The sequence below is a fragment of the Dipodomys merriami genome, unplaced genomic scaffold, assembly GCF_024711535.1.
Source record: "Dipodomys merriami isolate MVZ:Mamm:240054 unplaced genomic scaffold, mDipMer1.0.p SCAF_6, whole genome shotgun sequence".
Taxonomy (NCBI): domain Eukaryota; kingdom Metazoa; phylum Chordata; class Mammalia; order Rodentia; family Heteromyidae; genus Dipodomys; species Dipodomys merriami.
The window spans coordinates 70,273,527-70,336,731 of NW_027206179.1; the positions used below are offsets into that span (position 1 = coordinate 70,273,527).

Consider the following 63,205-nt stretch of genomic DNA (forward strand, 5'->3'; position numbering starts at 1 on the left):
CAACTTGTAACTGACATTTCTACTGCTTTCCAAATAGAAACTGTTCACGACCAGATTCAGAAATCAAGAAGGAGATTTTGATCAAAACCTCCCTTTTTATACAAAACTTGCTTTCAGATCATTAATCTATAGCTTCAACATTTTGATTACTGTATCCTATCTTTTTTTTTTAATTTTGTGCCACTACTTGGGCTTGAACTCAGGCCTGGGCACTGTCCCTTAGCTTTTTTATTTTCTAAAGACTACCATTCTATCACAGGACCCACACTTCTACTTCTGGTTTTTGGTGGTTAATTAGACATGAATCTCACAGTCTTTCCATCCCGTCCTGGCCTCAAACAGTGATCCTCAGATCTCACCCTTCTGAGTAGCTAGGATTACAGGCAAAAAACCACCAGCCCCAGATTTGGGTCCTACTTTAAACATAAATTTTCTTATTCTGAAAATAGTTAATTAAGTCACTGTTAATTGTCTCCTCTCATGGCTCAGAAGCACCACCAAAAGGCCTAAATTCTTCCATTTGCTTCCCATGCCCCAAGTCTAATAGAAATCAGTAACTAATCATCAGTTTAAATTTTGTTCATCCATTTGTCACATGGCCCTTAATATAGTTTCTTGAGCATGCTGAGAACCAAAGGGTGTGGTTCTGAATTTAGCCTCCTGTCAGACACGTGTTTCTGAGATAAAAACAGCCAGCCAGGAATTCTAAAACTTAACTGTGATGCTAAACTAAAAATACAGAGCTAATGATTACAAAGTGCATTTTTAAAAAAAAAAAAAAAAACTTATTTGATATTACACAGACAACTTGATTTTCTCAGGTTTGTTTTGTTCCCACACTCCTTTATTACCTATTAGGAGTCAAACCACTCTCTCCTATGAAGGAGATGGCTTTTTCAGTGATTTTAGATTTGAATGAATCTGGATGAAGACAGTCCCCCAGCTTCCAGATTCATCTGCCTCTTGCGGGCAAATCACTTCAGTCCATAGCAAGAAATGGTGATGAGAGGTAGATACCTTCATATTCTCTCCCTTCTTTTGAGTCCTCTTTTGGCCTACTATTTGGAAAATATTTAGTAACGTAAGATGATATATTTGTGGTACGAAAAATCACATGGATGTGTCACCCACAATGACACACCCACAATGCTGGAAGGTCGTCACTATGCCTGTGATCATTTTATGTCCTATTTGTACTTTGCCATAGTATAACTGGCATCCAATTAACTACATACAATTGGATAACTTGATAACCCTAACATGCCAAGGAAGTCAAGATCATTAACCTATTTGTTACTCATAAAAGTCCCTACTCCCTGGCTGATCCTTTTCACTGGACCTACCCTGTTCATCTGATCTCTCCAGGACTCTACAATTACCTCAGTTTTCTAAAATCACATTTAATCTTTTTTTTTTTTTTTGCAGAGATTTCTCCATTCTGTAACTTCACTCTTTCTGGGCAGTGTGACACAGTCTGCACATGCTTGTCGTATGCACAGGGTTTTACAAAGCCTTTGGATTTTTATAAATAAAGTCATATGTCTTTGTATGAACATATGTTTTTAATTTTATGAGGGTACGTGTGTAAGGGTGTAATGGCTGAATCTGTTGGTAGTTTGAGAAACTGTCAAAATGTTTTCCAAAGAAGTGGAACAAGTTTACATTCTCACCAGCTGCGTATGAGAGTTTCCGCTCCTCCTGATCCTTGTCAACACTTAGTAGAGTTAACTTTTTAAATGTTAGCCCCTTGCTAATATACAGATCCGTATTTCCATATGATATCTTCTTTCTCCTGCTTGAATGATATTTTAAGGTTTAAATATCTTTCTAGTTATTCGTTATCAATTGTAGTTTTAATCTTTCTTGCAGTTTGAATCAGCTGATGATGAATTCAGCTTTGGATTTATCAGAAAATGGCTTTCCTTTTGCTTTTGAGATGTCGTTCTGATATGTCTGGAACACTAATTTGACAGGTTGGTCCTTTCAGAACCTTAAAGATGTTACTCTATGGCTTTCTTTCTTTCATTGTATCTATCCAAAATCTGCTGTCATCCTTTTTTTCTTGGTGTATAGCATATATTTTTAAGTGGTTGCTTTTCTCTTCAACTAGTTGTTAAAAATTGAATTTTTTTGTGATTTTTTTTATGTTTCTAACATTTGAAGTCCAATGAGTACTTTAGATCGTATGTTTACAATGTTAGACAAATTTAGCAAGTTTTTTTGAGAGAGTATCTCACCCTTAGCCCCAGTGGTTCTGGTCCCCAGGATCCTTCTACCTCAGACTAGCAAGGACTGAACTTACAAATGTGCACTGCCATGCCTAGCTAGAAATTTTTTGATGAGTATTTTATTGAAACTAATTTTTCTCTGCTCTGTCTGTCTTCCGTTAGGGGAACTCCAATTACATATATTAAGCTGCTTGAAGTTGGACTATGGCTTGCTGGTACTGTGTTCACATTTTAAATGTTTGTGTCTTTCACTCTAGTCCCTGTTGCTCTAGTTTTGAGAACACTCTTTTTTTTCTCATTGACACCATGTAAATTGCCATTAATTCCTTTTTAGAGTATTTTTGCTTCACAGATTTTAGTTTTGTGTTTGAAAGTCTAATTTGAATCTTTTCTTATAACCTTTCTTATAAGCTTTCATATCGTTAACTTTTGGAAAATGTAGAATATACTTATAGCTGCTTTCATGTGCTTTCTGCTCATTCTAACATTTTTATTTTTGTGGATCAAGTTGCATTGATTGAATTGTTTTTTTTGTTTTATCCTCATTACAGGTTGGATTTTTCTGTCTCTTGGTGTGTTTAGTGATTTTTTTATTGGATGCCAGACATTGTGTATTTCTGTATAATTCCCAGGTGCTGAATATTGTTTTATTCACCTAAGTATTATAGAACTTTGTTCTTGGACAAAGTTAAGTAACTTGAAAGTAGTTTGATCCTTTCTAGTGTTGATTTTAAAGTACCTCGGCCAAGACTGGCACAGGGTTGAATCTGGGGTTAATCATTCCTACCACAGAGGCAAGATCCTCAGTACTGTACCCAGGGCTGTGGAGTCTTGAGGTTTTTTTAGCCTGGCTGGTAAAAACAGATACTACTCTTGAATAGCAATTCTATCCCTGTCCCCAGACAATTTCCTTATTACTGATGTGCTGGTCAGTACAGAATGCCTTTTTAGAGAGCAGTAACAAACCAAATGTCTTTATAAATTGTTTGCACATTTGTGACATGCTCCCTAATATAGTCCTATGGGTGTACTCAGGACCCTTAGGTGTGGCCTCCAAATAAGATAGCATCATGACAAGCTATCACATGTTTCTGAGATAAAAACAGTCACATCAGAATTTGGAAACTTAACTATTGCTCTGAACTAGAAACAGAATTACCACATATAAAGTACACTAAAAAGGCAAACTACTCCATGTTGATTTTATGTATCTCTTTTTTATTTTTCAGAGACAATTTTCCATTCAAATCCAACCAAGAACACATTCCTTTGGGAACAATGTTAATCACCCCACTGAATGAACCAAAGGAAGATTTCCAAATGGCCTGAGCCCATCATTAAGAGTACATATTTTAGCAAGATGGTTCTCAACTTTAAACCACACCCTAGGCCCTTTCCCAGGAGCAAGTGGTGTTTTTCATAAAGGAAGCAAAAAATAAACTCATGACAGTTAGTTCATGATACTTTCAAAGGAGAAAAAAGCCAAATGGGTGAATATAGTTACATTTATATTTTATATGAAAAATGCACCATTGTTTCTACTTTCATAGCCCTGGAACATATCATATATTAATAATTTCTTGCTGAATAATGAATGTCAATAAAAATCTGCCCTCACATCAATTTTAGTCAGGGTCTAAGCTGTACCGAGTCTTCTAGATCTGTTGAAAACAACTAGAAATAAAGCTCCAGTTCTGGCCATTTTTAAAGGCATTTCTTGAAGCATCATATGTAAGCCATGACTGCAGAAAGTAAGTTCTATTAGTCAAACTTCAAGAAAATAGTTATTGGTATTGTATTGTTAATTCTTGTTTACCCTGCATTCTGATATTTGGAAAAACTAAAATTAAAGCTGGGCACCAGTGGCTCTCTTCTGGAATCCTAGCTACTCAAGAGGCTAAGATCTGAGGATCACAATTCCAAACCAACTCAGGCAAAAAAGTTTGTGAGATCTCTGGTTAACCAACAAAAGGTCAAAAGTTGAGCCATGTCTCAAGTAGTAGAGCACTGGTATTGAACAAAGAAGCTCAGGCACAGAGCTCAATCCCTGAGTAGTTCAAGACCAGGACCAACACACATACACACACACACACACACACACACACACACACACACACACACACACACACACACACACTCTCATATAATTTGAAACCAGCTTATCAAGAATCAAAACAATTCTATTCTTTTTTCTTTCTTGTGCCAGTACTGGTACTTGAACTCAGGGCCTCCTGTTCTTACATGGCTGTTTGCTCACAACTAGCACTTTACCACTTGAACCATGCTTCCACTTCCAGAATTTTGCTAGTCTATTAGAGATATGAGTCTTTTAGATTTTCCTGTCTGGCTTGGTTCTGAATTGTGATCCTCAGATCTCAACTCCCTAAGTAGCCAGGATTACAGGCACAAGCAATCAGGTGGCTACAAGCAACTCATTTGAAATGCAATTTGTCCATTTCAAAGTAATGGGGCAAGCTGGGTGCTAGTGGCTCACGCCTGTAATCCTAGCTACTTAGGAGGCTGTGATCTGAGGATTGCAGTTCAAAGCCAGCCCAGGCAGGAAAGTTGATGAGATTCTTATCTCCAATTAACCACCAGAAAACCGGAAGTGGTGCTGTGGGTCAAGTGGTAGAGCACTCGTCTTGAGCTGAGGGACAGTGTCCAAGCCCAGAGTTCAAGCTCCATGACCAACAAAAAAAGAAAAAAAAAAGTAATGATGCATTTGAACTCTAAGGACTAAAATACAGGAATGGAATGCAAAATACATACGTCAGTAAGTTCGAAAGAAAGAAGGAAAGGAAGGGAGGGAGATAAAGAAGAGGGAAAAAATGAGAAAGAAAAAGAAAGCACATGGTGGCTGGGAAGGTGGCTCAGTGGTAGAGCGCTTGCCTCGCATGCATGAGGCCCTGGGTTCGATTCCACAGCACCACATAAACAGAAAAAGCCAAAAGTGGTGCTGTGGCTCAAGTGGTAGAGTGCTGCCTAGAGTTCAAGTCCCACAACAGACAAAAAGAAAAAAGAAAAAGAAAAGGACATGGAATATAGACCAGAGTGGTTTGGGAATCCTGGGTGTGGATTATATATTAGAAGGGGTTTTTTGAGGGGGATCAGGTTAATTCACGTACTCCATCAGGAACCATTGTAAATACAGCTCTCCTACCTTCAAAAATCTGTCTCAGTAGGAATACGCATTTTATATCTGAAACAAAGTGCAAGCTCAGATGAGAATAGTAGAATTTTCTGCTTACATGGGAAATACACCAGGAAGGGACAGGAAATATTTATATAGACATACTAGAGTCACCACAAAATGTGAAGCTGTTTCTTTGAATCAGAACAAATGGCCTGATTTCTAACTTTGTAACCAATTACCAGAGTCAGTCATAAGCAGCTGCCATTTCTAGATGGCACTTGGGGTGCTCAGCTAATGCATGGAGTCATCATGGAAATGTTCAGGCCACAAGCATTGCCCAACCACACTCAGCCATGAAACATGGGCAAGTTTATTTTCTTGCTAATATGTCCTTCTTTAAATATTACTCCAGTTCAATTAGTTCTCATTTCCTGAGCCAATTGTGTGTGTGTGTGTGTGTGTGTGTGTGTGTGTGTGTGTGTGTGTGTATGCATGCATGTATGCACATGTGCTTTTACTGTGGCTTAACTCTGGAGTTTCCTGCTTTTGCTTGCCATTTTCACTCAAGGCTAGACCTCTACCACTTGAGCCATACCTCTAACCTCTGATTTTTGGGGGGTTAATTGGAGGTAAGAGTCTCATGGACTTTCCTACCTGGGTTGGTTTCAAACTGTGATCCTCAGATCTTAGCCTCCTGAGTAGCTAGGATTATAGGAATAAACTACTGACACAGAGCCTGAAATCTTGTAGATTAATATAAATACATTGTTGAAAGAAAGTGAAGCTGATAGAAAATCACCAATACTGTTGTAGGTACTCTTCCATGTGGTCATCCCAGAGTACCAGCATCTTCAGCAAGTACCATATGTCAATCTAATCATGGAGGTATAATTTAGCTTGATACTCGAGTGTCAATATAAAGATGTTAACCTTTTCATTATTGTTTTCATTACCATGCCCCCCTCTCTGATTAATGTCATATAGCAGTTACTTGATACATATTCATTTACAGATTTTATTTTTACCTCTTCTATTTTCCTATGTTTTCATTGTTATTATGATGTGGATTTTGTGACATGAAAGAAATGTAAAGGGACATTTTTAAGTGAGTGCTATTAACTAAAGCTCAAAAAGAATCAGCTTCCTATGCATAGAACAATTGTTCTCACTAAGGACACAGGTAAGTCCAGAGCAGCAGAGCTAGTCTGACTCAAAAACTCTGTAATTATCATCTCTACAAAGCCCAGGAAAACCCATGAGACTGGAGCTGGCCAATCAGCCCACACTTTTGATATTCTTCAGCTCAAGCATAGCAAAAAATCAGGAAATGATATGACTCTAAATAGAACACCATAGAATCGTAGGTGGCTTTTTCTGTAATGCCTGCTCATCCACTGCATTTTACCTTTGACCTTACAACCCCAGGTTCTAAGTATGAGTTGTGTACCTCTCACATTCCTCAGCCCAGAACATTCCTTATCTCAGGATTAATCACACACAAAAAAATGGTACCCATGTGTGGAAACTCTAAGTTGCATACAACCAGTGATGAAGTGGTCTTCTTATCACTGATAGCAACTCCATATAATGGATTGGAGAAAGGAGAGAAGGGAGTAAAGGTAAGAGAAATAGTATCAGAAGACTTGTGGCTCATACTTATAACCCTAGCTACTCAGAGAGCTGAGATCCATAGGATAGCAGTTCAAAACCAGCCTGGGAAGAAAAATCCATGAAGCTCTATCTTTAAGATAACCAGCAAAAAACCTGGGCTAGAGTGTAAAGATGTACTCCTCTGAATGAATGGACAGGAACTGGGAACATGATTTTAGGAGAGAGGACAAAGGGAGGATGCATGAATGGAGGGAGGGAGGGCAGGCAAATGCTGTCATTATATTGAACGTACATTACGTAAAAATTGAACTATGTAACTTGAGTTTAGGGATGAGCAGGGTTGGGGGGGAATGGAGAACAATGGAAGAGGTAGCACTAATCAAGAAGCATTGTGCTCATAAGCTGACTTACGGAATTATTATCTCTTCATACAGCTACATAATAATTTTTAAGCCAGATAGAAAAAACCTGGGCTGGAGGCATGGATCAAGTAGTAGAGGGTCAGCTGTGAGCCAAAACACCCAAGTGAGTGTGTGAAACCAAGCCAGTGCTTGAACCCAAAATAATAATAAAAATAAAGAGAAATAGGAAGTGAAGAATGGAGAAACTGTGTAGTCAGTCATAGAGTTTGAAGTATTGAAAGAGCAGCTGTAATTCTACTATCCTCACAGACTAGAAGTCCTCTTTCTATTAATAAGAAGAAATCTCACAAAGCTGTCATCCACCCGTGGTAGTAAGCATATGCATATACTAGAAGTCAGCCAGATGTAGCTTTACAGAACATTCTGCAACACCCCAACATTTTCCTGCATGGGAGCTTTTAAAAATGAGTTTCTTGGCCAGGCTTCAGTGGATCATGCCAATAATCCTAGCTATCCAGGAGTCTGAGATCTGAGGATCATCATTTGAAGCCAGCCTGGATAGGAAAGTCTATGTGACAATGATCTTCAATTAACTACTCAAAAAAGCTGGAAGTGGAGCTATGGCTCAAGTGGTAGAGTGCTAGCCTAGCACAAAAGCTCAGGGACAGCACCAAAGTCCCGAGTTCAAACCCCAAGATCAGCACCAAAAAGGGGACAGGGGGGAGGATGCTGGGGGGGGGGGGGAACCAGGGAGTCTCCAAGCTGGGCCATGAGTGTTAGTAACAAGGCTTGCCCTTCCCCTGTGAGGAGGGGTTTCGCTATGGATGGTCTCAACATATAACTTCATCTAACTCTTTAGCTCTTCGCCTGGTGTCAAACTGTTCTGGATAAACACACACACACACACACACACACACACACACACACACACACACACACACACACACACACGGTGGAAATCAACCTTCTAAAAAGGATAGGGAAGAAAAGCAAAGCTCAGGTCCATGTACACCTTTTCAAGGGCTTCTCAGATATCTGGTGGACCTATGAATTTGTGTGTGTGTGTGTGTGTGTGTATGAGAGAGAGAGAGAGAGAGAGAGAGAGTGTTCTGGGGCTTGAACTCAGTGCTGTCCCTGAGCTTTTTTGCTCAAGGCCAGCACACTATCACTTGAGACACAGCTCACTTCTGGTTTTTCACTACCTGGAATAAGAATCACACAGACTTTCCTGCCAGGGCTGGCTTTGAATTACAATACTCACATCTCAACCTCTTGAGCAACTAGGATTATAGAGATGACCCACCAAGAGGAGAAAAAAAATGAAGAATTTTTTTATTTAAAATTAAAAGTTAGCCGGGCATTGGTGACTCACACCTGTATTCCTAGCTACTCAGGAAGCCAAAATCTGAGGATCATGGTTCAAAGCCAGCCCAGGCGGGAAAATCCATGAGATTTTTATCTCTAATGAACCACCAGAAAACCAGAAGTGGTGCTGTGGCTCAAAGTGGTAGAGCACTAGCCTTGAGCAAAAAGAGCTCAGGGACAACACCCAAGCCCCCCAATTCAAGCCCCACAACCAACCCCAAATTAATTTTTTAATTTAAAAATGTTTTGCTCAGGATAAGCTGAGGTATAGTTGGAGTCCAATAAAAATGTGAAGTCAGAATTTTCTTAAGAATAATCAAACTAACAAAGAAACCTCACAAAAATTGTCTGACCTAAGATCCAGCTGTCTGTCCAGCAATCTGATGTCTGCAGCTGCTGGAGATTACGGAAGAAGGGGAAAGCATATTAAGAACACTTGTCTTCTGCCAGGTGCTGGTGGCTCATGTCTGTAATCATAGCTATTCAGGAGGTTGAGATGTAGAGGGTGACAGTTCAAATCCAGTCCAGGCAGAAAAGTCTACAAGACTCCCATAGTCAATTAATCAGCAAAATGCTGGACTAAAGACATGGTTCAAGTGGCAAAGCACCAGTCATGAACAAAAATGTGAACAAGAGTGTGTTGCCCTGAGTTCAAGCCCCAGTACTAGCAAAAAGAAAATTTGTCTATTTTGAAACAGCATTGCTTTCAAAAATAGAGGAAATCCATCCTTCACTATAAATTTTATGGCTATGCATTAATAATAACAGTAGTATAAAATGAATTCCTATTATCCAATATGGGGAGAAAAATAACCTTTCAAGCTTCCATTCATATATTTTCCAGCCAATCTTTCTGTACCCATGATCCATTCTACAATCTCGGATTCTTGAATTTTAGGCTGGGTATTGAAAGAAATAGAGGCTATTTGTTGTTACAATTTCTCCCCTATTCTATCTGTAAGAATAAAATATCAGTTTAAAAATGGAAATATCTCCAGATGCATGAGAGTATTCTAGGAGTACATGGACCACACATACACAGCCACGTGGGAGGGGCCTGATGGCTAATTCATTTTTTGACTCCATCTGGCATATTGCCCCTCCTCCTCCCACCCTCCACAGCTCTTTCGTGCAAGTGGCCACGAACAGTGCAGCTATATTTGGCACATTTCAATGTCAAGTGATGCACTAAATAGAATTTGACCTCGAACACTATGCCTTTGTTCATTCGCCCATTTGAGTAAATGCGCAAAAAAAAAAAAAAAAATACAGTGTGATTTGCTTGCTTCGAGTCCATAAATTTTCATCCCAGAAAATCACTTGCTTCTTCATTTTCTTTACAGAAAAGACATCTGCCTACATTTGCTCCTCCCCTCCAACCTCCCCCCCACCCACCCATCCACAAACACACACAGCTGTAAGAACAAGGGGTGTGTGTTTTTTAAATCCTGTTTGGTTATGTAGGCACAGAATCTGCAACCGCTCCAAGATGGACATCAAGTGAAAAAAAAAATGCCAGTTTTCCAAAAGTCTGTAATTATGTATTTACACAAATTACATTATCCTGTATGTATTTACATACAATTACAGTTTATCAAGTAAATAACACAAGGTCATTGTCATCGTGTTAACGAGATGAAATAGAATGAAATCACCATTCCTTTATCTACAAAACAGGACCTGGCAGGTCAGTTCCCCAAATGCTGACCTGGCATGTCCTTCAACACTGCTAGGGGACGTTTGCATGACAGATGGGGAGGTGGTTCCTTTCCATCCATGCAGGGTTAAGTCTTTGACCAAGGTGTCAGAGTTGGCACCAACAAGAGGGTGGTTTGGCTATGTGAGCATCTGTTTGTGAAAATGGAACCACCCATTCCACAGGGGGGCTCTGGGCTGCCATCCAACGAGCTTGGGGGTCTCTTATGACAAGAACCGGATGCACACCCAGAGCTGGGGGTAACTACTGCTCAACAAGACCATGCACACACAGAAACCCTGAGCCATCTTCTTCTCCCAGAACACCTATTTACATCAATTGCATAAGTCAATGTTTATTTATTTACAGACCATTACAGTTTATTGTATCCGTTTGCCAAAAGCATATAACATTTTGCTTTCCTTTAAGAAATAAAATTACCAAAAACAAAATAACTCCAAAAGTAGACATTAAAGTAGCATTTTTTTAGGAATGCATGGAGATTTGAGGGAGTTTTTGTTTTGTTTTTCACAATTCTCTCATTCTTTAAGGCTAATTATCTGGAGTCTCATGTTACTTTAAGATTACTTTTGGCTGTCTTCCAAAATCAATTTCTTCAGTGATAAGTATTAGTCCTATGACATCCTAGAAACTTGTTTCTTCTCCCCTTGTGGTCAAAGATTTAATCTTTTTTTTTAGCCAGAAAACAAAAATTAAATGTCATTTGAAAAAAAATGAAAGCCTGAATATGTGCATATTTTAGCAGCAGCAAATAGATAATAAATAAGAATACTACTTAGAATTAAGTGGGTTTCTGTTTAGAAAACTGAAAGGGGAAAAAATCCCAAGAAAATAAAATGAAAAGGACTTTTCAATATTCTATCATAAACCACCATTTTACAGTGCTTCTGTAATTTTCAATTCCAAATATTATTTCCTTTTTTTCTTCAACACACAACAGTAGGAGAGTATTACCACGCACTCCTATGTGAAATATAGAAGCTATGTGTGTCTGCTCACAATGTAAGTTATGTATCTCTCATTCCTCAAAAGCTTTAAACTTGCTACTGACATGTTTATTTTTCATAGAGAATGTGCATCTGAGCAAAACAAAACTAGAACATTGAATTTTTTAATTAGTTACATAAAGCCCAACATAATTTTAACTGTCATTTTTTAATATTCTAATGCCATTGGCTAGAAAGTGTGATGTATGGATGAAGAATTTGTTATATAAATTGCTTCCCTCCCCCCACCCCCCTTAAATATTGCTTTAAGAATTTTGGCTCTTTTCACATTAGTAGATAGTAAGAAATAGTCTCCCTCACCCAAGGGCAAGTTCCAAAATTATTGCTACCAAAGGAGTATGTATTCTTATGCTTTTCAGCATAATATGTTATAAAAGCTTGTAAAAGATATCCTAGATAGTAGTAAGTTTCCCTCTTCAAAAAAAGTTGAGCAGTTTTGAAGACTATTTTACAAAACAAAACACAGTCAATGATTACAATGTTTGGCCCCTCAAAGTCATTATTGATAAAGGTTTATTGGTTTCATGTTGAAAATTTAACTTAAAGGGTGTCATTACCACATAATTATGACAGGTCACCCTGAAGCAATTCTCTATAAAAGATGTTACAATGATCTCCTATGATACTTGTATGATTTCAAATCTGATGACTAAGTGCACAAATAAAAAGTTTACAAGAATGCTCCTGTTAATCCAAATCTTGTCTCTTAAAAAAATAATAAAAAGTCAGTGCTATGGAAGCTTTTGTTTTTTTCCTTCTTTTTGAGGATTCTAAATCAGCAGGATGTTTGATGTCAGTCTCATTGTTCTGGACATGGGTTAAATAAGAAGCAAAGTTATTGTTCAGCTTTGGTATATTCTGTGATAGATTGAGACAAATAAGACATATACCATCCCTCATATTTTCCAACCGTGAAACTACAGTAATACAAATCACTTAAGAGAGAGGAAAATTACAGACACAGAATAAAAGGTTGAGACCCAGTTTTATCTTTAATCCTCTGGGATAAGCTATGAAACAAGCAGTCTGAAGAGTGAAGACTCAGTGTCATGAGCAAGTGCATAAGTTTACAATAATATGGGCACAAAATAGATTGTCGCCTTTAGTACATTAGGGTCATTAGAAATTTCTCATATCCATGCACCGTGATACCTACTTGCATGAATTTACCACAGGTTCATAGCAGACTTAAACATTTAATGCTTACACAGCCTAAAGCTTCCAAAATGCCTATCTGGCCTGTACATATTTCATTAAAAATAAACTCTATATAATAAATAAATATATAAAATAAATAAAATGTCACCTTTGGAATTTCTATAAATAAATTTAACTTTTTTCTTTTTTTCCTCTTTTTTTCTTCCTTTTTTTTCTTCCTTTTTTTTTCTTCTTTTTATTTTTTATTTTTTTTTAAACTAAGAGGTCTTTGCTTTTATGTTCACTGGGATGCTACCAGTGAGAATTAACTGAAAAAGTTTTTTTGTGTGTGTTTTTGTTTTTCGTTTTTTATAAGTAAGACTGCACCCTCCATGCCTCTGAAAACGCAGTGTACCCTTAAACGTCAGGCTACCAGCCAAAATATCCTGATGAGTTGAAGTATGGCAGCTGTGCTGATGGACGATGGAGTTCAGCTGATCAAAAATGGAAAAGCGTGTCTATTTCCCAGCATGCATCAGGCGTCGTCTCTGTTCTCTGGGGTCTTTGATTTGCCCTGCTACTCTCTCCCAATCTCTCTCCCATCCTCTCCCTCTCCCATTCGCCTCTCTCTTTCCCTCTCACCTTTCACAAATAAATCAAGCAAGTGGCCCCAGGCAGCCCTCAGAGAGGACTCACCTTTTAAGTGCAGAACAAAATCAGCATGTTCCCATTCAAACTTCCATCATACATTATGCATGCGACAAAGTTTGGCAACAGTGGAGCCAGGAGATAACACAGCTAATCAATGAGAACCCACCGCATGAAATCATTTTATAGAGTGGTTACTTTTTTTTTTTTTTCTTAAGGGCTCAAGTGAAGAAATTGTCTTTTGTCAACTTTGGCTTAGAATATCCTTATATAGTTCAGGTACTTTGTCCGGGTCCACTGGTCTAGGTAAAAAATGTGTGAATTTCTGGTGTCTTTTAGTCCTGGTCCCTTCTCTTGGAGTTCCATCTTTATTTAATGCAACATAGTATCGTCTTCCAGTGTCCGCATGTTTATATAGGTTTGAGGAGTATGTGTTATACCAGTTTTCTTCAAACTGTTCTCTGAATACGCACTCTTGGGTTAGTTTTTCCTGTTTAAAAGAGGGGGAAAAAAGGAAAATTAATGCATTGCAAATTTAGTTACTTTCAGTATTAAAAGATCAGTTACATTCTATTATAACATGGGGAAAGTTGAGTGTTCCTTATCCTGAATGTTTGGGTGCAGAAGTGTTTTGGATTTTATTTTTTCAGATTTTGGAATATCTATGTATCTGTCTATCCATCTATTTGTCTGTCTATTATCTATCATCTATTTTGTATCAGAAATGGGGTTCAAGCTCAGGACTTTGAGCTTTCATTTGGCTTTTTCTCTCAAGGATGACTTTCCAACAATTGAGCCACCATCCCACTTCCAGCATTTTTTTTTCTGGTTAATTGAAGATAAGCGTCTCATGGACTTTTCTACCTGGGCTGGTTTTGAACCATGATCCTCTGATAGCCTCTGAGTGGCTTGGATTACAGGCCTAGGCCACCACGAGCTCATGGCCAGATTTTGGAATAGATATATGGATAGAATGATATATTTTTCATACAAAAAAAAATTCATTTGTGGAAATTTCCACTTGAGGCATAAGGTTGGTGCTCAAAAATTCAAGAGACTAAAGATACTTCAGAGTTCTTAGCTTCAGATTAAGGATGTTCAACCTGTATAAGACTGATGGCTGATTTTTAAAAAGATAGAGAGATAGATAGACAGATAGACAGATAGCTAGATAGATAGATACATGCATACATACATACATACATATATACATACATACATACATACATACATACATACATACATACATACATACATACATAATTTTTTACTACTTCCAAGCACTTTGCAAAATCTGTGCAACTCTAATTTGTGATTTTTTTCTTTTCTTTCTTTCTTTTGCACCAGTACTAGGGCTTAAACTCAGGACCTGCCAGCTTTACCTGGTACTCTATCATTTGAGCCACAGCTCCACTTTCAGCTTTTTGGTGGCTAATTGGAGAGAAAAGAGTGTCACTGACTGGCTTGGAACAAAGATCTTCAGATCTCAGCCTCCTGAGTAGCTAGGATTACAGGCATGAGCCATAGGTACCCAGCTCATCGTGGAAGAATTCTGAGACAGATAACCCCCAACTACATGTTAATAGAGACAGTCATCCTTGAGTGTACCCAAGGAACTGGTTCTGAGACCCCAATCCTCCCTGCCCCACAGATAACAAGACCTGTAGATTCTCAAATCCCTTATTTTTGTAAAAATGATGTCAAATCTGCCTAGAACCCAGGCACATCCTTCTGTATACTTTACATAATTTCTAGACTACCTATCATACCTGATGATGTGTGAGCAGTTGTTCCACTGTATTATTTAAAGAATGAAGACAAGAATAATGTTGATATATGTTAAAGACAGGTGTAACAGATTTTTTTTTGTCCAGGGCTGGTTGAACCCACCAACACACAGTGTATGGATAGGCAGAGATAACCACCATGCATGCTGTCATGATAGAATAAATCTTCCAGAATACAATAAAGACAAATATCCTGGCCCTCCTCCTTTCCTGAATTTCAACAAAGAGTGCCATGATTTGGGAAATCTCAACTATACAGATATAAGAGGAAAGCTAAGCTTAGTCTTAAATCCCTACCACAAAACAGGTTCCCTGTCTTCTTCTTCTTCCCCTCCAGCTAAGCTGATGAAAGTGGGGTCCCATGTAAACCTCACAGCCTGGGGCTCCTGTGGTTGCATTACACAGGGGCAGAAATGACCAGGAAAGAATAACATTTATATCACTTCTCACAGCTAGGATTTTACTCCAGGCAGAACCTGTACATTGAAGCTGGTGCCTGGAAATATAAGGCAATGGGATGGATTGGCTTTTTTTTTTTTTGCTTTTATTATTACTCAGTTAAAACTTTTTAAATCAGTACCTTCTTTTAAAATATAAACAAAAGAACTAGACAGTGGTAGCTCATGCCTGTAATCCTAGGTACTCAGGAGGCTGAGATCTAAGGATCACAGTCTGAACCAAGCCCCACAGAAAAGTCTATAACACTCTTATCTCGAATTAACCACCAAAACGCCAGAAGTGGAAATGTGGCCCAAGAGTGGTAGAGAGCTAGCGTAAATGAAAAAAGCCAAGTGAGAGTGTAAAGCCTGAGTTCAAGCTCCAATACTGGCAGAGAGAGAGAGAGAGAGAGAGAGAGAGAGAGAGAGAGAGAGAGAGAGAGAGAGAGAGAGAGAGAGAGAGACTTTTAATGTCCTTGTCCACCCAGAACCTTACATAAATTTTTAAAAAATTATCCTATATCCACAGGTTGTGCTACCATGGGTTCAGCCATGACAGAGCAAAAATACTGGAAATACAGTTGTATCTATACATAACTGTTACTATCTGTCATTATGCTCTGAACAATATGACATAACTATTTCTACAGCATTGACTTCATTATTAAGTACTGTACATTATGTGGAGGTGATATAAAGGTTACAAGAGGACCTACACACATGTAGGTTCTGGGCAAATACTAAGCCAAATGATATAAAATAGATAAGCATCAAAACATTCAATACTTGAGGAGATCCCTGGACCAACCCTTTACAGACACCAAAGGCTATCTGTAATCAAATACAGGCAAAGGCACTTGACATTTTTCTTTTCTCTTCTATACTTTTCTTTTCTTTCTTCTTTCTTTCTTCCTTTATCTCTTCCTTTCTTTCTTTCTTTCTGACTTTAAACCTTGATCTTCAGATCTCAGCCTCCTTGAGTAGGTAGAATTAAAGATATGGGCCACTGTCACCCAGATGCATTGACATTTCTCTGTTTCCATCATTCAGACTCAAAGGACATACATAACCAAAATAATAATATTCTTTTTGTGGTAATGTAATACAATGGGTATATATCAGATATACTCAATTAACTCCTACTGCTTGAGGAATGAGTCAAAAGACCAGAGAATTAAGCTGAAGACCTGTGGCTCACAACCATAATCCTGTCTACTCAGGAGGCTGAAATCTGCTGATCATGGTTTGAAGCCAGCCTGAATAGGAAAGTCCATGGGACCCATATATCCAGTAAAGTACCAAAAATCTAGGAAAGAAAAGAGCAGAGAACTTAACAAAATGGAGAATTTCACAAAGGGAGAAAAACTGATCAGCCAACCACCCAATGTAAGACTGGCTTCTAACACTATTTAATCCAAAGGAATAAGACAGTTTTATCACTCCAGCAGGTTTACACAATGTCTTAAGTGTTCTTACCAGTGATCAGAAGCACTGAGAAGATTTCTGTTGCATAGTTTTCTATTTTTGCGATACTGATGGAACACAGGGCCTTGTATATATTAGGGAAAGTGCTGATCAATCACTAGCCCCCAGGTTGTTTTGTTTTGTTTTGTTATTGTTTGTGCTGGTACTTGGGCTTGAACTCAAGGCCTGGACACTAGCCCTGAACTTTTATAGCTCACCATTAGTGTCCTATCACTTGAATGACAGCTCCACTTCCAGCTCTTTCTCTGTTTAGTTGGAGATTAAGAATCTTATGGACTTGTCTTACCAAGTCTGGCTTCAGATCTCAGTTTCCTGAATAGCTAGGATTATAAGCATGAACCACCAATGCCCAGTCTGGCTCTCAGGGGTTTTTTGTTTGGTTGGTTTTTGTTGGTCATGGAGCTTGAACTCAGGGTCTATGCACTGTCTCTGAGCTTTTTTTGCTCAAGGCTGGTGCTCTACCACTTTGAGCCACAGCTCTACTTCTGGTATTTAAGTGGTTAATTGGAGATAAGAATTCTTTTTTTTTTTTTATAGGCCTGAAAATTGTACTCCTCTGAGGCACATTTTATTTTTGTTTTTTTGAGAGTTTTGTGAGTGTGTGTGTGAAAATGCCCTACAGAAGAGTTACAATTACATGGGCAAGGTAATGAGTACATTTCTTTTTTTTTTTATTAAATAGATTTTATTTGGGTAGATTGTACTTCTTGAACTAAGAGCCTGGATGATGTCCCTGAGATTTTTTTTTAATTTTTATTTCTATTTTTTGTGAACATACTGTACAGAGGGGTTACAATTACATGGGCAAGATAATGAGTACATTTCTTATCAAGCATTGCAGCCTCCTCCTTTGTTTACCCTTCACATCCCTTCCCAGCCTCCCCCCGCCCCCCCACCCTATCCCCCCCCCCACCAAAGTTGTAAAGTTCGTTTTTGACATTACAACTTGTACATTTCTTATCAAGCATTGTTGCCTCCTCCTTTGTTTCCCCTTCCCATCCCTTCCCATCCCCCACCCCTGCCCCCCCCCACCCCCGGCCAAAGTTGTAAAGTTTGTTTTTCAACCTACCGTCTTGTACATCTCATTGTTGCAATGGATCCACCTGTATCCCTATTTAAACAATATGTTTTTCCCCTTCCCCTCCACAAATTATACCAACATCAAATACAGGGGTTATACCATAGAGGAGGGACATACAAAGCAACAAAAAAAAAATCATAAATATGTTAGTATAGCCTTTCCTGCCTGGACTGGCTTCAAACTACAATCCTCAGACCTCAGCCTCCTGAGTAGGTAGATTATAGGCATGAGCCACCAGTTCGGAGTCTGGCTCCTAGGCTTTAACAAAGTATTTCATTGGACAAATATTTGCTTTGTGTTGAAACTGGAGAGCAGACACACACACACACACACACACACACACACACACACACACACACACACACACACACACACACACACACACACACACAAAACCTAGTGTATCAAAATTCTCCAGTATCCAGGATTACAGGCACAATTACAAGAGCTCACCTTCATTTTACATTTTTCTGTTTCTGTCATCCAGTCTCAGAGAACATTCATCACCAGAAATAATAATAATAACAAACCAGAAATAATAATAATAATTATTATTATTATTATAACTCTTTTTTGTTCTACCACAGCTGGGCTGCCCAACTATATGGGGTGAGCAAGGGAACTCAGCTCTGCAGATGCAGGGTGTAGAGCGCTCAGTGGAAGCTGAGTATCTAGAAGGTCCTTCAGACGAAAAGGAAAAGGAATTGTCTTCTGCACAGAGGAGACTGGATTGATCCTGACTAGTTCTCTTTTCATCTCTATGAAAACCCATGAACCAACAGCCCAAAAAAAGTGTTTGAAAGCCATTACCCACGTATTTTAGTTGCCTTGCAGCATGATAAAGACTCAAGGTTATTCCTGGCTTTAAATGACTGGTTTTTAGTTTGCTGTTAGTAAATTTTCTAAACAAATTGTGTACATTTAATTTTTTCATTAATGAAATAGACCCCAAAATGGAATGTGATGCTAAGGCTTCAGTTCTACAAAGAATCAGTGGGAAGTGATTAAAAGTAAGCTTTTCTGTAATGTCTGGCAGACATCACAAATTCATCTTTATCTTAAAATGTTACACACTTCCTTCTCCTATTGCTGCTATGATTTTGACTGGTTTGTATTTCTTGCTCCACTCTCTATCCACAGTAATCTTTCTTACATAAGAAATAGGATGTCAGCTGCTGGCTGGCTCAAGCCTATAATCCTAGCTACTCATGAGGCCAAGATCTGAGAACTACCCACTCTTTGAAGCCAGCCTGGGCAGGAAAATCCACAAAACTCCAATAAACCAGCAAAAAAAAAATCTGGAAGTGAAGCTATGGCTCAAGTGGTAAAGTGAAATGTGGAAAAGTCAAGCAAGAGTTTGAGGCCCTGAATTCAAGCCCCCAGTACCAACACACACACACACACACACACACACACACACACACACACACACACACACACACACACACACACAGAGGGGAAGGAAGGAAGGAAGGAAGGAGAAGGAAGGGAGGGAGGGAGAGAGAGAGGGAGGGAGGGAGGGAAGGAAGGAGGGAGGGAGAAGAGATGAGAAGGAAAGGAAAATACGTGCATTGAATGTAATGAATGTTTTTGCCTGTTCTGCCTCTCTCCATTCATCTGCCTTAATATACAATTCCAAATTAAAAATTAAACCCACTAGCTAGTTCTCAGAAGGAGAGGCTAAAAGAGAGAAAGTAAATAGAAAGCTTGAGCAAAATTCTCTAGTGGAAAGTATCTGCTATCTACAAACAAAATACGGATTTCTTTTCAGGGCCTAGACAAAGATTTTTACTGTATACTTTAGAAAAATCCACTACAAAATCAGGGTAGTCAGCTTAAAAAATAAAATGCAACTAACCTTTTCACGGCCCAATTAAAGTGGTCTACTTCCCTTGAAGGCTGTTTTAAGTATCATTTATGCACATATAATGTCCTGAAAATAAAGTGAATTATTTGATTGTAAAACAGTATACACCTGTTATTCTAGCTACTCAGAAGGCTAAGGTCGTAAGGATTATAATTCAAAGCCAACCCAAGCAGAAAAGTCTGCAAGACTCTTATCTCCAACTTACCAGCAAAATGCCAGAGTGGAGGTGTGGCTCAAATGGCAAAGGACAAGCAATGAGCAAGAAAGCCAAGTGGGTATAAGTATGAGACCCTGAGTTCAAGTCCAAGTACCAGCACACAGAAAAATGGCCCCTATAATCTACAGCCAGCATTTCTTATGATGACTAGTTCACAGGGAAAGGCTGTAGAACTTCAGTCCAGTATGATTGTGCTAACATTACATCACAAAAACAAGGGTACATTTCAACTCCTGAAAATACGCTAACCCTGATAAGCTTACATTCCATAATAATTAAAATGATTATTAAATATCAGTAACCATGTTGGGCACTGGTAGCTCACATCTGTGATCCTAGCTACTCTGCAGGCTGAGATCTGAAAATAGAGTCTTTGAAGCCAGCCAACAGAAAAGTCCACGAGACTCAATCCAATTAACCAGCAGAAAAACAGAAGTGGAGGTGAGGCTCAAGTAGCAGAGCATCAGCCTCAGCAAAATTGTTTTCAAATCCCAGTACTGGCACTGGTGCATGCACACATGCATACATACGTACACATATCAATAAGGATTTTACTTTCCTCTACCTCCCTAAATATTTTAAATAATTTCTTCTCAAATTTGTCAATGTATGATCTTTGTTTGAGACAGTTTCAAGATTTAAATAATTAAACTTCAGTACTCTGTAATGAAGTATTTAGCTGAGGTAACTATATTTGCTATATATCTCAATTGTTTTTCGGTGTGTGTGTGTGTGTGTGTGTGTGTGTTGGTATTGGGGCTTGAATTCAGGGCCTATGTGCTCTCCCTTACCTTTTTCACTCAAGGCTAGAGCTCTACTACTTGAGCCACAGCTCCACTTCCAGATTTTTGGTTGTTAGGGATAAGTCCCACAGACTTTCCTGCCCAGACTGACTTCAAACCTTGATCCTCAGATCTCAGCCTCCTGAATAGTTAGGTATACAGGTGTGAGCCACACCAGTGCCCAGCGGCAATATTATTTTTTAATTAAAAAAATACTTATTTTTCACACGCAAATTGGAATAGCAAAAAATGATTAACCTGTTTTCTTACATATGTGGACGAGGGAGTCTGCTTTCAAATAAACTACACACTTTAGAAATATGGAACTCAGATGTTTTAAAAACTCTCCACATGTTTCCAGTGAGACAGTTTATAGAGTATTCCACTATAAAGTGATCAATTCTTGTTTTATTATATTTCCATGTTTAAAATTTTTTTAGATTATTTAACTTGAGCTGTTTATGGCATACCTGTCTTTGAACTGTTGGATTATATCACTAGGCTTGGGTGGAGAATGTGGATTTAATTCAAAAGTCTTCTAAAGCCCATGCTTTGGAACAAAATCTGGTGAATGTTAGTAACTATGGAAACCTTTTTTCATTTTATATCATCAAATTCTGGAGCAATGGGGGAAAAAAACTGAAATGAAAAACTTCAAAACTTTTACTGTTCCTGTTAAAACCAAAGTATGAGATAATAATGTGAAAATTATAGTATAGCCTGGAGAATGCGTAGGAATGTTATAAAGACACAGACTTATACAGACACTAAACTTAACATATTAGACTATTTGAAAATAGGTAAACCACATGCCTATTATGATGTCGAATTCAAATCTATGCCTGCTTTAAAAAAAAAAGCCAGGCATCAGTGGCTCAGGCCTATAATCCTAGCTATTCAGGAGGCTGAGGTCTGAGGATCAAGGTTTGAAGGCAGCCCAGGCAGAAAAGTCTAAGAGATTCTAATCTCCAGTTAAGCCCCTCACCCCCAAAAAAAGCCAGAAGTGGGACTGTAGCTCAAGTGGTAGAGCACTAGCCTTGAACAAAAAAGCTCAGGGACAGTGCCCAGGCCCTGAGCTCAAGCTTCAGGACCAGTAAAAATAAAAAAGAAGGAAGGAAGGAAGGAAGGAAGGAAGGAAGGAAGGAAGGAAGGAAGGAAGGAAGGAAGGAAGGAAGGAAGGAAGGAAGGAAGGAAGGAAGGAAGGAAGGAAGGAAGGAAGGGAGGGAGGGAGGGAGGGAGGGAGGGAGGGAGGGGAAGGGAGGAAAGGGGAGAGGGGAGGGGAGGAGAGAAGAGGGGAGGGGAGGGGAGGAAAGGAGAAGAGAGGAGAGGGGAGGGGAGGGGAGGGGAGGGGAAGAGAGGGCAGGGGAGGGGAGGGGAAGAGCGAAGAGGAGAGGAGAGGGGAGGGGAGGAGAGGAGAGGAGAGGAGAGGAGAGGGGAGGGGAGGAGAAGGGAGGGGAGGGGAGGGGAGGGGAGGGGAGGGAAGGGGAAAGGAGAGGAGTTCCAAATCTGAGACTCAGTAATTCTCATTACAAACATATAGACTTGTATTAGGTTGCTATTTTAAAATATGACTTCCCTATTACCATGAATATTAATAAATATATAGTTTAGTTATAACCAGGCTATAATTTATTCAACTGAATGGGTTGCTTCAACTACTTGCTACTACAATATAAACCACAATAACACATAAATTCATGACCAGTGACTACACAGACATTGACTTAATTGTAGAGTTCCTGAACATTTCATAAGTTAATGACTTTGATGTGATCATTCATTCTCATATCTACTGTTTATTACAGTCCTGGTATTTAAACCTCCCTTAACCACAATTACTCATCCAGATGTGCTCTTCCTCATTAATAATCTAGCAGTAAAAGCTTTAATGGGAGTTGCTGCAAGGACTAGGGTGATTAAATATAATGACTGAAAAGACAATTAATAAGAATCCAGGTCTTTTAACTCTTCTCTCATGGAAGAATTCCCCAATTAGATGGAAAGCAACAAACAGCAGAAGCAGGAGGGCAGTACTTCTTATTTTATTAGAAGCTCCAGTCAAATGCAACCACCTTTGGGATCTCCACATACCTTACCCTAAGTTCATTTCTCCAAATACCAACCATTCTGAATGGGCCTATCTTTGACCTCCAACTGTCCTGGGATTATAGGAACAAAGGAATTGCATGCATCTGGATCGATGTAGGCAAGCAAGGATGGAGGCAAGTTTTATCTTGTCTCGTGGATACATATGGGAAATATACAGGGAAGGTAAAGTACAAATGGGTACAGAAATATATAGGGAGGTAAAGTAGTAATGGATACTGAAGTTTTAGTTAGGAGTAAGGCATCTTGGTGTACAAGTACAGTCAGTGGCTATAGATTAATGATAATGGCTTATGTATTTCCAAAAGCTGGTTTTAATGGTTTTTACATTAAATGGTTTTAATGTTCATACTATTAAAAAATAATGTTTAGAATAAATATATTTAACCTGATTTAAATATTAAACAGAGATCTAAAAGTTTAGTGACAGACCATTTGGTTGATAGACACAAAGCCCTGGATTCAAACCCCATAACTTGAACAAATACTAAGATAAACATAATACAAATGTATACATGAATCAAGACATCACATGGGAATCCATTCATGTATATGATTTTTATCTTTCTATGTATCATGTGAAAAATAATTTTAAGCCAGATGCCAATGGTTCACACCTGTAATGCTAGTTATACAGAAGGCTGAAATCTGAGGATCGAGATTTGAAGCCAGTCTGGGCAGGAAAGTCCGTGAGATTCCAATCAAAAAGCCTGAAGCAGAGCTGTAGCTCAACTGATAGACAAAGTGCAAGTCTTGAGCAAAAATAGCTCAGAGACAGTACATAGGCTGTGAGTTCAAGCCTTAAAACTGAAAAAATAGTAACAATAATAAGTTTAAGCTAGATATGGTGGCTCATACTTGTAGTCCTAGCTACATAAAAGGCTTAAGTAGAAGGAAGGCTTAAGTCCAAGATTTTAAGATCAACCTAGACAATACAGCAAGATCCTCTCTCTCAAAAAAAAAAAAAGCAATTAACTGATTACATAAAAAAGCAAATTTAAAACTTTAAATGTTTCCATTAAATATATATTTAATTTTTAATTCTATAAAATATTAAGCATATATTTGAAGTTAAGAATGCTTATAGTCTATGAGTTCCTCCCCTATCTAAAAGTGGAAAAAGAAAGAAGAAAGAAAAGGAAACAAAGAAAAAGAGCAGGAAATATCTCCTCAGAAGCTGGTTACATTAGCATGCACACACTCATTGACACATACACACACACACTCATAGATGCACACACATATCGATGCATAGGCATTCACACATCTATTGGGATAGTGTGTGTGTGGGAGAGAGAGAGAAAGAGAGAGAGAGAAGAGTGTTTATACCAGTCTTGGGGCTTGAACTCAGGGGCTAGCACTCTACCACTTGAGCCACAGCTAAACTTCCAGCTTTTATTGCTAATATTTTATTGGAGATAGGAGTCTTATGGGCTTTCTTGCCCAGGCTAGCTTCAAACTGCGATCCTCAGATTTCAACCTCCTGATGTCTGAGTCAAGCAGAAAAGGTCAGATAAGTTGATGTTAGGGGAATGAACCCCAACATAAGTATTTAGGTGTTTTTTTTTCCTTTCATGCAATTGTTTCTAACATATTTATAAGATGATTTCTATGTTGCTTTGTATGTCCCTCTCCCATGGTATAACCCCGGCTTTCACTGTATTTGATGTTGGTATAATTTGTGGAGGGGAAGGGAAAAAACAGATCATTTAAATAGGGATACAGGTGGACCCATTGCAACAATGGAAAATGAACTTCACAACTTTGGTGGGGGGGGGGGAATTGGGGAGGGGGAGGGGGGAGTATGGGAAGGGAGAGGAAGGGGAAACAAAAAGGAGGCAGCAATGTACTCATTAGGGGCTGGGAAGGTGACTCGGTGGTAAAGCACTTGCCTGGCCTGCATGAGGCCCTGGGTTCGATTCCTCAGCACCACATAAGCAAAAAGAAAAAAGCCGGAAGTGGCGCTGTGGCTCAGGTGGTAGAGCGCTAGCCTTGAGCTGAAGAGCTGAGGGACAGCGCCCAGGCCCAGAGTTCAGGCCCCACGACCGGACCCAAAAAAAAAAAAAAGAAAGAAAAAAAAGAAATGTACTCATTATCTTGCCCATGTAATTGTAACTCCTCTGTAAGATATTCTCACAATAAAAAAAAAAAAGATGTCCTTGAAGTGTCAGATTGGCAGACAATGGAGAAGGGTAAAGTGGGAGGATAGAGGTTAAAAAGGAAAGAAACAGAGATTTACTTTAATTTCAAAAACAATGAAATCCAGCTACTTTATGTCAGTAATAATCAACAGATACTTTTGGAAGGGATGGAAGCAAACAAGAAAAATATAGCAAATACTTTCAATTATAAACATAGCAAGTTAAATTTGACACATAATTTACAGAAATAAAAGGAGAACATTTTTTAAATATAATAGCTCAGTGCTGGTGACTCACATCTGTAATCCCAGAACTCTGGAGGCTCAGAGCTGAGGACTGAGGCTCCTAGCCAGCCTAGACAGAAGAGTCCATGAGATTCTTATTTCCAATGAACCTCCAAAAAGCCAGAAGTAAAACTGTAATTCAAGAGATTCAAGAGCACTAGCCTTACGCAAATAAAAATCTCAGAGACAGCACCCAGGCCCTGAGTTCAAGCCACAGAACTAACCAAAAAAAAAGAAAAGAAAAGAAAAGAAAAAGAAAGACATAGGAGAAATTCCCAAGGTCCTTCCTTTCCTCTTTGGAACCAGAAGCTGGAGCCTCTCTGTGTATACCTGTCAGGAATAACCCCAGCACCAAGAAGGTTCCTTTGAATCTAAGACTACAGTGAGTGATTCGATCTCAGAAACATCAAAATGTGGAAATCAGTCATACATAATAAGTCTGGAAGGACATATTGAACAGGAAATGAAGGAAGAAACTGCTGTGAAGTTGGAAAATAGAGAAGAGAACACAAATAAAGCTAAGCACTGATGGCTCACGCTTATAATCCTAGCTATTCAGGAGGCTGAGATCTAAGGCTCACAGTTCAAGCCAGTCCAAGCAGGAAAGTCTGTAAGACTCTTATCTCGAATGAACCAGAAAAAAGCCAGAAGTAGAGCTGTGGCTCAAGTGGGGGAGGGCTAGCCTTGAGCAAAAAGGACAGTGCCCAGGCCCTGAGTTGAAGCCCCAGTACCCATACAAAATGAAATATACTTATCAGGTGCTCTGTACATGAGAGTCAGAGGCTTCTAGAAACAACCCAAGAAAGTAGCAGCTATTTCAAGAAGGAAAGGACAGAGAAAGACCCTGGGAGGCCACTGGGAGAATGCACAGTTTGTTACTCTTACCAGTTATTCAGTATTTTGCCCTGGCTGAATCCTCTTCCCATAATGAGCCTCAATAAACATAGATCATGAATGAATACTCAGCTTGGCCAATGAACTTTCTGAATCTCATCCCCTGAGAGAATTGACTTGGAAGACAAACCAGATCCTATAAGAAAACCAAAACTATGGGTCGCCAGTGGTTCATGCTGGTAGTGATCCTAGCTACTCAGGAAGCTGAGATCTGAGGAATGAGGTTCAAAGCCAACCCAAAGAGAAGAATCCATGAGCCTATCTTCCATGAACCACCAAAAAGCCAAAAATGGAGCTGTACCTCAAGCAGTAGAGCTCCAGCCTTGAGTGAAAAAGCTGGAAATGTGCCCAAGGCCAAAAAATAATAATAATAACATACAGCCCCAAAGAGTTACAAGGTAAAGGAGTCTTGGGTCACTATTTCCTAATTTCCATAGGATCCCTGCATTTCTCAGGCACATTCAGTGGGTTCTGGCAAGCCTCTGCCACACCTTTCCCCCGCTTTCTGCCAACATTCAAAGAGCAACCCTAGTTTAGGGGACCCTGAGGGTCCCTAACTCCTTGCTCCCACTGTACTCAAGTCAGCCCACATTTCTCTGGAACCAAACCTTTCCTCCTGATCCCCACCTCATGACAAGTGTATAGGGCTCTTCCTCCCCCATCCTAGAGGGGGCCATGTGGAAGTCTCCACCACTTTGCTAGAGGGCTACCATGACTAATCTACTCCTCCAAAACACCAACTGAGTATGCTGACAGGAGTCCTGTTTAAAATAAGCCTTAACCTAAGGAAAAGTATTCTAGTGTCAGACACTTTGGGTGCTATGATACTCCAGTGCATTCACCAATAGGTAAACATTAACCATCCAGTGGCCCACCTTTGTAATCCTCCTACTCAAGAGGCTAAGATCTGAGGATTGTGGTTCAAAGCCACCCTGGGCAGGATAGTCTGTCCTGTGTTCAAGCCCCAGGACTGGCACAAAATAAATAAACAAACAAGTAAGTAAATAAAACTACAAGGTAAATGAGATCCCCAACAAAAGAAATTTCTTTAGTAGATAAATGATAATAAGCTTCATAGGAGAATAATCTATGTAAACTTAATCTTGAAAATCGGGGGTTAGGGAGTGGGAAGGATGTGTGTATGCCCTTACTGAAGCTTGAACTCAGGATTTCACATCATTGCTTACCTCTTTTCCTCAAGGCTGGCACTCTACCACTTGAGTCATAGCTCCATTTCCAGCTTTTTGCTGATTCATTTGAAATAAGAGTCTCATAGACTTTGCTGCCCAGGTTGGCTTTGACCAGTGATCCTAAATCTCAATCTCTTGAGTAGCTAGGATTACAGGCATGAAGCACTATGCCCGCACCTAGCAGTAACAATGTTTTATGTTTGAAAATTTCAAGATGCCGTGTTTTGATCTATGGGAACATTTTTATCTCTTTCTTTTCAAAGACTATAGTCATGAGTCTTCATCGTGCAAACTGGCAAGAAATTCAATGTCTGCAACTCACCCACATGGTAAGGGCAGTCAGGTCAGGTCAGAGTGAGAATTTTCAGCACGGTGGCACACAGCATGGAGAGTCTAATAGAACCAGCACCAGCAAGACAGCTATGTGAAGCCTGCATGTGCTGGTCACATCACAGATACTGTCTCTCCCAACTGGCACAGCCATACTCTAAAATGACTGTCATCAATTCTTTCTGCAACCTAGGCTCAGAAAGTGTGCAAAGATTGCTCAAGATTGTACGCTTAGTGAGCTACAGAACTGACATTTTCATTTTAAGTCCTGGGCGTCCACTACTCCAAGCTTAACCTCCAAGCTCACACAGCTCAGATTGCAAGTATGAATCAGAATCTTCCATCAAAACACAACAAATTGCCAGGCACCAGTGGCTTATATCTGTAATCCTGGCTGAGATATGAGGCTTAAGATTTTCGAAGTCAACCCAGGTAAGAGTCTCATAAGACTCTTATCTCTAATCAACCTGCACAAAGAAAAGCTGGCAGTGGTACTATGGCTCAAGTGGTAGAGTACTGGCCTTTAGGAAACAAATAAGAGCACAAGGCTCTAAATTCAAGCCCCAGTATGAAAACCAAAATACTCACATACACACACACACACACACACACACACACACACACACACACACACACACATACACATTGAAAATCAGCTTGAAAGACAAAGAATACAAGTCAACACTAATTAAGATTTTCTTAAAGTATCTGAAACACAGGATATCATACAGAAATGACAAAAAGAGAAGGGAAAGTGGGAAAGAGGGGAAGGAAGGAGGGAGAGGGGGTGAGAGAAGAAAAGAGGAGGAAGGAAGGAGGAAAGGTGGAGGAGAGGGAGGAAAAAGAGGTTAAGGGAGAGAGGGAGAAAAAAGAGACAGAAAGAGGGAGGGGAAAGAAGGAGAGAGAGGAAAAATCAGGAGAGAGGGAGAAATACAGGGAGGGAAGGGGAAGGAATAGAAGGAAGGGGAAAAGGAAGGAGGAAGGGAAGAACGGAGGGATGGAAAGAGGGGGGAGGGGGAGAGAATGGAGAGAAATCTGGAGCCCTTGGGGACATGATTAATGGCAGCTAAGTAGGCACCGATAGCTCAATGCTCCAGCGAAAGGATCATCATATTGTACATCAACCAGGAGATGGCTAAATTTTGGCACAACACAGGCATGTCCGTTCTTCAAATATTGCATTGAGCCTTGGGCTCTTGGTTACAAAAGAGAAGCAAGCAGATATAAGCTTGTGGCCTGTGAGAGCAGAGCAAGATCTAGGCCTATTCATTGTTGAATCATCAGAAAAACCAGGACCCAGCAAAAAACAAGGGCCTTGTCACCAGTCACAGTTTAGAGAAAAATCTATGGGCATTAGAAAAAGCTCCTGAATCACAGGTTGTTTCCTTGGTATCCTGAAGCATCCAGTTCTCCAGGGGTTTGTAGAGGTGGGGAATCCAGATTTAGAGGCTCTTGGTCAAATTTAACAACAAACAAACAAACAAAACCTCATCTTCAATGCCTAATGTTACATACTGAATGTCTGGGTCCTCCTAAGATTTATATATTGAAAGCCTCCAAGTTTGATGAAGATGAGGGCTTTACAGGGTCCTCATGATGTCATTAGAGCCCCCAGATGGAGATTAGAGTGCTCACTTACTCTCTTGCTCTCTCTCTCTCTTGCTCTCTTACTCTTCCAGTTTGATCCAGCTGGATCCAGTTTGATCCAGCTGAATCCAGCTCAAACCGGCTTGATCCCGTTCGAACCCCTAACCGGTTTGAACCGGTTCGAACCAGTTTGTTCCGGTTCTATTTGATCCGGTTTGAACCGGTTTGACCCAGTTTGATCCGGATCTGACCGGTTTGATCCGGTTCTGACCAGTTTGAGCCTGTTTGATCTGGTTCTAACTAACCGGTTTGATCCGGTTTGAACCGGTTTGATCCAAATCTAACCGGTTTGAGCCGGCTCTAGCCGGTTTGAGCCGGTTCTAACCGGTTTGATCCAGTTTGAGCCGGCTCTAGCCGATTGGATCCCGTTATGACCAGTTGGAACTGGTTCGAGCCGGTTTGATCCGGGTTTAACCGGCTTGCACCAGTTTTAGCCGGTTTGATCCGGTTCCGACCGGTTTGATCAGGCTCTAGCCGGTTAGATCCGGTTCTAACCGGTTCTAACCGGTTCTGACCGGTTAGATCCAGTTTGATCCGGCTCTGACCGGTTCGAACCGGTCCTGACCGGTTTGATCCGGTTCTGACCGGTTTAAACCAGTTTGATAAGGCTCTAACTGGTTTGAGCCGGTTTGATCCGGTTCAGACCGGTTTGAACCAGTTCTAACCGGTTTGAGCCGGTTCTACCCGGTTTGATCTGGTTTGAGCCGGTTCTAACCAGTTCGGTCTGGTTTGAGCCGGTTTGATTCGGTTTTAACCAGTTTGCATTGGTTTGATCCGGTTCTGACCGGTTGGAACCGGTTCTAACCAGTCTGAACCGGTTTTATCCGGTTCTAACCAGTCTGAACCGGTTTTATCCGGTTCCAGCTGGTTCCAATCGGTTTGATCCGGTTCTAACCGGTCTGAACCGGTTTTATCCGGTTCTGACCGGTTCCAGCTGGTTCCAACCGGTTTGATCCGGTTCTAACTGGTTTGATCCTGTTCTGACTGGTTTGAGCCGGTTCTAACCGGTATGATCTGGTTTGAGCAGGCTCTGACCGGTTCAAACCGGTCCTGACGGGTTTGATCCAGTTTGAGCCGGTTTGAGCCGGTTCTGACCGGTTTAAACCAGTTTGATCCGGCTCTAACTGGTTTGAGCCGGTTTGATCCGGTTCGGGCCGGTTCTAACCGGTTTGATCTGGTTTGAGCCGGTTCTAACCGGTTTGATCTGGTTTGAGCCGGCTCTAGCCGGTTTCATCTGGTTATGACCGGTTGGAACCGGTTCTAACCGGTCTGAGCCGGCTTGAACCGGTTTTAGCCGGTTTGAACTGGTTCTGACCGGTTTGATTCTGTTTTAGCCGGTTTGAACCGGTTCTGACCGGTTGGAACCAGTTCTAACCGCTCTGAACCGGTTTGAACCGGTTTTATCCGGTTCTGACCGGTTTGATCCGGTTCTGACCGGTTCCAGCTGGTTCAACCGGTTTGATCCGGTTCTAACCGGTTTGATCCTGTTCTGGCCAGTTTGAGCCGGTTCTAACCGGTATGATCTGGTTTGAGCCGGTTTGATCCGGCTCTAGCGGGTTTGAGCCTGTTCCGGTTCTGACTAACCGGTTAGATCCGGTTCTAATTGGTTTGATCCGGTTCTGACCGGTATGAACCGGTTTGATCCGGCTCTAACCGGTTCGAACCGGCTCTAACCGGTTCGAACCGGCTCTAACCGGTTTGATCCGGTTCTGACCGGTTTGAGCTGGTTCTAACCGGTTTGATCCGGCTCTAGCCGGTTTGATCTGGTTCTGACCAGTTCGAACCGGTTCTAGGCGGTTTGAGCCAGTTTGATCCAGTTTTAACCGTTTTGCGCCGGTTTGATCCGGTTCTAACCGGTGTAACTGGTTTGAGTCTGTTCAATTCTGTTTGAACCGGTTTGATCTGGTTCTGACAAGTTAGATCCAGTTTGATCCAGTTTGATCCGGTTTAAACCAGTTTGATCCGGCTCTAGCCGGTTTGAACTGGTTTGATCCGGATCTAACCGGTTAGATCCGGTTCTGATCGGATTGAACCGGTTCTAGCCTGTTTGAGCCGGTTTGATCCGGTTCTGACCGGTTTGAGCCGGTTTTAGCCGGTTCTGACCGGTTTGAGCCTCTTTGATCCGGCTCTAACTGGTCTGAGCCGGTTTGAACCGGTTTAATCCGGTTCTGGCCGGTTTGAGCCAGTTTGAACCGGTTCTGACCGGCTGCTATCCTGACTCTTGTTCTGTTTCTTCCAGCTGCTGCCAGAAGCTTCTTGGTTGACATTTGGAGGCTCATCCTTTGGTAGTACCATCAGCCATGCTGGGATGTTTTGTTTGTTTGTTTCTACTTTGCTCTGTGGCTTGGGAGGTTTCTCTGGGTCTCATAAAGAAGCTTGCCCTACTGGATTCAAAACAGGAGCTGCTGCCATTAGACAGCTTCAGCTTCAGCAGTGACAGGATCATACTATCCCTATCCCTTCTGCTATCCCCCCTCCCAGGGACTGACTGCCATGAATTCATTGGTCAGCCCGCTTGGCCTGCCAGGCCAAGAGAAAAGCCTGCATTCCTCACAATGCCCTGCTGCAGAGGGCTTCACTCCAAGGATTAAAGAGGCTAGCACGCTAAGTGACAGAGATGCACTCCAAGCTGAGCTGTCTTTCCTCCATTCTATAAATGTCTCACAGCCTGCCAGAAGTTGGTTCTGATTTAATCTTCCTCTTTTTATTCTTTTTGGTAATTTTACATTGAAAATTCCCTTGATGCTCAAGGGGTAGAGTGCCAGCTTAAGCAAAAAAGCCAAGTGAAAGTGTGAGGTCTTCAAAATAATAATGATGATGATGATGGGGGGAGGGGTTAGTGATGCTAATGGTGGTAGTAATGGTGATGAGTTGCTCTGCTAAACAAGTTTTTTTCCTCTGCTAAGAATGCCTGCTCATTTCATATTTTTCTCCATCTCCTCTGTGAGTAACTCTCCATGTTTTCTCCTACCCCTACAGTTAAACTTTTTGCTCTCTGAGCACTTCTGCACCTAATTCTATTCAGACATTCACTACACCAAATTATAATTCTTGGTTTACATATCTGACACACCCCCTCCCCCAAAAAAGTCGCCTGTTCTCTCTGAATCAGTTTAAAAAGGAAATACATTTGCATTTGTAAGTACAGATGAGTCTCATTATTCATGGTACTTAATTTCTATAAATATCTCTCTTAACAGAACTATTGCTCCAGGAAAATAACACCAGGTTAGGTTCCCATGAGCCTCTAGTCACAATGTTTTGTTACTCTATACTTTGTCTTGTTTAAAGATACCTTATTTAACAGGTGTTGCTGGCTCTTTAAAACTGGATCCACTCTAATAAATCTGTTCTGTAAAATATACCACACCTGATGCCAGCCTCATGGTGGCTCCTGCCTGTGATCCTAGCTACTCAGAAGGCTGAGCTCTGAGGATGACGGTTCAAAGCCAAACCAGGTAGGAAAGTCTGTGAGACACTTCTCTCCAATGAACCACCTGTAGGTGGGACTTAACAGTCCCTCAACAAGACCCTGTTTACAGAGAGATTGGAGACAAGACAGCGTTTGGCCTTTTTTTACCTCAACTGGAAATGTACATGCAGAGGAGACACATTTTTTCAATGTTTTTCTTCTCTGCACATGTCCACAAACAACCATGAAAGTGAGACAAATATTGATTTAGGACTTACAAGCAAATGTTAGCCAGTAGAACTGAGAGCCAGTGTCTCACACCTGTAATCCTAGCTTATCAAAAGGCTGAGATCTGAGGATCATGATTTGAAACCAGCTATGGCAAGAAATCTGTGAGACTCTTATTCTTAATTAATCACCAAAGAAGAGCCATAAGTGGAGCTGTGGTTCAAGTGGCAGGGCACTAGCCTTGAGCAGAAAAGCCCAAGGACAGCACCCAGGCCCTGAGTTCAAGCCTCAGTACTGGGTACTGGCACACACATACACACACACACACACACACACACACACACACACACACACACACACACACACACACACACACACACACACACACACACACACACAGCTAGTAGGCAAATTCACAATTACACAATTTGCAGATCCCGGAGATCTCCTGTATTGGTGATACCTTTCCATATATTAATGATAGGTAATAATCAATAATGCTTCTTGACTGAGTAAAGGAAGCGAGATAAAGGATGTGAGATGATGTACTTTGAATAAAAGATAAAAGACAGTGTGGAGGTGAGCTTTGAATGGGGAACGTGTGGCTCAGTAGTAGAGCGCCTGCCTAGTAAGCATAAAACCCTGAGCTCAAACAGCAGTACTTCATAACTAAGTAACCAGATAATAAATAAATGTGGCTGAGCGCTGATGGTTCATACCTCCTAATCCTTGCTACTCAGAAAGTTGAAATCTAAGGATCCTATATGAAGCCAGAAAAGTTCGTGAGACCCTTATCTTTAATTAACTAGTCAAAAGCCAGAAGTGGAGGTATAACTCAAACGATAGAGCACCAGCTTTGAGTGAAAAAGCCAAGTGAAAGTGTAAGGCCATGAATTCAAGCTCTAATACTAGGAAAGAATGACAGAAAGACAGAAAATTAGAGAAGGAAAGGAAGGAAGGAAGGAAGGAAGGAAGGAAAGGAAGACGGAAGGAAGGAAGGGAAAGAAAGAAAGAAGGAAGGAGAAAGAAAGAAAGAAAGAAAAAGAAAGAGAGAGAGAAAGAAAGAAAGAAAGAAAGAAAGAAAGAAAGAAAGAAAGAAAGAAAGAAAAAGAAAGAGAGAAAGAAAGAAAGAAAGAAAGAAAGAAAGAAAGAAAGAAAGAAAGAAAGAAAGAAAGAAAGAAAGAAAAGAAAGAAAGAAAGAAAGAAAGAGAGAGAGAAAGAAAGGGGGAGGGAGGGAACGAGGGAGGGAGGGAGAATGGGAGTAATGAATGGAAGGAAATGTGATCAAGTGAGTGATCAAGTAAGTATGGGAACAAAAAAAGTGTGAGGAAGAAAGTGAGCAAAAGTGTGAACTACAGAATAGATGTGTGAGTGACTGAATCCAAGACTGAAACGAAGTGAGTGGTCAAGTACAAGTGAGTCTGGGGTGTGGGCATGCACATACACACACACTCACACACACACATTCGTGTGTGCACACTGGTAGTGGGACTTGAACTCAAGGACTGGGTGCTGTTTTTAACTTTTTCACTCGAGGCTGGCACTCTACCACTAGAGCCACAGCTCTATTTCTGCCCTTTTTTGTTTTGGTGCCCTTCCTGGGGCTTGAACTCAGGGCCTGGTCACTGTCCCAGAGCCTTTTGTGTGTACAAGGTTAGCAAGCTATCACTTGAGCCACAGATCTACTTCTGGATTTTAGTGTTTAATTGGATATAAGAATCTCACAGACTTTCTTGCCTGGGCTGGCTTTGAACCATCATCCTCAGGTCTCAGCCTCCTGAGTAGCTAAGATTCCAGGTGTGAAACACAAGCACCCAGCTGTCCACTTCTGGCTTTTTGCTATTTAATTGGAGTCTCAGAGGATTTGCTGCCTGGCCTCTTGAGTAACTAGGATTACAGGCATGAGCCATTGGTGCCTGGCTTACATGGGAATGTTTATACCAGGCTATTTGAACCCTGATTTGAATAAGGCTGTCCAGTAGCCCCAACTCAAGAACTATGCAGGATACTCTGTAATTTAAAAGCAGTCCTCAGAAACTGAGGCTTTCACAGAGAGGCAGCTAAGATATTTTCCTCGCCTCTCACTGGAAGAGGGGTGGTACTGAGTGCCTGGTTTGAGAAAGGGACTGAGTGGGAAGAACTTTGAGGCCTTGGACTTGTACTTCCATGGTCTCTTGACATTGCTGTCCAAGTTGTCCTCACAATCCTCAACTTATACACTCATTAGACTTCTTCTGTGTGTGTGTGTGCCCCAGGCTCAGGACCAGGAGAAGCAGAAGTCAGCTCTGCCAGTAAAACCACAGGAATGAGACACCCAGTGCACAGACCTGTGGCTCTTTTCAAATGCATCTATGCATTACTCGGGAATGAAAACATCTTAGAGGGTCCATGAAGTCATATGAGTTTGGTTTTTTTCCATTACAGTTCATTCTTTCAATCAAAAGTCACCTACAAGTGACTAGTAGTGGGGCCTCTCACACTTTTTATTCCAAAAGAACCAAAATGGTCAAAAATCACAGGAACCACAGTTCTACAAGTGACCTCTTTCTTTTCTCAAAGGCCTATTCAGAAATTGAAAACTGACAGCTGGGTGCTGGTGGCCCGTGCCTGTAATCCTACCTACTCAGAAGGCTAGGATCTGAGGATGGTGGTTGGAAGCCAGCCCAGGTAGAAGAGTCTGTGCAACTCAATCTCCAGGTAACCAGAAAAATGCTGGAAGTGAAGGTTTAGCTCAAGTGATAACATGCCAGCCTTGAGCAAAAAAAAAAAGCTAAGGGTCAGTGACTAGACCCTGAGTTCACATGCTAGTACCAGGAGGGAAAGGAAGGAGAAAATCTGATAGTCCATAGACAGTCTATTTGTCCATTCAATATATACTAGACATCAACTGTATGCAAGACTCCCTTTAAGTCCTGGAAGTTAGTCCCTGCCTTCCCTGAGCATCCACTTTAAGGAAGGGTCAGCTTTATGAACCAAACCAGGGGAACTTCAGAGCACACAGCAGACGGTATGGGGCAGGAGATCTGAGGGAAACAGAGTGGACAGAGATAAGTGTGATCATGTGTAAAAGCTGCACCTGTCCCCAAGTGGGTACTGCCACGCATTCCTGAACAAATTCCCTGGGATTCCAAGTTTCTACCCTCGGGGCTCTCAGGAGCAACTCATAATTAAAACTAAATCCTTCCCAGACTGGGATGTGGTTCAATGACGGGGCCCTCACTAGCAGGTGGAGGCCCCAGATTCCATCCCCAGCACCACAGAACAAAGCAAAACAACTAAATCCTTAACACCTGGGAAATCTCTGGACTTGGCCTGTGTGCTATGCCTTTGGTCACACTAACTCAACCTATTTTCTGTGAGTTTTAGTGCCGCTAGCCTACTCTGTTGAACATGTAACCCTAACTAGACTTAAGTCAACAAGTACATTAGTGTGTACTACATTAGTCAACAACTAAGTCAACAACTACATTAGTGTATGTGTGCACATGCAAGCATGCACACATATGCCTGTGCACTTGTGCACACATACTTGTGTACACTGAAGTACTAGAGCTTGAATTCAGGGCCAGGCACTGTCTCATTTTTTCACTCAAGGCTAGCGCTCTATCACTTAGCCACAACTCTATTTCTAGGTTTTTGGTGATGATTAATAGGAGATAAGAGTCTTGTGGACTTTACTGCTCAGACTGGCTTCAAACCACAATCCTTAGAGCTCAGCCTCCTGAGTAGCTAGGATTATAGGCATTAGCCAATGGAGCCAGACCAACTACTACATTATTAGATTATTTCTCACAAACTAAAGATGAGAAATCTAGAAGCAAAGGAAATGACACATTCTATAAAAAAAAAAAAAAGTAAGCTACTAGAAAAGAAATGTTTCTCCAAAATTCTATCTGTGAAAAAAAAATACTAAAATCTTGCTCTACAGTTTGTGGATAATAATAATAGTAGTAGTAATAATAATAATAATAATATAATCATTCACAAAAAAATTGGATAGCCACTCTTACCATGAACAATGTATGGAACAAAGATTCTTCACTGACCTATATTCAAATCATGATTTGCTGGGTACCTGTGGTTTTTGCCTATAATCCTAACTACTAAGGAGGCTGAGATCTGAGGATCAAGGTTTGAAGCCAGACCAAGCAGGAAAGTCAGTGAGACTCTTATCTCCAATTACTCACAGAAAAAGTCTGAAGTAGCACTATGGCTCAAATGGCAGAGCACTAGCCTTGAGCAAAAGGAGCCCAGGACAGCACTCAGACCCAGAGTTCAAGCCCCAAAACTAGCAAATAATAATAATAATAATAGTGACTTACACTGCTGTCTCTGTGCGAGATTAAGTAAATCAGTAAACTATTACAATTCTACTCTCCTCAACTTTAAAATAAGGTCATTATACAAACTAAATCATACAGTAGACCATCTAATTTGCTGCTTTCTTTGTCAGCTAAGAATTGCTACTGATCCTTGGAAACTGACCATTTACAAACAAACTATAAGGAAACCAGTCTTTATTTCTCAAATGCCGGCTGAAAAACCACACATTTCCAGGGCATACTTGATATCAGCTTGGTTACTCAACAAATGAACCTCTTTGTTCCCTTCACATGAACTGCATTCTTTTTGGAAATGCTCAGTATGGAACATGTCTGAACATCTCCCATCTGAAACAACCCACCACAATGACAAATTACTAAATTTAGCAGTGCCTTGCCGTCCTCTAAGCTACTCCGTCCTTCTAACATGCAAGGCTGCCCTCATTATTCAAAAGTTGTTCAGGATGGGCATTGGTGGATCATGCCTGCAATCCTAGCTACTCAGAAGGCTGATAGCTGAGGACCACAAGTTCAAAGCCAGCCCAGGCAAGAAAGTCTATGAGACTCTTTTCTCCAATTAACCAGCAAAAAGCCAGAAGTGAAGCTAGTCTCAGGCAAAAACAAAACAAAACAACAATAACAACGACAACCTAAGGGAAAGCACCCAGGCCTTGGGTTCAAGCTCCAGTACCAACCAAAAAAAAAAAAAAAACACCTAATTTAAGTCTTAGGAGCTGAGATACAGTCAGCCTTCTGTATACATGGACTTCCCATTCACAGATTGAATATGTTCTTAAAAATATTCCATCTGTACAAAACATATACAGACTTTTTTTCTTGCTGTTACTAACTAAACAATTCACTATACCTATTTGCATAGCATTTACATGTATTAGGTACTGTAAGTCATCTGGAGATGAATTCAGGTCTTTGAGTGGATGTTTATAAAGTCAGCAAATACTATGTAATTTTATAGAAAAGTAGCAGAACATCGTGTGTGTGTGTGTGTGTGTGTGTGTGTGTGTGTGTGTGTGTGTGTGTGTGTGTGTGTGTGTGTGTGTGTGTGTGTACTGGTGCTTGAACTCAGGATCTGGGCACTGTCCCTTAGCCCTTTCACTCGAGGCTGGTGCTCTACCAATTGAGCCACTTCCTGCTTTTTTTTCTGGTTAATTAGCAATAAGAATCTCATAGTCTTTTTTTCTGCCCAGACTGGCTTTGAACCACACTCCTCAGATCTCAAACTCTTAAGTAGCTAGGATTACAGTCACAAGCCACGTGCATCCAGCTCATTTTTCTTTTTTCCTTTTATAGAGGTTGATATATTCCTCAATTCTGAGGCTGATGAATTCATAGAAGTAGGTGGGAGGACCCACCTACCCCCACAGTATGGAAATGCCATACAAGGTGCTTCTTTAGCTCATATAGCTCTACTAAAGACAACTTCCCACAACTAATGTATATTCAAATTCTAGTGCACAATTCTGTGCTTCAGAAACACAGTCAAAATCCATTATACCTAGGCTATTCATTACACAGATTCATCTAAACCAGACTCTGATGGTACCCCTAGAAACACAATTGAAAGACACCTGTTTTTTCAAGCGCCTGTGTCAGGACAGTGGCTGGAACAAGCTCCCAGGCTCCATCTATCTGAGGTTCTGCAAGAACCAAGCCTGAGTCCTCAGTCTACAAGTTGAAGGCCTTGGAACAAGTCACCTTGCCTCTCTCTTGTTTTCTTTGTGGTCCTTGAATGCACTAGCTCTTGTGGAAGTAACTGCACTGTCTAAGTGGACGAGTCCATAGCACATGGTGTGGGCTGTTACCACATGATGCCCAAACACAGCAGTCCTTGTGTACGTGGCTCAGGATGGGTTGAAGAATTGGGTCAATGAACATTTCCCACATGCCAACTGCACATGAAGTGCCTGGCTGAGCCTCTGGGAAAACAGAAAGATGATAAAGGCAGAGATTCTGCCTCCCAGATCCTCATCTAGTGCAAGAACACCAAAAACTCTGGGCAGAATAAAGTAAGTTCCAAAAAGAGACACATACCAGAATTGCCAGTGCTTCCCGCATCTACTGACCTCTGACATTCTTATGCATTCCAACTCCAGATTCTTCTAAGTCCTTACAGTTTCTAACAGCTACCTTTTTAATAAACAAATAAATAAATATAAAAGATCCAATGCCTTGCACTATATAAAAGCTTCTTGAAGGAAAAAGATTGGGTTTTTTTCTACTTCTGTCTCTCTCTGTCTCTGTCTCTGTCTCTCTCTCCCTCTCTCTCTCTTTCTTCCCCCCCCCTCCCTTTCCCTTCCCCTTTCCCCAACTATCTAGACTTGAACTCAGAGCTTGAGACTTGCTCGACTTGCTTGCTTGGCCAGTACCCTACTACTTGAGCCACACCTCCAACTTGGCTTTTTGCTAGTTATTTTGGAGATGAGTCTCACAGACTTTTCTGCCCAAGCTACTCTCAAAACATGATCCTCTGGATCCTCACCTTCTGAATAGCTAGATTTTTTTTAATCGGTTGTGGGTCTTCAACTTTGGGCTTGAACGCTGTCCCTCAGCTCTTCAGTTCAAGGCAAGCACTCTACCACTAGAGCCACAGCGCCATTTTCAGTTTTATTGGAGATAAGAGTCTCACAGACTTTCTTGCCTGGGCTGGCTTTGAGCTGCAATCCTCAGATCTCAGCCTCTTGAGTAGCTAGGATTACAGGTGTGAGCTACCAGCACCCAGCTCTGAACAGCTAGATTTAATAAGCATCAAGTCACCAGTCCCTGACTCATAGCAATCATTTTAAATAAGGCATTTATTATAGACCATTACTCTCGATGTTTTAAAGAATGTTTGCATATCTTGATAACATGTAGACAATTTAGGTTAAGTCCCTAAAAGTAATTATCTGAACCTTTTCTCCAGACTCTTGATAAGAACAAAAGTGATCAATGAAAACTAATACTCTTGCCACAGATGGGGTTTTGTGTGTGTGTGTGTGTGTGTGTGTGTGTGAGAGAGAGAGAGAGAGAGAGAGAGAGAGAGAGAGAGAGAGAGAGAGAGAGCTTATGTGCATATGTGTGTGTGTTCATAAATCTGTGTGTGCACATGCAATTCAACCAGGAAGGATATTGTATTTCTCAAACAGTTTTTTAAACATTCCTTTGAGCTCCAAAGACATGTGGCCACATCTCAATTATAGCCAATTTCACATTGCACTGAATTATTTATAAGTATGTTTCTCCCGCCAGATTTTGAGCTGGTTGTTTCTTGGTTATGTACTTATTACAGTGCTAGACACAGAGCAGATATGCTCATCTGTGAAATAGATGAATGAGCAAATGAATGAAAATTGCATGGACAAATTAATACATGAATACAATGATCAAACTCCTATCCAGAGTAAGAATTATTTAGGTTCTCCTACTACTCAAAATGCAATACATATTAGCAGTATAGATTTTTCCTATTGCCACATTCCCATATTAATATTATTCTATTTTCCTCAGAAGCATTATCCATTCGTTTCTGTCCCCTCCCATCCAAGGTGAAGAAGGCAAAGAACATAGCAGTGAAAAAAGCAAATTAATCTTCCCAACATGAAAATATGGTTAAGTGAACTTCTGCTACATGAACACATTAACTTGCTCTATTAGAATGGCTCAAGACTCACCAAAGCTCTTATTTACTTTCCTTTACAATGAGGTCTGCATTTTCAAGGTTTGCCTTAAAACATTCTCCACTTTAGTAACCAAACTTTATGTCATTTCACACAGGCCAGGACTCCTTGAGCTCCAACACTTAATGCCTTTAGAAATAGATTCATCATCTATTTCTTTTTCCTTCTGTTGGTCTCCTCACCATGAAAATGAGACATTCTGCTCCTTTCATAGGTAGGATAAGCCTATGGGAAAAGATGAGATTGAGGTCCAAGCTCCACTCACTCCCCACCTTGCTGGCACAAGGAACAAGAGCAAAGGGAAATAGCTTGCTGTTCAGGGAGCTCAGGCAGAAGATCTCATTTAACCTCAGCCATATTCCCCTAGGCTGGGCACACCAAGGACAGCACAGATGCAATCCAATTAAGCCTGGGAATGAAAGAAAGCAATTCTTCCTTCAACTAAAGTCTCATATAGACACTGATCCCATGAGTCAAGGTCCTATTCTATATATATAATCAAAGAGTAGAATTCATCAGAACTATCCATTCATTTTTCTTCAAAGGGTGTTTACCAAGCACCTGCGTTCAAGGACAAGGGACACAGATAGACCTTAGGTAACATCAAGACACTGCAGAACACTGGTGGCTCACACCTGTAATCTTTGCTACTCAAGAAGCTGAGATCTGAGGATCTCAGTTTGAAGCCAGCCTGGGCAAAAAAGTCTGTGAGATTCTTCCCTCAAAATAGCCACCAAAAAAAATAAAAGGAAGTAGAACTGTGGCTCAAGTAATAGAGAGGAAGTCTTGACCAAAGAAAGCTAAGTGTTCTGGCTCTGAGTTCAAGCCCCAGTACCAGCACACAAACATACCTACACACACACACACACACACACACACTCACTCACACACACAGAAGTAAAAGATGGCCTAAACCCTTTTTATCTTTAGAGGATGCAAAAATAAATGTAACCATAATATAAATTATGTTTGTTGCCTGTGATATGCCGCAGAAGGGAAAACAAGGTTTTGTTTGGCCTCAAGGAAAACACAAAATACTCTCACTGGAATGACTAGCTAGGTGTTGATGATTCACATCTGTAATCCTAGCTACTCAGGAGGCTGAGATTGGAGGATCATGGTTCGAAGCCAGCGCAAGCAGGAAAATCTGTGAGACTCTTCAATTAGCCTCCAGAAAAAGCCAAAAAGTAGCACTGAGGCTCAAGTGGTAGGGTGCTAGCCTTGAGCAAAAAGGAACTCAGGCACAAGCCCAGAGTTTCAGTCCTAGGACTGGCAAAAAGTGTAGGAGGGAGGGAGGGAGAGAGAGGGAAAAAAAGGGAAGAAGGAAGGGAAGAAGGGAAAGGAAGGAAGGAAGGAAGGAAGGAAGGAAGGAAGGAAGGAAGGAAGGAAGGAAGGAAGGAAGGAAGGAAGGAAGGAAGGAAGGGAAGCGAAGGGAAGGGAAGCAAAGGGAAGGGAAGCAAAGGGAAGGAGGGAGGAAGGGAGGGAGAGAGGGAGGGATGGATAGTTATCCTGCTTTCTACCTTCTCTTTATCACTTCCTACAGTGCAATCCCTGGTATATATGTATTTTTTGGGGGGGAGGGTCCTGTCTTGGGCCTGAATTCTGCTTATGTGGTGCTGAGAAATCGAACCCAGGGCCTCATGCATGCAAGGCAAGCGCTCTACCACTGAGCCACCTTCCCAGCCCTCCCTGGCATATATTGTGTCAGCTTGTATGTTCCAGGAAGTGGGAGACACACAGAAAACACGGCAGCTTCTGGGGCGGACTTACACTCAGGAAGTCATTGAAATAATCTGTGCAGGGAAATGAGGCTCAGCCTGGCCCACAACCCCACAGGCAACTTTATTGAACACAAAATCACATGTGTTTTCTTTTTCTGCCGATAATCTGCAGATATCTATATCATGCTAGTGATTTTATCTAGCAATCTGGTAGTTACTTAACTGGATAGTACACCCTACTCTATGGCTGAAGTATATGGCCAACATATGAACTCTATGCAAGGCAACATTTGGAGCAAAACACCAATAGTATGTCCTCAACTTGGCCTACTTGTTCATCATATCCTTTAAAAATGTTTACTGGAGTCAGGCCACCAGAGGATCAAGCTTCTAATCCTAGCTACACAGAAAGCTAAGATATGAAAATCACCATTCAAAGCCAATCTGGGTAGAAAAAGTCTGTGAAACTCTCATCTCCAATTAACCACCAAAAAATCTGAAAGTAAAGCTGTGTCTCAAGTGGTAAAGCACCAGCCTCATTGAAAAAGCTAAGGGAACACCAGACCCCGAGTTCAAGCCCCAGAAATGGCACACACACACACACACACACACACAAAGTTTACTGTGATGCACATTTTATAAAATAATGTACCATATGTGAATTTTATTTTTATAAGTATGATTTTAAATATGTTAACATGCATATGTTGGAATGCAGGCACATAAATGCAGGGAGGAATAAGATCACAAAAATTTGAAGACCATATGACAAACCTATCATCAGACAGAATTTCTGTGCTATACATCAAAAAAGTGTTTTATTAAGTTCAACTGGGAATAACTTACTTCAATTCACTTTATATATCTCAAAGTTAAGAAAAATCGAGGTCATGTCAAAAGAACATCATTTTATATTTTCTTTAAGTTTCAATTTACCTGAAATAGTACTTAACCTAAATGGTAGTTATCTTAAATACTATCTTCATTTTTAAAAATTGAAGACTAGGCTATGTGGAAAATGAACTGTGTAACTTGTGGGCAGGAATGGGAGGGGGAAACTGGGGGAAAGTGAAGGAAGGATTGACATTGTCCAAAAAAAGAAATGTACTCATTACCTGACTTATGAAATGGTAACACCTCTGTACAACATCTTAATAATAACAATAAAATTCTATTTTTAAAAACTGAAGGTTAGGACCTACACCAATGGCTTATACTTATAAGCCTACTACTGGGAAGGCTGAGATTTGAGGCCCATGATTCAAAGCTAACTAGGTAGGAAAGTCTGTGATATTCTTATTTCCAATCAACCACCTTCGGAAGTGGATCTATGGCTCAAGTGGTAGAGCACAAGAACAGTGTCCAGACCCAGAGTTCAAGCCCCAGGACTGGCACCAAAAAAAAAGAAAAATTAGGGCTTGGAATGTGGCATAGTGGTAGGGTGTTTGCCTAGTATGCATTAAGCCCTGGGTTTGAGTCTTCAGTACCATATTGACAGAAAAAAAAAAAAAAAAGCCAGAAGTGGTGCTGTGGCTCAAGTGCTAGAATGCTAGATTTGAGCAAAGAAGCTCAGGGACAGTGCCCAGGCTCTGAGTTCAAGCCCCAAGACTGGTTAAAAGGAAAAAAGAAAAGAAAAAGAAATGAATAATAAATACTTTTGAACCATAAGAAATTTTAAAAGAAAACATTTAAATTCTTGCACACACATTACACAACAAAGTGGATGTGGAAAAAAAACTTCTAGTCCCCACACTTATCAGCTGTTGAATTTAAAATGTTGTATGACCTGCTGAGTATTCCCCTGCCCTTAATTTTGGGGGGAAAGTATATCTCCCAAAAAGCAAATGGTCCCCGCCTCCCCCCCCAAAAAAAAAAACCAAGGTGAAAGTTTTTGTGCTTAGTTTAAGGAACTGAGCCGGGAAACAGATCTTTTTGAAGCAGTATGTCTTTAGCAGGGGTTGAGTGTTGTTATAAGAAAAATTAATCAAGGTTGGGTACCAGTGGCTCAGGAGGCTGAGAGCTGAGGATCACAGTTTGAAGCTAACAGAGTAAGAAAGTCCATGAGACACTTATCTGCAATTAACCACAAAAAGCCAGAAGTAGAGCTGTGACTCAAGTTGTACAGTGCTAGCCTTGAGTAACAAGAAGCTTAGGGCTGGGTGCCACTGCCACTACCAGTGTAATCCCAGCTACTCAGGAGGCGGAGATCTGAGGATCACACTTTCAAAGCCCGCCCAAGCAGGAAAGTCTGTAAAACTCTTATCTCCAATATACTACCAGAAAACTGGAAATGGCTCTGTGGTGCAAATGGTAGAGTGCTAGCCTTGAGCTAAAGAGCTGAGGAACAGCATCAAGGCCCGGAGTCCAAGACCCACAACTGACCAAAGAAGAAGGAGGAGGAGGAGGAAGAGGAGGAGGAAGAGGAGGAAAATGAGGAGGAGGAGGAGGAGGAAGAGGAAGAGGAAGAGGAGGAAGAGAAAGAGGAGGAGGAGAAAGAGAAAGCAGCAGCAGTAGTGGCAATAAATATATATATATACATACATATATATATATATATATATATATATGAAGTACACAAAGCTCTGAATGCCATGTATCCTGCATTTATCCACAATGGCTGCCTGCTGAGAGCCATTTACTTGTGCATATGAAGGTCCACAGTATATACTAATTAGTTGCCTAATAATTTAGCAAGTATTGACTATCTGTACTGTGTCTCATGCAGTGTGATTTGAACACTGCACTCCTAGAAGCAAAGACAGGTGAAAGTGTAAACCTCTCACCTCCTTGGAGAACAGGAATAGACTTTATCCCATTCACAAATACAGCACAGCATCTACCATCATGCCTGAAACCTGGCCAGGCAGCATAAATGCTCTGTCAATGTTTAACCTAAGGACTTCCCAACTTCGTGGGAATGGGAAGTTAGATAGAAGGGGGGGAAAAATCAGCATGCTAGCAAATAACTACAATGCTGCTATTTCCTTATTCGCATACAAGAATATCTGACAATAATTTCCATCTCCCTTCCTTCCCTGCATAATGAAAAATCTTGTGTCATTTAGAAAAAGGATTTAGACTCACTGCATGATCTATTTCTAGTTTTAATTACAATGCTTGGCAAAGCTTGGGAGATCATTTTGATTCATTTCAAAAATAACTCTCATTCAATACAAGAAGATGGGGATTTTTTCACACTGGTGAATTTTTTATTTACTTGATAATGAAGATGGTTTGGCATATAAATAAACCATTTGCTTAACGACTTTGGTCTAGTGAAAATGCAGAACTGAGGTTCTATTAATAAAAATGAAATGGCTTGCTTGCTTTGAAAAGTAAAAACTTAACATTTGCCTTTCCAGACAGACTGACTTGGTTTTATTGCCAGCCCTAAATGCAGTTTAAGAGCTAGTCACTGGTGCCTTATGTCTGCGATGCTAACTACTCAGAAAGCTGAGACCTGAGGATCCCACTTTGAAGCCAGCCCAGGAAGGAAAGTTTATGAGAAATGTATCTCCAGTTAACCAACAAAAAGCTGGAAGTAGAGGTGTGGCCCAAGGAATAAGGTATCAGCCTTGAGCAAAAAAAGCCAAGCAAAAGCCTAACTTCAAGCCCCAGTACTAGCACCAAAAAAGAAAGAAGGGGGCAAGAGGAAGAAAAGGAATAGGAAAAGAAGGAGGAGATGGAAGAGGATGAGGAGCTGCAGGAGAAGGGAGGAGGAGGAGGAGGAGGAAGAGGAAGAGGAGGAGGAGGAGGAGGAGGAGGAGGAGGAGGAGGAGGAAGGGGGAAGGGGAAGGGAAAGGGAAAGGGGAAGGGAAAGGAGAGGAGGAAGGAGAGGAGGAGGAAGGAAGGAAGGAAGGAAGGAAGGAAGGAAGGAAGGAAGGAAGGAAGGAAAGGAGGGAAGGAGGGAAGGAAGGGAGGGTAGAAGGGAAAGAGCAGAGCAGGGAAGAGAAGTGAAGAGAAGAGGACTGCAGCTCAAATCAAACATGGAATGTGGAAATTGTCTCTTCTGGTACTTACTGATCCATATAGCTCCCCCTTCTCATTCATCCCGAGGTAGAGTCCACTGTCCACGCCTCGAATGCTGACCAGGCCCACTGCTATACTGATAAACTCCAGAATGCCTGCAAAATAAACACCAGAAGGCATAAAACAGGTTAGTCACAGATCACATTGTCAGAGTCTCAGCGTCCCTGGGGACTTGCACAACTATTAGAAACTATTAGAAACTATTGCTTAGTGAGGCACCGGTGTGGTTCACCCCCTATAATCTTAGCTACTCCGGAAGCTGAGATCTGAAGATCGCAATCCAAAGCCAGCCAAGCCAGGAAAGTCAATAAGACTCTTATCTCTAATTAACCAGCAAAAAGAAGGAAGTATCAGTGTAGCTCAGCTGATAAAGTGCCAGCCTTGGGTGAATAAGCCAAGTAAGAGCTCAAGCCCCTCAGTTTTAGCCCCAGTATTAGCACACAAAAAGAAAGGGAAAGTATTTCCTAAAAAGAATTGAAGCCAGGCACAGGTGGCTCATGCCTATAACCCTAGCTACTTAGGAAGCTGAGATTTGAGGATCATGGTTCAAAGCCAGCCCAGGGAGGAAAGTCCATAAGACTCCAATAAATTGCAAAAAGGGCCAGAAGTGGAGCTGCAGCTCAAGTGGTAGGGAAACTAGCCCTGAACACAAAGAGGCTCAGGGATAGCGCTCAGGCCCAGAGTTCAAGCCCCAGGACTGGCACAAAAAATAAATAACTGAATTCCCACCTAAATTATTTCTTATCATGTTAAGAGCCAGCTAGATTGCATGCACCTTTAGTCTTGACTATTCTGACAAGAAGATCCTAGCCTGGGTAACGCAGTGAAATCCTGTCTCAAAGAACCCCAATCAAGCAAAACCACTTACCAACATGACATATAAATAACTAAAACATTTTATTTAAAAGAGATTTTAAAAAAAACAACTAGTATTCCCCTGGGCTCTGGTAGCTTCATGCTTAAAATACTAGCTACGTAGGAAACTGAGATCCAGGGATTGTAGTTCTAAGCAAGCCAAGGAAATTTAAAAAAAAAGCATTTAAAAACTCATCTCCAGAAATTACCAACCAAAAGCTGGGCAGTCAACCAAAAGCTGAGCTAGAGGCTTGGCTTAAGGAGTAGAGTGCCAGCTGAGCAAGCAAGTCATGTTAGCACAGAACTTTGAGTTCAAAACTCCTATACCAGTCTCCTCTCCCCAACCCCTGCCCACTAAAAGCTAGTATCTACATATACATTCTTAGAAGTGATAGGACAAATGAATATATATAAATATATATTCAAATAAAACTGAGAGTACATTGGAGAAACAATTTATTTCTCTTTTACACATGTGAAATTAAATATTTGCATATAGGTATCTTGATATTGAACTTCCCAGCCTCTAGAGCTGTGAGAAATAAACATCTCTTTTTATTTATTTGTGTGTTTATCTGTGCTGGTACTAAAGCTTGAACTCAAGGTCTGGGTGCTTTTCCTTACTTTTTTTCTCTCAAGGTTGGTGCTCAACCACTTGAGGCACAGCTCCACTTCCAGCATTTTGGTGATGAACTAAAGTCTCACAGACCTTGCTACTCAGGCTGGCTTTGAACCACAATCCTCAGATCTCAGCCTCCTGAGTAGCTAGAATTACAGGCATGAGCCAGTGGTACTTGATCAACATCTCATATTTAAATAATAACAAAAGTAGTATTTGTATATAATGAATGTTTAAACCTATTCAGAGAATGATGTTGTGGCTCTCAAAATAAAAGCCATAAAGTGTAACTACAAAATTTTTCCAGCTCTTCATTGCATAACTTTACTGAAGCTCCACCTTTAAAAGTAACTCAGCAGCGCCGACATGCTCACCATCCAAATATGTCTGCTTAAATAAATAAGGTATTGATTTATTTTCTCTGTGCTTATCTAAACCTCAAAGATAGTTAAAGTAATTAAGATAACATAACATTCTAGAGGGGGGAATGTTCTTGCTTTACTGAGCATGGAACACCATATCCCCAAATTAAATCAACATCATAATCTTTTTCCCACCCTTTGGTGCTGGTACTGAAGCTTGAATTTACAGTCTGGGTACGCCCCTTCAGCTTTTTCACTTAAGATGCTATACTACTTGAGCCACAGCTCCACTTCCACCTTTTTTGTGGCTAACTGGAGATATGAATCCCCCAAACTTTCCTGCCTGAGCTTATTTCAAAACTCGATTCTCAGATTTCAGCATCCTGAGTAGCAAAGATTACAGGAGAAAATCACTGCTGCCCAGATATGATCTTATTTTATTTCCTTATTTTATATTGCTTATCTCACAAATAGCAATACCTAAGCTGAGCATAAATCCATAATTTTATGACCATGCCACAGCAGCTTACATTCTTCTAAACATATTGTCATTTGAAGATAATTCTCCCACAACAGATTTAGGATGTTTCTAATATTCCTTGCACTCCTGACATTTTCACATTTTTGTTACAAAGTACTACATTTTGTATAGACCTTTTGTGAATTCATACTAAGTATTGAGATTATGTTTTAAACATTCTTTTAAAAGTAAGCACTGGTGAGATTCCCTCCTGTAATCCTAGCTGTACAGGAGACTGAGATCTGAGGTTCAAGGTTCGAAGCCAGCCCAAGCAAAAAAGTCCAATAGACTCCTATCTCCAATTAACCAGCAAAAAGCTGGCAGTAGAGGTGTGGCTCAAGTGGTAGAGTTCCAGCCTTGAGGAAAAAGGCTAAGGGATAGTGCCCGGTATTTAAATTCAAGCTTCAGTGCCAACAATAAATAAATAAGTAGAAAACACGACTTGAATATAAGAGTTTAGAAATAACTTACATATCACTGTACTATAGTCAGTCTCTTGTGACTAATAAAAAAGCACTTACATAGAGTTTTTAACAATTAATTTTGTAACTCTCACAAAATAGACTGGGCTGAGATCAAGTGAAGATCTGAACTACATAAATCTAATAAAGCAAGTAATTAAATCAGAGGAAACTGTTGGAGGTGACCCCCTCCCCATTTACCCACCCTCCAAAAAATAGCTATTTCTTTTTTTTAAAGAAAAAGTTATAAATTATCTCCAGCTTATTATGGTTTACAGAATGCTACCTGCACATGCAAAACTTATTTTGGTAGAATGTGAGGCCACCGTTAGCTGTGGTTGAGCAGGCCTGCAATCCTACCTACAAAGGAGGCTGAGATCTGAGCATCAAGGTTCAAAGTCAGCCTGGACAGGGTAGTCTGTCAGACTTTTATCTCCAGTTAACAAGAAGTAGATGTGTGGCTCAAGTGTTAGAGCACCAGCCTTAAGTGAAAAAGCTAAGGAATCAGGCCTTAAGTTCAAGCCCCAGTATTGGCAAGCGCGCGCGCACACACACACACACACACACACACACACACACACACACACACACACACACACACACACACACACACACACACACAAGATGTGAACTCATACATGGAAACAATAAAGAATTTACAGGTTACTGGTAAGCTGTGGTGGTATCATGGAAGAAAACCTGAATCAAGTCAATTTGTGACCAGCTTTCCCTACTTCATAAAGCAAATGGGAAGAGATATGAGGCAATATTTTCTGGATATCCATATCATATAGGCTATACCTCTTTTGACTCCATCATTTTATTTCAGTAAGGCACTGCTAACTCTAAAGGTTCAAAATCATCAAAACTTTTAGTATTCAAAATCATCAAAATTATGGAATTTTGTTACTTCTGGGACCACATAAATATGAATCTCTCCTAGTTCCCTAAATGTGCACCACAATCTAGGTTATACTTACCCTCCAATTACCCTAAGGTATGTTCAGTTATCATTATAAAGTAAAATTCAAGTATTTTTCCCCATCAGAAGGCTGAAAATTTTAATTTACCAGGCCAAGAGGAGTAGCTTAATCACACAACAAAAAGGTATTTCATCTTCCAAGGGGGTATTTGATGATCTTTGTGTTTTTCCTAAACAAGAGGAAGCCCTGAAACTCCTATCAAACATCATTCACCAGGTCCAAAGAACATGACTTCACAAAATCCATCTGATTGGCTGGTCTGAAGAACAGAAAGACTATCAGTAACACCAACACTAATGATCATCTTACAGCTAAAACACAATGAGAGACTTTCTCTCAATCCTCAGGACAGTGCGGTCATTACAGTATAAAATTGAGATTTCAGGTTAAGTCCCTTGCCCCAACCAATCAGAACTTTCCAGCTTTTTCCTTAATTTGTTATGTACATCTCACATCTGATTTCACCTTTTATCCCATGATTTGGTGATTTCTGAACCATTTACATATAGGTAAGTTCTAAAATTATTGTATTATCACTATTAATTATATAATTGGGAATAAAAGCATTACAATAATCGTTTTTTGTTGTTATTTGACAAGATCTCTGAAATTCATATGCACTCACTTATTTGTTCAACAAACTAATATTAGCTGGGGTGGTTGTAAACAGCCACTTAGGAAGCAGAAGCAGGAAAATGGAGAATCAGCCTAGGCAAGGGAACAGCATCCTATATCAAGGGCTGGGAAGGTGGCTCAGTGGTAGCGCGCTTGCCTTGCATGCATGAGGCCCTGGGTTCGATTCCCCAGCACCACATAAGCAAAAAGGAAAAAAGCCGGAAGTGGCACTGTGGCTCAAGCGGTAGAGCACTAGCCTTGAGCTGAAGAGCTGAGGGATAGTGCCCAGGCCCAGAGTTCAGGGCCACGATTGGACCCAATAAATAAATAAATTAATAAATAAAATAAAGCAATAAGCTAGTGACTCACCCTATAATCCTAGTTACTCAGAAGGCTGAGATCTATGGCTTGCAGTTCAAAGCCAGCCCTGGTAGCAAAGTGCCTGAGACTCTTATCTATAATTAACAAACAAAAAGCCAGAAGTGGAGATGTGGCTCTAGTAGTACAACACTACCAGCTTTGAGCAAAATAGTCAAGCCATCGAAAAGGCCCTGAGTTCCAACCTCAATTTTGTCACACAAACAAACCTAAAGGACTGGAGGCATCACTCAAATGGTAGAGCACATGCCTAGCATGCACACCACACTTGATCCTCATCATTGAAAAACAAAAAGTATAAACATAAATGAAAGGTAAGTAAGTTATAGTGAAATTGTTCACTAACTATAGAAAGCCCCCATCTCAGTAGGGTGTACATTCCTGGGATGCCAGAAACAGTACAGAATATCAAAGCCTACATAGAGTACATATACTGTAGATACATACGTATGATAAGGCTCAATTTATAAGTTAGACACACTAAGTCGCTAACAAAATAGGACAAGTATACTGTAATAAAAGTTATTAGAAACTTAGGAGTTGTTTATTTCTGGAATTTTCCATTTAATGTTCTCTGACCATAGTTGATGGTGGGTAACTGAAACTACAGAAAGTAATACTATAGATAAGGAGGGACTCATTGTCCTGGGAAGAGAGCCATTTTGTATTCAGTGACAGACAGGTGTGGGAAATGTTGGCAGTATTCAAACACATAGTGGTCTGGGGTTGGGGGCTTGGTTCATAAGGTAGAGCACTAGCCAGTAAACGCTAGCCAATGAGTGAAAGCGGATGCAGGTATTGCATTTTAGTTCCCATCTTTGACCAACAACAACAACAAAAAAGAAATAACAAATCCTTAAAAAAAAAAAAAAAGATAATAGTCCATTCCAATGTGGGGGAGCAAATCAGAGGCAGCTTCCTAAAAAAGTACCTTAATTAAGTATTTCAGGAGCTTTCCTAGTAAGAAGAAACTTTCAGTGAGCCCCAGATGGAAAAAAAATTTCATCACCTCAAATCGCCATCCATATTTTTGTGGCTCCTTACCAAAGCAGAGAACCCACCGGGCACCAGTGGCTCATACTTGTAATCTTAGCTACTTAGGAGGCCTAGATCTGAGGATCATGGTTCAAAGCCAGCCTGTGCAGGAAAGTCTGTGAGACTCTGATCTCCAATAATCACTAGAAAGTTAGAAGTGGAAGTGTGTCTCAAGTAGAAGACCACCAGCCTTAAATGAAAAAGCAAAGGGATAGCACCCAGGCCCTGAGTTCAAGCCCTAGTACTGGCACACACACACACACACACACACACACACACACACACACACACACACCACATACACACAGCAGAAACCTCAAAGAACAGCCCATATTTTTGTGAGGTCACCTTCATAACCCAAGGGTAGTAGAACACCCCCAATGGATGAGTCACACCCCACCTCCCACACCCACAGAGGTCAGGAAGACCTGGCAACCTAGTAAAAGGACCTACCCCAATCCTTATCATTCCTGGTACCATCTTGTCCACAATGAGCTCTTATCACCTCAACCGGGTCAGTTCAGCCCTTCATAAGCCAGAGCTGGAGCCAGGCAAGTCCTCCAACTGCTCCCCTCCCTCCTTGAGCACAGGCCACTTCCCCTGCCATCTGCTTAGGCATGTAAGCATGAGTAAGCACACCTTGTGGCAAAGAAGGTGCTCTGAGCCATAGCCAGGAGAAGGCTTCTCCACAGACATGGGAATGTTTCATGATCAAGGGAAAGAAAGGGATAGAAGGATGAGAAGAAGGAAGGAAGGAGAAAAGGAGAGAAATGTGCCAAAATTCAACTTATTATACCCCTCACGTGTGGACCCTGGTGGCTTCTCTCTCTAGCAGATACAACCTCAGCTCAGAAAGGACCCAAAGTCAAGGACTAGAGTCATTTCTCTATTCACTTCTACTGTAACCAACAATTTCAAATGAAGACCCACTCCTGGGGCCTCAAGGGATCTGATGAGTTCTAAGGATTGCCCTGGTCCACCAGAGCACACCTCAGGAATGTGTCCACATCCGGGCCTCCTTCCTCCTCCCAGTCTCTCCATAGCAATCAATGGACAGAGCCTTCCTAGATCTGTCCAAACAGACCATTAACCCCCAAGGTGGCCACCCCTCCAAGAGCCCACCTGAATGATGCCTCAGTTCCATCAAAGGAGGAACTGTTCCACTCTAGCCTAGGTTCCAGTAACCTTCAGTTCTAAAAGCCCTGGGCACTCAGTTTCGCTTTTCAGACAAGACATCAAAAAGATATGCATCAGGGCATAGGGCGTAGGGGCAGGAGGCTGAAGCAGGTGAATTGTTTAAGCTGAGTTTCAGACCAACCTGAGCAGCTTGGTGACCTTGTCTGTTAAAAAAAAAAAAAAAAAAAAAGCACGAACTATAAAGAAAAAGCATGACTTGAGGCTGTTAAAAGTTAACAATTGCCAGGAGCCAGTAGCTGATGTTTTTAAATCCTAGCTACTCTGAAAGCTGAGACTTGAGGTACAAACCCAGGTACAAACTTGGGGTACAAACCCAGCCTGGGCAGGATAGTCAGTAAGACTCTTATCTCTAATTAATCACCAAAAAGCTGGAAGCAGAGCTGTTACCCAAGTGGTAAGAGTGCTAGCTTTGAGCAAAACAGCTCAGGGTCAGCACCCAGGTCCTGAGTTCAAGTTCTGAGACTGGCACATGTGCATGCACATGTATATGCACACACACACACACACACACACACACACACACACACACAGAAAGCCTGGGACTAGATTATAATCAGAGTCTGTATCCAGCAAAGTTGACTTGTAGGGAGATGATCAAACCTGAGTTTACTTAGGAAATAACCAGGAGAATAGGAGGTAGAGACCCACAAAGTTTTCAAGAATCCTAAGTAAGCTGCAAAACAGCTCCTTATACAGGCAGACTTTGCCTCTAGAGAGATCATTGAAGAGCTATACAAAAAGGACATAATTTTAAGTGCAAAAGCTGGAAATAAGAATTTTAAGCCAACTTTTATTTTTAAATAAATCATACCATCATATTTCTTCACTCTAATGCAACCTCCACCTGACACACTGCTCCCTTTGAGTGGCTAGGTCCTACTCCCTTCAAATTGCTCACCAGTTGGAGTGCTGATGAAGTACAGAACTACCATCCCACTTGAAGAGGAGGTGAGCCAGCTTAGGCTTTTAGAGGCCCTGCATTCAATTGTTGTGTGCCAGTACCGTGGCTTGAACTCAGGGTCTAGGCAATGTCCCTTAGACTTGTCTCTCAAGGCTGATGCTACCACGAGAGCCACAGCTCCACTTCCGGCTTTTTTATTTTTTGCTAGTTCATTGGAGAGAAGAGTCCCCTGGACTTTCTGGCCTGAGTTGGCTTTGAGCCAGCCTCCTGATTAGCTAGGATTACAGAAGGGAGAGGTGGGCACCATTCACTTTCTGGCTACTCTATAGCACCATTGCCCTAGTTAATTTTTTGCTCACTTTTTTTTTTTCCAACTAGCAAGTCTGGAGTGCTTTAAAGTGCCAATATGTATAGGAAAAGAGAGAACTCAATAGCCCAGATACATCCCTAGTGCCTTTTCTCTTTTTCCAACCTCAAAGGCCACACCAAACCCCACCCCAAGTGGGGGAGGAGACAAAGGACTCCCTCAAGGTCCTTTCCTAAGCTGTCCGCTCCCGCCTGCACCACGGTAAGACTCCCCCCACCCCACCCCCGTGTCCCCTGCACTGCTGCTGCTGTGTCACCGCCAGGCTTTGCCCGGAGCTGCGGTCACCTGCAGCTGCAGGCGGTGGAGGGGTGGGGACGGCAGAAATCTTTTTTTTTTCTTTGCCAGGTAGAGAAAAATGCACCTCCCATTCCAATCAAGGTGTAAACCCACCCCCTCATCCCCATCCCCCCCCCCCCTCCACAGCTACTCTGAAGCTGCGGCTGCAGACTCAGTCCCCGGAGTGAGCAGGCGGGCGCTGCAGGGGGGTGCTGGGAGGAGGCGGAAGGTGAGGCCCGGGCTGCGCACGGCGCGGCGCGCCAGGTGTGACTGCCTGCCGCAGCCCCTCCGCCCCCACCCGGGCCCTGCTGGCTCCCACCGCCCTCCCTGCTGGGGCCGCCGGGTCCTAGCGCCGCCCCAGCCACCCTCTGGGCGGGGCCAGGAAGACGAGGAGGAGGCTCCCAGGCACCAGCACCGCGCTGCAGAGGTTGCTAATATTGGGACCTGCCGCCGCAGCAAGCAGCAGCAGCAGCAGCAGCAACCAGCGGGAGACCGCGGCACTGCTGTCACCCCCGGGGGCCTGTTTCTCACTGCAACCGGATGAAAGACTTAAATAACCCTCCTGCCTCACCCTCCTTCCCCACCCCCACTGCGCACAGCCACCCACTCAGCTCCATCCCAATCCGGGTGAGTGGCACCGCAGAGCGCCCAGGCGCGCCCTCCCTCCCTCCTCCTCTCCAGCCTCAAGCCGACTCCCCAGCTACCCGCCAGCTTGCGCCGATCTGGGAGGCCCCCTGCCCGTCCCTCTGTAACCCGGGGCCAGGGGCTTCCGCCCCCGCCCTCCCTCCCAACAACACCCATCCCCATCCTATCCCCCCCCCACACACACACACACTGTGCGAGCGAGTCTGAGAGGAGATGTCACTTCCTTGGCGACACCTTTCTCCAACCTCTAGGATCGAGGAGGGGTGAGGAGGTCTCGCCTTTTTGGGGTGGTTGTTTCGCGGCCTCCACGCCAACCACTGAACCGTACCTGCAGGGCTCGCCCGCCGACCTCTCTCCCCGCCCCCTCCCGAACGCGCCCCCTCCTGCCCTCCGCCCCCCCGCGTGGCACCTCCCTGGCACCCTTGCCCTCCTCCCTCGGTAGAGTTCATGAATTGCTGATGACTCGATTGCGAATGGCAAACGTCCTATCCTAAAGGTGATTACCTTTAAAAAGAAGGAGGGGGGGAAGCTATTGGAGGGTAGGTGCGAGGTGGAGCACCCCCAAATAGAACATCCCATAATCTCCCCCACGCCTGCCCGCCCCCCCCCTCCCCGTGGTGCTGCACCCACCCTAGGGTTGTGACGGAGAAATCCACACAATGAAGCTGGCCCCGGCCTGCCGCCCCGGCCCCGGCAGCCGTGCGCCCTCGCCGCGCGCCGGCGCGCGCACCCGGCCTCCGGGAGCCGAGAGGCCCGCGCCCAGGCGGGGAGGATGCTGGAAAGGCAAGCCGGTGGGACCCAGAGCCCTCCTCGGCGCAGAACAGTTAACAATAGCACGCCGCTCCCCTTCCACTGCCTCGGCTCACTTGGTCACCCACCCCATCGTGAACCCCCCTTCCACGGTGACTCCGGCCCAGCCCGGCCAGGGGGGGCGGGGGGGGTGCCTCGATCTCACCTCCCCAGCGCCTCAGACCCCATCTACTCTCCAAACCCCGATCGCGCTAAGGAGAGGGAGGGAGGGAGAGAGACACCAGATGAAGACGCGGAGCCGGAGAGTCTGATCACTAGCTTGTCCACGTCTCCCCCCGCCCATGCCCTCCCCACGCCGCCGCCACCACCAACCCACCAGCTCTCCTGCTTGCGGCCCGCGCCTCCAGCCGTTCCCACACCGCAAACCCACCGCGCCGGAAGCCCCGGGGCGCGGCCGCCTGCCCCGCTCGTCCCGCACTCGTACACAAAGAGAAAACGAAAGGACGAAAGTCGGGCAAAAATAACGAAATAAGAACGATCGGGGAGGTGGGGTTCCTAAATGCGACTCAAATTATATCCGCCGCCCCCCCCCGCGCCCGCCGCGTTCCCCTCCCGCCTCCTCCTCCTCCCCACACCCGCACACACACAAGCGGTCCCCGGCTGCCGCTTGAAGGGCGCACCGGAGCTGGGCGAAAAGGGAGACCGGAACGAAGGGCGCTTAGGACCGCGCGGAGCTGGGCGGACGGCCGCGGAGAGCGCCGCGGGGCCCCGGCGGCGCAGCCGGCACCTGCCGGCCGCCAGCGAGCGCGGGAGGCGGAGGCTGCGGCTGCCAGGCGCACCTAGGCCCGCCGCCCACGCCGCTCGCCCGCGGCCCGCGGCCCCCGCTGCCCGCGGCCCCCGCTGCCCGGCGGGCGGCCACTGCGGCCGGTGGCACGCTAGTTCTCCCATCCCTGGGCCGCCCACTGCCTGTTGTTCTAGTCTCAAATGCGAGAGGCTCGATGGCAGCCCTTAAAGCGGCCAGCTAAAGAGAGCACTTGGAGTAAAGTTGAAGTCTTCCTCTGCAACACTTCTGGGGTGGTGGGAGGAACGTTGTAAGTCAACGGGAAGGAGCTACAACTTTGGGGCGGGGGGAGTTGTTGTGGTTGTGTTGTGTTGTTTAAGCAGCATAAGGAGGCAACCAGAGACCATTAACTAGGGGTTTCTGCTTTGGGCTTTAGTCTTAAGCCAGCCAGCTGTGAATCAAAGGAGATGAGGCTAAAAACCCTGGGCCTCGGAGAGGCATCTGGAACTGTCCTCCATCCCAGACCTGAACCCTTCTTCTCACCTGACACCATCCACGGCCTCACACAAAGCGAAGCATGTCCTTTCGGTGGTACCCAGCTCTAGCATGAAGGCACGAGGGAGAAAAATCACCACCGGACTTTGTTTTTTTTTTACGACCCAGTTTGTGTTGTCAGTTGGGTTCACTCAGAAGTTAACTCCTTTTAACAGCATGGTTGCCCAAAACTGACTGTTTTTTTTTTTAAGGAAGGGAGAGAGAGAGAGAGAAACCGAGAGATAGAGACAGAAACAGAGACAGAAAGAGAAACACCCACCCCAGCCCCCCTCCCCTTGCCACCTCAACCAAGATTGTGTTAATTGACTTCATCGCCGTGGACTAAAGGTGCCCCCGCAGGCACGTGTGTGCAAGGCAGGAAAGTGGGCAGAGTCACCTCCCCGAGTCTGCAGCCCTCAGCGCTGAGTCACAAATACCCTCCTTGGCAAGTGAAATCCTCCGAATGCCCTTTAAAGAAAATTAGCTCGCCGCTTTTGCACGCGCGCGCACACTCGCACACCAGAGAGCCACCAGGGAAACCCACTCCAGATGCACACTCTGGAATTTTTTTTTAAGCAGAGGTTATATCCTGGTCTAGAAGAACAACACTCTGGAAAGCTTTCTGTCTCTTCCAAGTCATTTTTTTTTCCCTCGAGCTCCTCAGCCCCACTGCTCACCAAGTCTAAAATCCGACTTCAAGTCCTCCCTCTCCACAGAACAATCAGTCAGCAATCTTCGCCTACGGGGCTTGTAGACCCGCGTGGAGGGGGGGTGGGGGAATAAACAATACGCTTAATTTACAATTCAAGCCGAATCCCAATTAGAGGAAAGGGCAAAGCAGTGAAGGGAAGAAGAAGAAAAAAAAAACCTTAATTTGGACACGAGCTACCTACCGCCTGCAGGAAACGGAATGCATTTTTTAAGTTCTCAGTAGTTAATGATTAAAGCTTTAAACTCGTGGAATCAGTCCATTCAAAAGAAACTTACTAAACCCGAGCTTCCCAGTTATCTGATATAAAAGATCACTGTTATATGAATAAATCATGCCCCTCTCCCTTAAAAAAAAATGGCCTTTCAGCAAAGACGCTGCACCCCTGCCAGCAGCAGCAGCAGATCTGCAATTCCGGAGGCTTTTTTTTTTTCCCTGAGCTGGCAAGATGAGAGAGAGCCAGCGAGCGAGCGAGAGAGAGAGCGAGAGAGAGCGAGAGAGAGAGAGAGAGAGCGCTCCCTTCCCGCATCCCTCCTCCCCCCCCCAGCCCCTCCGCCCAGCCACCACCTCCTTGATAGTTACAATCCGAGCGTGTCATCTCACGGACACCAAAGGGTTAACGGTTATACCTACCAAATCGGCTGTGGTCTTTCCTGGTTCCCTGGATAGTACCGTTGGGGAAGATTTCTAAGTGAAATCCAGTCCTGCAGTAGAGCTGCCTCCGTCTGAGAATCCCCTTTAAATGATCCAAGTCCGTGACTGCGGGTCCCCTGGGTAGCCCTCCTGCTTCAGACTGACCCAGGTGGTCACTTAACAAAACCGGGCTGTCCACCGGCAACACGGGCACATTCCCAAACGGTACCGCATCCTGCACACCGAAATAGTTCCCAACTTCACCTAAGGGAGCCATCAGAGGACCCAGCTTTTGGAGCACGCGAATAAACAATAACGATGGTGTCAACCCCAGGAGATATTAGGCGAGGTATATCCAACTCCCTTCCTTTACTGCAGTTGCAGAGAGTGAGTGGAGGAGAGGGGGCGGGGGCAAGGCTCTTCTCTTCAATGCATTAAATGCATAAATAAAAGTAATCTGCTGTTTCACTGGCACCGGTTCAAGGTCAAACCACGGATCGTCTAAGAAACCACGGCTTCATACTCTCACACTGACATCGTGATCATCGTATCTGTGTATCTCTACAGACAGAGCCTGGCTCTCAGCAAGCTGCAAGGTCTTCATCCCATCCGACCGGAATAAGGGAGAAAATCCGTAGTGGCTCCATTTGCTTTGAGATCAGAATGACCATAGCAACTTTAAAAAGAAAATGCTCAGGCGTTATGATAAGAGATTTTTTTTTAAAGATGCTCAGGCTACGTCAGAATTTACGGATCCTGACTCCAAGGAAGGCATGCGCTGTTTTTACTCTCTAACCGACTCTGCAGACATCAGCATGAATCCTTCGCCCCGAGAGGAAAAATTAATAATAATTAATAATAATCATAATCATAAATCTCACGTTGGTAGCGGCGAGAAATCTCCCCCTCCTTGTCTCCCCCACCCCTTCCAAAAATAATTGATGATGATGATGATAATTAATAATAATAAAACAAAAAGAAGAGGAGGGGAAAAAAAAAACTTTAGGCATCCAAAGCTAGTATCCAGAATTCTCCAGAGGCTCTGCGGAGATCCATTGGCTCGGGAAGCAGGCGGTGAGCGGCGAGCGGAGAGAGCCGCGTCCCGGGGCTCGCGTGCCGCCCTGGCAGCCGCGAACAGGTGTTGCCGCGCCGGCTGGCGGAGCGGTGTAGCCGGGCGGAGCGCTCCTCGTGCGCAGCCCCCGCCGGCGCGCAGAGTGGCGCAGGCAGCGGCATTGGGCTGGGTTTAAGGTAGCGCCGGGTGGGGAGGAGGAGGGAGGGAGAGAGGGGAACGCCCGATCTTCCCCCCTGGTCCTAGCGCCCGCCGTGCTGCCCGCTTGGGCTCTGCGGCAGGCTGGGGCGCACGCAGCGCGCGGCGGCCGAGCGCGGGACTTCTTGGGAAAGACCAGCGTAAAAGAAACCTCTGCTTTATAGAAAGAAGAGCGAAAAGAGAACAGGCCTGGCCTCCCCTAACCAAGGGCAGGAAGGAATGGGGGGGGGGGTCTCTTGAGACTCCTAAGTTCTCCTGCAGAACCGAGGGGGGGAAAATCAGACCAGAACCTTAAAAAAAAAATCCAGCTTGCTCCACGCACGCACGCGCATGGAGCATCAGAGTGAAACTGGAAAAGTAATTTTCACGTGGACTCTGTAACCTGGCCTTGCCTTATTTAAAATGGGACGGGAGGGAGTTGAAAGGAAGGGAGGGGTGGGGGGGTTGGGTCGCACACCTTGGGTTATTGCAGGTAAGTCATTCTCAGTTTCTCACACACACGCGCGCGCGCACACGCACACGCGCGCGCGCACGCCGTTGTGGACACTGTTTCGGTTTTGTTAGGGACGTTCCGCTGGGCATCTCTGGATGGAATGGGGTTCTGTTTAGATCCCACCCCGCCGCCGCCCGGATCCCCTTGCTCGGGTACTGTTGGTGGGTCTCGGGGTTGGGGTGGGGGGGAGGGGGACCCCAAATGTTCTGTGTCCTGGAGTTGGACCTGCGCCGTACTCGCGCGCGCACGCACGCGCGCGTCTTCGGAGAGTCTGGGTGCAAAGAACGCTCTAGGAGATCGATCCCCTACGCGCCTCCTCCCCAAGCCCCGCCAAGCTGGCTTGGGCTTCGAGAAGTCCAAAGCGGATTTCCAGGGTCTTCGCTCTACGGGTCCACGGCTCACCGCGGAACCCCGAGAAGCCGAGAGGCGAGGTGCTTTGCTGCCAGGCGCCGCTTTCGGCTCGGTCCTGCCGGGAGGCACGTGGAAGCCTGGAGCCCCAGTCCCAACGCTCCGGCTTTTTTTGCTGGCAGCCAGAGGCCTTCGCAGCCAGCAGGAGGCAGGGACAAAGAAACTCGCTGCCCCGGGGTTGCCAGGGACCCGGCCCTGCGACGGCGCTCTCGGCGCCCAGGGTCACCCGCCAGCGCCGTGATCCCCCAAGCGGCTGCGGACGCGGAGCGGAGCGCCCCCCAACACACACACACACACACACACACACACACACACACACACACACACACACACGCCCAGCAAGCCCGCCCTCGGGACCCAGTCTCTCCATCCCCCCCCCCCCTCCTCTTTGTTTAAATTGCCTTAGAAACGGCCCGACTCTAGGGTCAGAATGGTCAAAGTTGCCAGGACTTGAGCGCAGTTCCCAGACCCGGGTACGAAAGAGATCCGAAAGTCCAAAGCGGAGACTGGGCCTCTTGTGATGGGGGCGGCGTTGGGGAAGGGGTGCTAATCAAAACCGTTTCTGGGAGAGAAGTCGGATCTGCCTTGCAAGTAAAGACTGGAGGTGACGCTTGGGGCTGGCCCTGGGACTTTTAGAAATGTAGCAATGAATTTGCAGATTTGGGAGGGGGGCGGTGCTGGAGGTGTCACCGACCTTCCCCTGTTCCCCCCTCCCTCCTTCTCCCCCCCTTTCTCCCTCTCCTGGATTGAAGCCAGGCTCCCGCAGCACGAGGGAGGGGGAGGGAAAGGCCAGGTGATGCTCCCCTCTTTCCACTCCTACCTCCCCCACCCCCTTTGCCGCAGTCTGGGGTCACTGAGTGTCCGGGCACTGGCTCAGTGCGCCTGGCTAGCCTGAAAGTCTCTAAAGCCCAGAGCCCTGCCCCGTGGTATTTACAGCAGTTGCATCCGCAGTGGTGCAGGGCAAGGTTTGCCCAGATACAAGAAGCTGGGAAGGAAGTTCTACTTCTTATAAACCACTCAGTTGCTAGCGTTCATCACTAAGGCAAGCGAGCAGAGCTGGGGGAAGCAAACGGGCGTTCCTCGGCCACTTAGCTAAATAAATAAAGTCCTGTTGGAAAATAGACACAAAAAGAAAAGGAGAGAGAGACAGCGACAGAGAGAAAGACAGTGAGACACAGAGAGAGACAGAGACAGTGAGAGAGAGAGAGAAAGAGAGAGAGAGAGAGAGAGAGAGAGAGAGAGAGAGAGAGAGAGAGAGCGCACGTGGACATTTCCACTGAGGACAGACAGGACTGGAAACGTTTCCACCAGCTGTCTCCAACCACATTCTTTCGCTCTGAATTTAGACCATCGTCCAATAAGCAAAGCCCATTTCCGCTCTGATTCCTGCAGCGCCCTGACTGTCACTTTAGAAAAGGATGCAGCAATGAGAGAGAAGGATGGAGCTGATGGAGCACTTTTCCAGGTAGAAGCAGCAGACTCCTCCTTCAGGGTACTTCTCTTTCACTGCAGTTGGATAACCCACATGTCATCTGCCTCCCTAACTCCAGGGGAAAGCAGCTCCCCCGTTT

General features: G+C 43.1%; 1 protein-coding gene across 1 annotated transcript; it reads right to left on the bottom strand.

The window, feature by feature from the left end:
- Positions 1–11,919: 11,919 nt before the first annotated feature.
- On the bottom strand, positions 11,920–60,589 carry Fgf9 (fibroblast growth factor 9). Its single transcript, XM_070003116.1, has 3 exons — positions 59,467–60,589; positions 46,837–46,940; positions 11,920–13,698 (listed from the first exon to the last, which is right to left on the bottom strand). The coding sequence occupies exons 1-3, from the start codon at positions 59,741–59,743 to the stop codon at positions 13,453–13,455; spliced, it is 627 nt and encodes a 208-aa protein (XP_069859217.1). The 5' UTR covers positions 59,744–60,589; the 3' UTR covers positions 11,920–13,452.
- Between the last annotated feature and the right edge of the window lie 2,616 nt (positions 60,590–63,205).

Coding starts and splice junctions, on each gene's coding strand:
- Fgf9 (XM_070003116.1), bottom strand. CDS start 59,743: ATGGCTCCCTTAGGTGAAGTTGGGAACTATTTCGGTGTGCAGGATGCG. Junction 46,941..59,466: donor GAAAGACCACAGCCGATTTG/GTAGGTATAACC, acceptor TTTATTTTGCAG/GCATTCTGGAGTTTATCAGT. Junction 13,699..46,836: donor AGGGGGAGCTATATGGATCA/GTAAGTACCAGA, acceptor TCTTTTAAACAG/GAAAAACTAACCCAAGAGTG.